The sequence below is a fragment of the Leptosomus discolor genome, chromosome 1 (genome assembly GCF_034619465.1).
Source record: "Leptosomus discolor isolate bLepDis1 chromosome 1, bLepDis1.hap2, whole genome shotgun sequence".
NCBI lineage: Eukaryota > Metazoa > Chordata > Aves > Leptosomiformes > Leptosomidae > Leptosomus > Leptosomus discolor.
Window position 1 is genome coordinate 71,329,490 of NC_141391.1, and position 72,089 is coordinate 71,401,578.

At 40.7% G+C, this 72,089-nt stretch overlaps 2 protein-coding genes across 2 annotated transcripts; both read right to left on the reverse strand.

Annotated features, from left to right (window-relative positions):
• Positions 1 to 1,330: 1,330 nt before the first annotated feature.
• Positions 1,331 to 19,778, reverse strand: IL18R1 (interleukin 18 receptor 1). The gene is made up of 10 exons (XM_009952631.2): positions 19,730 to 19,778; positions 18,453 to 18,693; positions 12,392 to 12,569; positions 10,597 to 10,750; positions 10,014 to 10,076; positions 7,586 to 7,742; positions 7,270 to 7,403; positions 5,696 to 5,857; positions 3,895 to 4,053; positions 1,331 to 1,757 (listed from the first exon to the last, which is right to left on the reverse strand). Exons 1-10 carry the CDS (start codon positions 19,776 to 19,778, stop codon positions 1,357 to 1,359), a joined length of 1,698 nt encoding a protein of 565 aa, XP_009950933.2. The 3' UTR covers positions 1,331 to 1,356.
• Positions 19,779 to 31,621: 11,843 nt separating this feature from the next.
• On the reverse strand, positions 31,622 to 51,384 carry IL1RL1 (interleukin 1 receptor like 1). The gene is made up of 10 exons (XM_086482145.1): positions 51,315 to 51,384; positions 48,861 to 49,062; positions 48,397 to 48,565; positions 48,147 to 48,309; positions 45,182 to 45,250; positions 43,162 to 43,294; positions 42,912 to 43,069; positions 35,085 to 35,228; positions 33,159 to 33,317; positions 31,622 to 31,968 (listed from the first exon to the last, which is right to left on the reverse strand). Exons 1-10 carry the CDS (start codon positions 51,379 to 51,381, stop codon positions 31,622 to 31,624), a joined length of 1,611 nt encoding a protein of 536 aa, XP_086338271.1. The 5' UTR covers positions 51,382 to 51,384.
• Positions 51,385 to 72,089: the final 20,705 nt, after the last annotated feature.

Sequence of the window (72,089 nt, forward strand, 5' to 3'; positions counted from 1 at the left end):
TTAAACTGGTAACTGTGTTGTCTTCATTTTGTAAACCTACATTTAGCCTTTACTTTTACCTGAACATTTGTCAGAAACTATGCCTGATAACAGCATATTTGACAAACAACAAGGTTATTTCATTCTCATGAATCTTGAGACATTGCCATGAGACCCAGCACTCCAATTGTGTTCTCAAGCACACTGAGAAGGTAACAGCTCCTCCACTACAGCCACATGAATTAAGTGTCAGTGACAAAGAGATGTCTCCTCGGAACTAGCATTAGGTGACTGCAAGACAATGATGAGAGTGGGCTGAGCCTTGATGGTCTCCTAGCAAACTGAAAGATGATCTTCCAAAATGATTCTCCACTGATTTCTCCCCATTGGTACTAGGAGGAAATACGGTTCCATTTTATCCAGGAATTCATGTCAGATTGGTATTTTCTGCCAGGCAGCTAATAGTAAGGGAGGATTACCACAGTTTTGAATGGCTCTGTTTGTTTAAAAACAAACTAAGTTTGTTTTTAAAAATATTACTAAGTATAAGTGTTCCAAAGGGTGAGGCGTATATGTACATACCAAAGATCTCACTTTCACATAAGTCCCCTACATCCCTCAGCTGAAGGCAGCTCAGGGTATAACATAGATATCAGTGTCCATGAACAAAAATACTATTATCTCTATCCCATCCCCCTCTTCTCCCTGTCAAAATGAGCACTTACAGTATTCTCAGTGAAACAAGAGGATGGAAACAGTCTTTATCATTTCTCCAAATCACTCCCACTTGGCTTGTCTAAACCATGTACAACTCAGTTGTGGATGTTGTTAGCCCAAACAAATCTGCCCCACTCTTTCTAAACTCCCTTTTCTCTGTTTTCACTTGATTTTTCTGCTTGACATTGCCCAAAGCCTGCACACCAAGCTCTCTAGGGCAGGAGTCATTTGGATCAATTCCCAAGCAGGACCCTTAGGAAACACTAAAATACAAAACCAAGAGCATCTAAACAGTACTTTGCAAAAACTGATATATTTATTGAGGGGCCTCAAAAAGTATGCAAGTATAACTACTATCATTCTACATTACTAGAAAATGTGAAATCAAAATGTTCTGCATTGAGCTTCATGCCATGTGATAAGTCCTAAGCAGAATGAAATTTCTGCTCCTTGTGCAGATTGCTGAGGAAATTCTCTTTGGGATAGCATTGAGCATTGGCGTTAACATCATCCCAGCCACTGTAACAAATTCTACGTTCTTTTCAGATCTCAGACTTGGCCTCTTACGAATGCTACCTTCCCAAGTAAGTGTGCTATTTGTGTTTTCTATTAGTTAGCAAAATGCACAGTTCTCTCCAGCATCTTCTGTATCCAGAATTGTTATATGAGTGCATTAAAGACACAGCCCTCAGTCTGTGGTTTCACCCCTTCTGAGCCTAGGTCAAGATTATTATAGTGCCCTTTGGTGTTTATCTTGCTAGGTTTCGCTGGCATCAGGTATCGAAGTTTCTTCCAAAATCTGGAATTCACGGGAAGAGACTTATCCTTTTTCCACTTCACAATCCTCTTTGATGGTAAAAGAGACAGTGATTCTGGCAAGAAATTGTAGTCACTTAGAGGCATATATTCAATTAATATGATCTTAGTTTTTCTTTCAACTAGGGCTTTATGAAGTCCACTCTCAAGTTCGTATATGGCTCTGTCAGAAATGTAGTTCTGGCTCAGTATAATGATTAATCTTCGGCTTTTGTCGATGAATGAATGGATATCATCAACAACAGCTGCAAATTAAAGATAAATGTATTATTAAACTAAATTGAAAGAATAGGCACTGAATTGACTTATCCTTTCACAATCACACATGTACCAAAAATGTTCTCCTTATAAAGCGACAGCATGTAAGCATCCTATCCCTATGAAGAGATGAATATAGAATCATAGAATTGTTTAGGTTGAAAAAGACCTTTAAGATCATCAAGTCCAACCGTTAACCTAGCACTGTCAAGTCCACCACTAAACCATGTCCCTAAGTGCCGCATCTACAAGTCTTTTGAATAGCTCCAGGGGTGGTGACTCCACCACTTCCCTGGGCAGCCCGTTCCAATGCCTGACAGCCCTTGCAGTGAAGAAATTTTTCCTAACATCCAATCTAAACTTCCTCTGGTGCAACTCGAGGCAATTTCCTCTCATCCTATCACTTGTTACGTGGGAGAAGAGACCAACCCCCACCTTGCTACAACCTCCTTTCAGGTAGTTGTAGAGAGCGATAAGGTCTCCCCTCAGCCTCCTGTTCTCCAGGCTAAAAAACCCCAGTTCCCTCAGCCAGCCGCTCCTCATACAATTTGCTCTCTAGACCCTTCACCAGCTTCATTGCCCTTCTCTGGACACACATTACAGATTAAAAGTCTGCGAAAATGAGCTCAGGTATGGCAAAGTTTGTTCTATGGAGCAGACAAAAACCTATATACAATCTCGAGCTACCCCAGACAGCTGTCTATCAGTAGTCACATGGATAGAAGGTGACAGCAAAATTTATTTTTCCTCCAACCAGACACCTCCGCTTTTTCATAACAGATACCATTAGAGTGATTCCACAGAAAGTCACCAACAGCAACCTCCCTTCAAATATCCAGAAACCCTCAGGTTACTCCTTCCTTTACGTCACCAAGTACCCAAATCTTTTGCCAGTAGTCAAAGGCTGACAAGACTAGCATGTGATGACAGAATGAGTTCCAACTGTGTTTTACATCCATGACTTTTGTCATAACAAGCGATGAATGAAATCAAATGGCAATACCTTTGAAACACTCATGCACCAAATTTAATTCTCATGCACAACTTCCTGTGCTTGCTTCAGCACCATGTGACAAGGTCTGCAGAGACCAGAGATCTAGAAAACATGCCTTGTAGGGAAAGGCAAAACAAACTGCAGGAGTAACCTAAAGAAGAGAAAACTGAGAGGAGAAGGAAGCTGGCAAGGGTATTACAGCACACCAAAGGCTCCTGTAAATAGAAGGAAAAACTCCGTTTTCCATACTCACAATGGATCAGACCAGAGAAAAGGAAATAAGCTAAAACTATCGCAAGGAAATAAGCTTAAACTATTGAAAGAATCAGATTGAACACTTCGGAAAGCCTTATTTAATACTTGAGGAGAGAGAATAACTGGGAAAAAAATGGCTTGGGAGAGCTGTGACACCTCTCAGGTTAGAAAAATATGTCAGGAGTGGATACAAGGAGACAAAATCCTGCCTTGTGAAGGAGGCTGACTGTCCATATTGTTCTGTGCATCAAATAATGAAATCCTATTCCTCAACTAGATCTTTGGACTAAATGGATCCCCCAGTATCTTTTCTGAAAGCACCTGCAGAAGGCCACCTATCCATAGGCCATTTTGAGAAAAAACTCCATGTTCTCATTTCTATTTTGTTATGGCACCCATTACATTCACAAAATGGCTTCAACCACCACACTGAAGACATAGCAAACCTGTAAGTTACCTGAGAATAACTAGTATCAGAGACACCAGCTGCTCTGTGCAGTAAATAGGAGTTCATTCACAGGTGCCTGCTCTCAGCAAAAGCAGAGCAAGAGCACTATTACTGTGAAACATCTGACATTTTCTGTGTTCTCACCTTAACTTTCTCCACACTAGCTTTTCCATCTCTTCATCTTGGTTCTGTGTAATTAAAGATACGTGTGTATGTGTGTGTGTAGGTGTATATGTATTCACAAATATATCTATAAAATATGTAAAATGGCTGCAGGCAAACTTCGCATGCACATAGTCTAGATTAAATGAAAAATGTAGCATTGCAATGCCCAACACATTTGACAGAATTCCTTCTAACTACAGACTTTTACCTTTGTGTGAAAATGATGTGCCTATTTAATGACAAGAACATTCAATACACTTACCTCCTCCAGGTGATACATCCCTCTCAAATATACACAACTTGTACCCAAAGTTTTCTTCTAATATCATGGGTAATATCTTCAAAGCAAATTCTCTCTCGTCTTCAGTAGGAGAAACGCAGTCTTTCAGGTAAGACACAAATGCATCATATTCTTTTCCATCTGGAAAGAAATTACCAATTGTTGTCTTGTTAGCAACCCTTAGAAATACAGTAGCTGATCCACCATTCTGGTTTTCAAAGTGATTGTCTCAGTAGCAAAGCATCTAGAAACTCCTGCTCTTTCCTTTGATACCCAACACAGTCTTCAAACAAAAAAAATGCTGAATCAACATAAATTGAAATAAATATTGAAATTGAAATAAATTTTGAAATAAGTTTCAATTGAAATAAATTGAAAATATTTGAAAAATAAATATCCTTTCTACATTAAGGTGTTTTTTCAAAAATCAGATTAATTTCACCAGTTAATGTCACATCTGTGATGATCAATAAAATGAAGGGAAGCAAAAAATGTGTCTGTAACCTGATAAGAACGCTATTTAAGTGATACTGCAGTTTTCCACATTCATTTTACTCTGTGTCTAAGACTATCAAGTAGCTCTGTAGAATGGGTACTGGCAAAAGAGAATAAACCATTTACTTTTTTAATGATAAGAGTATACCATGTCTGGTCATGCTTTGGGCAGAAATTTACAAACACAAAAGCCAAGACCAATTGAGAGGCCAGGTCTACCACACTGAGTGGTATCTAACTGAACCCTGCCACAGAACAACTATCCGGATTGGCACAGCAGAGCACATAGCTTTGCATCTTAAAACGTACTTCTTTGCTTCCCTTTTCAGATACTTTACTATATATAGTTCATAAGAGACAGCACAAACTAAAGCCCATGAAACCCTACAGATGCAAGAGCTTTATGAGTAGGAAATCTATTGCCTAGTATGAAACAATCAGTTCTTCCAGGGTGGCCGAGTCTCAGTTCTTGGAGGTCCTCCATGTGAGCCAGTGTACGCAGTGGTAGCTGACATCAACAGATAGATAGGTTTGTCACTAAGTGCACTTAAGGAGAGCAGGACCGCACACTACCAGTATCTCACCAGGCAGCATCGCTACGACCTTCGCTTAAGGAGCAAGCCTGACTGTTACCCAGTTCCGGGAATAATTTTTCTGAAAATTGTGATGAAAAATCTTGCTGTATATATGTAGCTGATTTTCTTAGCCCTCCTTAGTTTCTAAATCAGCTTGAATATAGCTTGAATAAACCAGTGGTTGGAGATTTCTCAGCAATGGGTGGACAAAATTTATGCCTGCCAGTGTGATTCATCAATCTGTTTTGCAATGGCCTCTACAGTCAAGGAAGCACTTTAACCTTCACCTCACTGAAGGGCAACACTGAGGTGAAACCAAGTTTCTGTCAATCTGCCTGTCTGACAACTCCAGAGTGCTCATCCTCTTTACAGACAGGTAATTGTAAACTTCTCCACCTTCATCAACTTCTGTGATGAAGAATACGGCAGAACAGAACAGAGTGCATCTGAACAGCATCTGACCATGTCCCTTGCACTACTCCAGAGGCAGCTTCTTCACTGTGTTTATCTGCTGTTACTGCCCCAGCTGTATAACAAACTCACTTTAGCACCCGACCATCAAGTTCTCTTTTACGTATTTTTTGCTGTTTCTACTCACAAAACTCTTGGATTTATATTGTCTCTTCCTCAAAGATGATTGTTTTATAGAACCTACCAGAAACCATTTTTTAATCAACACACTTATTTCAATGTCAGCATTAGCCAAGTCATACCTCCAGCAGTGTCGTCTCTCCTGCATGCGTTCCTGTAAAATAGAACTAAGTCAACTCTAAACATCACACAGACAATCACCGCAGCTACAACAACACATGGAAATAGTACAGCAAGGACCATTCCAGTTGTAAATATGTGCACAGGCAGATCTTGGGTGTTCCCTGTAAAACAGAAACCCAGCAAATTAGAGCCTTAACAAACAGTGTTATATGACAAGACTACTGTATTCAACACTGATGGCATTTTAAAATCACCCTAAAAAAATCACAATGTTTATGTGAATCCTCTCCTGCTAATACTTCAAGCACATATGCATGTCATTTGTCCTGAGATGGAAAAGAACATGGACTACTCTGAAAACTGGAGAAACAATCTGTCACATGTTCACACATCCTCCACACATACATGAACTGTATGTGGGATCAAGACTGACACTATACATCCTCATAGATGTACAGCATCCCAAACTGGTGGTCACCTCTTTTATGATAAGTTTTCTTCAGGTTCTTTATTATTTCCTGTTATTCTCTACCTTTCACCCCTCACTTAGTCCATCCTTTTACCCCTCACTTAGTCCATCCATAACAGTCCTTAATGTCCTCTTTAATATTTTTGGTCAAGATTATTTTTTTTTCCTGTCTCTAGTCTCTTTCAAGCCTTTTTTTTTTTTTTCTTAATTATTATTCTGCTGTCTTTGTCTTTTTAGCTCCAAACACAGATTTCTAGCCCTTAAATCTTTGTCAAATCTTCACAAAGGCACTGTCAAGCCATGCTTATTGTAATCTGTATTTCGTTTGCTTTATTATATGGATCATCTTTTGACTAGTCTATTTTCACATATTTCCTCCCAGTAAAGCTTGGAAAGGTCTGAGAAAGATGGAAAACAAGAAGGGTATGCCTTTTTTCCATGAATCTCCAGGTTGTCTGGACTATAAACGTGAAGTACTACCATACGGTAGAGGTCAGCTTTCCATAGCTTGGACAGAGTCCCTGACAAGAAAGAAACCATCAACGAGAACGTTTCAGGCATTAGCAGGAATATAAAAGATTGACCTTTCCAGGAAAAAACAAACAAACCCCACAAAAAAAACCCACCAAAACATCAGATTTTAATTTTAGAAAGAGCTGCTTAATAAACAAAGTGATCCAAACAGCAGACTCTGGGCTGCACCAAGCTTTGGGTAGCTAACCCCCGTGATCCCACCAATCTGATGAGTAGGAGAGCACAAGGAACGCTCTCTCATGGGATCTAACAAAGTGCCGCCCAGGGATCTGTCAGCCAGAGCATAGCTCAGCCTCCTGAGCTGTGTCCAGAGAAGCAGTGGTTGAACTACGGACCCCTCACACAGCTGCTCCAGCAGACAAAGCAGCAACCCCTGCTGCCTCCATCTCAGAGCAGGATGAATCACCCAGGGGGTTGTTAAGGTCCAGCACGAGATGGGCCAGGGCCTTCATAAGCACACAGACAAAGTCAGAGAGATATTCTGAAACCAGTACCCTTCCCTCAGGATTGAGAAGGCTGGTATGATTAATGATTATGTATGAGAAGTATGGTTCGTAGATTATACCGTACCTTTCTTCAGTTTCACTATTTTTATTTGTGTTCTTTCATCAGCTTGCAACATGCAGGTGAAATTATGATGCATGTCCTCCTCTGATACTTTTTTAATCCGTAGTAGCCTTGTGACATAGAACTTTTTTCCCAACCTGCAACAAAGAATGGTGTTAGCAACGCTATCTGTACAGAAACCTACAGCCAGCAGAGAGGCAGATTTTGAGGAAAAAGTTCTAAAATAACCTCAGACTGAGGTTTTACTGAATATGCAGCTCCACAAAGAGCAGGACATTATCACATACAAACAAAAGTGCAATATTTTCAGGAAACCTACTGTAATTTTTTTAACTCTTCTTCACATATTGAAGGTTCATTCTCGGAGATACCTGTGCATTTTTCTGGAAACGTTTGATTAATTAACCAGTAGAGGCTGGCATCTTCTCGCATATAATAACCCAAGAAACCTGTGCAATTGAGTATCTCTTCTTTACCTAAAGAAAGCATAATATGAGAAGATCTAGTCAGAAGCAGCATTCATGTTCACAGAGCAGTAACACGTCAGCTTTCCAGAGAGTGTATCCCATGAGCTGTGCTCCTTTCTGGACTTCGTAGCCCCTGCACAATGTTTCACAGGTGTTCCACCTGCGCTGGTGGTGGCTTCAGCAACCACGCACAGAGCTCTGTTGCAACCTGTTGCAGCGTGACAGTCACCCACTGCTTTGTCTCAGATAAACTGTCACAGCCAGAAGAGTTTAAATGGGCTGGAGAATTTCAGGCTTTAGAGAACCAAACGGTGTTGGGACTCGATGATCCTTGTGGGTCCCTTCCAACTATGATCCTATGAACTAGACTGTGTTCTGCAGGCAGAGAACAGGTGAGGACAACTAACCACCAGTGTTCAAGGCCAGATAAAAGTGACTGGTAAGGGGAATTACAACCAGTTGATTATAATAGCTAAACTATACACTGATACTCAGTAAAACCAAAACCTATTAGAGCCCCTGCTGAAGTCTCACAGAAGAAAGTCTCATCCCAGCACCACACCTGGAAATCAGCACAATCTTGAATATGTGGACAAGTCACTTAGTTAGTCAGCTACTTTGTATCCATTTCAAGGTATTAATTGGAAGCGACAGGAACCACCCTGTAGAGTCCAGTTAATCACAAGAAAGAGCAAAACTAAAAAGACAGCCGTACACTTGGGAAAATAAAGGCAGAAGACTGCAGCTCTGGAGTGTGAGATTTGATGATTTGCAAGGCGTTTTATTTTAAATGTTGTCATGGGAAGCTTGACCTGAGGTTAGCTGCAACTTTATACCACCGTTTCCAAGCTATGCCAGCATCATTTCCAGGGAACACATCCAGAACGGCCTTTATCAAGCCACAAAAGACACATGTTAGTTCTTGTTCAGGCCATCATGCACAAATGATTTCCAGTAAGTGCAGCCTTCCCAGGAATTCTTTAAGGGCACACATTATAAGCTGAATTCTCATTTATCAGAGTGGATGCTTCCAGTGAAACTGCTTAAGAACCTTTAAAGCAGGATGCAGCTGAAAATCTGCCCATCTTAGATTCGGACCTTAGAAATCCAAATCACAGTTGCACAGATTGAAACACAGACCTAAACTTCTAGTATCATCTACTTGCAACTCTAGCTTTTTCACCACACACAACAGCTATTTAGGGGGAAATATTACAGAACACCACCTAAACAACGACAGGTTTGAAAGACCATGGACCTAGCTCATCCAAAATTCCCTTCACTCTCCACCATGTCATCTGTCTCATCACTCAGCAAGTACTTCAACAACCTTATCAAATGATCTTATCAAGGCAGATAAGGGATGGAAGACAGGTGGTTCATAATCATTTGATGCTGAACTCTGCTACCTTCTCAGGGCTGGGACAAGCACAGTAAGAGGGAAGAACTGTGCAGGAAGGGTGTACTAGCAGGCTGGGATACATGAGGCATCATAGGATTGGGGTATTACCATTGGAAAAAGGGCTTAACAACTGGTATTTGTAGGAAGGAAGGAAACTTAAGTGTCTGAGATTTTCGCTGAGTGAATGAAATACACGTATGAGCGACAGAGGAGGTAAATACGACTTTTGAGACTTGGAAAGGAAGGACTAGGTTACCAGATGGGAGAAGCACTCAGGCATTGGAGAGGAAAAAGACAGGTAAATTTCTGTTCAGTCACAAAATCCTGGATCCTATCCAACCCTGTGTGAAGCCTACAGACCATGTTATCTAACCTACCCCCAGCTAGAAGCACAGGTAAGGTCTTGGCTTTCAACAATATAACCAATCCTTTGCAGCAGTGACAGGTCTTCATGCTCACACTGCCAGGACTGTCAGCCCCTATGCTTCTCATTTCCCTGCAGCATAACATTCTCAACTGCATCAGGTATTGCTGTCCACTTAACAAACCAGACATCTTTCACACATCACTCCATGGGGTTTGCTATCTACAAAAGAAAGGCATGGAGAGATGATTTATCATCACTACCACTTTGTCTCGCCGGTCATAGCAGCAACTTCGGCTTCTGCCTCTGTAAAAGGGTACATTTAGTATACTTGTGTATCGATCATGGAATACACCAGGCAAAACCGAACCAGGTGCAAGGATGGATCAGAACCAGGAGGGTGCACAGACAATTCTTAGTTTGATTACACTTAACCAGACCATCAACCATAACAAGATCAGAACAGAAGCATATATATATGCAGTAGCTACCACAAAGATTCCTAATTTCATACCTATTTTTGTTTCTATTTCTTCATCATGTCCAACTATCTCCAAAGTTACAGCCTCTGGTGCATCTAAAATACAAAGAAGTATTGCTATGTAAGCAAGTAATAGCTTGCTTACATTCTACCACAGTAAAAACTACATTTTTGCTTTATTTCTAAAAATAATCACATACATTTTGTTTAATTCAAAGAAGAGTACCTGTACTCTTGCATTATTGAGTAGTTTAAAACACAGCATGTCCTGCTGAATTTTTTTTCACATGCACATCTATATACAGTACACAATTTACAATGGTTGGAAAGACTCTTCCTGAAAACTCTTAGTAAGTTTGTATGACTTACTCAGAGCAGCTAATTTTGAAAAAAATAAAACTGTAGGGAAAACATACTAAATAAGTTTTCCAAAATTGGTAATACGTCATACAAACTTCTGCTGCTGCTTTTTTGTTCTTAAAATTATTGCAAAATAGTTTAGAATACCAGATTTGCTGACCTTTGTATATATTTATCAAATGAGAATTGCAATTAAAAATCTCCATAGGGAAGAGAACCAAAAAGCATGCTTCAGAATTTTAGAAAGCTTTCTTACCTTCTTCTACTACCAGCTTAATGGTATTTGTGCTGTGGTATATCTGTCCTCCATGACTGATTAAAATTTTACAGGTATATATCCCAGAGTGCTGTACTGTTAAGGTTTTAAAATCCAGCTCCCGCTCTGTTTCATTTTCATAGTTCTTACAGTCCTACATCAATAAAGACAGAAAATACTATTCTGTAGCAAATATACATTCAAAACCTTAAAGAAGTTAACAATGATTTTTGAAATGAAGTGTCACCATCACTCTTGTAGTGTCTCAATGACATTTATCTGACTCAAAAGAGGCAGGGGCCCAATTTTATGTCATGGATTCTTAAATGTGACATTTGAACATTTAACCTATTAGAAGTTGAGAGCACAGCAATTCCAAGTAAGCATCTGAGTACAAAAATATTTTACCGGGAATTTAAATGCACTCATTTGTTTTTTTTTTCCAAATGATGGCTTGGGTCTGTAGGTATCACCCGCCTGTGGCCAAAAGTTGTCTAGACTTATCAGGAGCTTTCAAGTTCAAGCAAAATGCCTCAACAATAGGGGAAGTGACCATCTCGGAGGGTGACAAGAGTTGGACTCACATTTGTTTACCCTCCCTATTCCCCAAAACAAACACTGGTTTGTTTGGTTTTTTTAAATTCATAGCACATGCTAAGTGAAATGTCTTCTGAAAATGCAGCAATATTTAGTTCTGGTCTGAATTACCTTAGATCAAGAAGGGAAATGATCATTGCTGGAAATTGTCCAGGGAATGGACATTTCCTGGATGCACATGCTTACTACCATGCTCTTATACAAAAAGCATGTGTGACCAAGCCTATTTTATGGCAGCTTAGGGTGTGATACGAAGGCTTCAAAAATTTCCACCCAATCAAGAGCCAAAGGATATTTAGACGTAAGGATGGCTGCTTCATCTGCCTCACACAGTATTAGGCAATAAAATATTAGGCATTGGTACATTCATCTTAGCCATGAGTAACCCCAGTCTGGGGTATGGTCCCTTACTGAAGGGAACATATCCATCAACGGCCCTATCCATCAATGGCCCTGAAAGACAAGGAAGCAGGGCTGTGGCTCATTCTGCCAGGCAGAATCCAGATGCCTGTACTTAAGTGGCCAAAGTACCTTCCTGAAACTGATCCAACATGGAGTGAACAAGGTCTGTTACTCCAGCCAGGTCACCTGAGAGGAATAAGGAGCATCGGTCGAGGGGATGTATAGACACAGGGTGGAAGAAACCTATTCAGGGTGTTTCATCCAATGGTTGAGCACAGCACCCAACAGTTACAGGTGCTTGCACAACTATCATCTGTGCTCTGCCAAAAGCTGGTAGAGAGAAGCCTCAAATGAACAGAACTGGATCTTTTACACATTTTGTAAAAGTGTTCATGAATAGCAAAACCGAAAAGTTTGCAATTACTTTACAAGCACGAGCCAACTGTAAAACAAATATCTTGGCACCTCATTTAGTGTCAGGATAATATCTGTTATCAGCAAAGCAGCAGCTGGGTAAATCAACAGACAGACATGTGCATCAGATCTTTTACCACTCCAAACTACCAGTTTATTAATAACTTCTGATTACAGGTGCATTTGTCTAACAAATCAGAGAGCAGAGAAAAATGTTCTTTTGTACATCTGTCTAAAGGTTTTTTCCCCTAACAACCTGAGAAATTAAAGCTTTACAAGGTTTGTAGATGCTTCTAAAATTTTGTTTGTAATTAATTTTTACTGCAATCAGATGTTTGGCTTCTATAGCACATGATTTGAGTGACACTGTTTCTGTAATTACCTTGTACCATGTTATGCTGTCATTTTCATTGACAGACAAATCACTGCATTTCAGCGAATGACCAGTCCCAGCATTTTTAATTTCTGTAGTTAAATGATTTTTGTTGAAACAGCTGCTTTTATTTCTTTCAAGTACATTCAGGGTCCACTTTTGAATTGTGTAATTTTGTTCTCCATTGCTAAGAAAAAAAAAAAAGAAAAAAGAAAAAAATCAGTTTTAGGAGCTTTTTAAAGGAATGTAGCTTAGTGAGTTACACAACAAAATACAAATAAATTCTCTAATATATCTGTTAGGTAAAAAGTACATCTACAGTGACCTAATTATTTATACTCCTCTTTATTACTTTTCCACCCCCAAAATATGTGTTATTTCCCATAACAAAACAGGCTATCTAAAATAAATCATCTTTCACAAAATATTTGGCAATACAATTATATCTATGAAATATGACAATATATGCTATAGACCAGAACAATCTGTGGCATCCTGTACAGTTACAAGTGACCATAAAAGGACCTTGAACCAGCTAGCAATTTTGCAGGTTTAATCTCCCATGCATTGCTAAGTTTTAAAGTAGTAACTGAAAAATATATTTGTAAAACGTGACAAAAATAAGACAGGCAACTCTGCTGCTGTTCACGAAGCAGCATTATTGATTGACACTGTGCAAACATTCACCAATATTTTGGAAATATTTCTAAACTGTGCAAGTCTCATGAATTACAGAATCACTTATGGATTCAAGCATGTCCGCAAAACAAAGCATTTTGGAAAGGATTCATCTCTTTGTCTTTCAGTCTCCACTGATCAGAGATCTGCAGCAGCTGGCCACCCCAGGTTGACTTCCTGGAAGAGCCAGGAACTACTGCATCTAAAGCAGAGTCATCAAGTCCCACGCAGTATCTATAAATGTATCTATAAGGTGAATATGCTCCAGAAATGCCTCTATTTAGTATCTAGGGGCTGACCATTTTCATTCAGATATCTACTATGTTCTATCCACATATTCCTCTAAATAACCAATTATAGCTGTGAGTTATTTCATCGCTGGATTTGTCCAAATACATAACTACCAAGAGGAAAGAAACCGAAGGACTTTTGCCTTAAGTTTGGCAAAGTTGGCCTAACTTGGGCAAAGTTAGGGCTAAGAGAAAGTCATAAGCTGCTGTAAGTTAACGAGTGAGATTTCGCAGTTAGTGCATAAAGTTCTCATTTTTTACTGAACAAGCAGGGTCTGACAAAGCCAAAGCAGCAATCACAAAGCACTTCCCTCCAGTGCCAGTCATATCTTCATAAATATGTTTGAAACTTTCTGTCTCCAGGAAGAGAAGAAGGAATCATTCCCAGGAGAACTGAAACTAGTCAAGAATCATTTCGATAAGAAGGGCTAAGGGGACAAAGCAGATGAAATGAAGAAGTAAGCCTGACAAGTGTATCAGCTTAAACACCATTCTTGACTGACATGCCTTTAACTGTTAGAAGATTCAGAACTATCAGGACATCATTTATATAATGAATTTAGACCAAGTTTTGGGTTGGGTTTTTTTCCCCTTTTTAAGCTTCCCAAACAGATGTATTTATGTATTTTGCTCACCCTCTTCACATTGTAGCCCCTTTTCAGCCTACACAGGTTCTCCTTGTTCTTCTTACTCACTTGAAATATTCATTACTCATAATTGCAGTTGACTATCTAAATCAAAACATAGCCCTTTGGTTTCTCTATCAGTTAACTACGGTGTCATAAACAGGAAAAACCTTATCAAGACCTTTCCATCAGAGCTGTACTCGCATGGGTATTCACAGTGGGTGGAGTCCTCCTCACCTACTCTTCAACATCTCACTTACATAATTAAACCAGAGCTACTAATCACAGTCAGAAGTGGGACCACAGTCAATAGTGACCTGTTTAGTCAGTTTTAGCAGTTTACATAACCTATTTTATATGTTTGGTTTAAGACAAGATAATCTGTGCCCCAGAAAGGCCTCCCTCTCTCTCCCTGACAGTAAAGGTACCTAAGATAAGTTTAGGTGTAGATATAAACATTAGTTCCAATTAATTCCATCAAGTCTGTGTGTTTCTTTAAGCATCATCCTACTATTTGAATACTGCTGAAGGAGCAATTACTGATCTAGCCATAAAATACATAAGATTTTACTATCTAGATTCAGCAGATGGAAGAAAAGGATCAATAAAGCCACGTGTTCTCCTCTGTCACTCCACAGAGGCTTTCTTCTGTGATCATATGTGGTGAAATCCCTTCAACAAGCATGAGGATTTCACCCAAAGCGGATCAAGATATTCTACCTGATGAGCCAAAATCTGGCAAGGAATAGCTCTCTGGAAGGCGACAAAAACATATCTATGCAAACTAAGATGAATTTGGCTCACATAATTTCTAGTTGTCTGCCATATACAGGATTTTCAATTAAAAAAAAAAAAAAAAAGCATTAAGTTGTATTGTTTAAACTGCTAGTGCCTGAGCTGTTGTATTTCTATCCTGGTTTTCACTTGCTGAGATTCTTTAGTGAAAATTAGTGGGGAATAAAACCATTTCTGGCTTAACCGCCTTTCAACTTCCCCTGCGAAACCCACCAAGGAGGAACAACAGAAAACTAGCTTGACTCGGGCAAGGATACAGGGAAGTGAAATCCCTTAGAGAATATAAACCAAGTTTACGCAATACATAGCCAACTCTAAGTCATCCCTTAGCTATTTCACTGCAACAAGCCAGTGTTATCTCAACATTTCAATCTACTGCAAAAAACTCTCACTCTGCCTTTGAACCTACAATATTAACTCTAAATGTGTGTGTTTCCCATGGCTTTCAACTGTCCTAAACACATTGAAAAAGTGAGCAGTATTAGGATCTGAAAATATATCATGTGTTTATCACGGATCTCTGTACTTTCATTTTTTTCAGGAACCTGTAAGTTCCCTCAGTTTCAAGGTCACCCACAGAGAATAACCAGATGACCCACTTTTTTGTAGTCTGTTTTTTTCTTCGATAACCACAGGTTATACGTTACGAAAAAACATACAAATTAGAAATCCTGCCAAAGATGTGTGATGAAGTTTTTATGCCTACCACTCCCACTACAAGTGCATATGAAATTCTTTACTTTCAAGAAATGTTGCTGAAGATGGACACACTCAGGCTTACAGGTGGTGTCTATTAATTTCTGAATTTATATCCTAAGTCTACTATACTAACACACACACACAGGAAAACATCAACACACCCACACGCACACTTTAGCTATCTATGCTATGCCTCAGCAGGACACTTCTGCTTTAACTGGAAAATTTCTGATTCTTCTTTAAGTCAAAAATAAGTGGATAATACACCATAAATACACTGTTACATCATTTTCACCTCTCCCTTCTTGCATATTGTCAGTTGTAACATAGCAAGAAAAAAATCCCTAAATTTAGTTAGTTCGCAAAATCTGTCAACATGTGTTGCCTTACTTTTCTCAAAAATCTGCAGTATATTTGTCACTTTGTTCACTAAAACTGCCTAAATACTTACAAGCACTCTAAAAATCATTTCACATACAGCTTACAAATACTTCTCTCTAAATTAAATAGTTGAGAATAAAAAAAGATAAATAAATATACTTGAGTGTTCGCTTTCAAAACCAAAACTTTAACCTATCATAATTGCTCTGAAATTAAACTAATTCCATTCTAATTGTCATTCTTATTAAACCTTAAACTAATTCAGTAGTCCACAGTAGCCCACAATTTTTCCCTATCAATAGAGACTACTAAAAGCCCTCTCTCTGCAGCAAAATATTTCTGCAAATTATCTTCTGTAATTGCTGAAATGTACCTGCTTTAATATGCTTGCCAATAGTGAGATCCATCATATAAACTAAACCCATGATCCCTCTAAAATCCCATGAAAAAAAATCTCCTTGTCTCATGTTCCAGTGGTGAGATCTGTGAAGAGTTCCCACGTAAGGATTGTAAGATTCTGGCATGTGCTTTCATTCTGATCCTAACAGAAAAATTATTATCTGTATGGCCCTAGCAGAAGAAATTTTGAAAAAAAAGAAGAGGTTGTTTCAGAGTGGTCAAAATATATTCTTTTAATTAAGAAACTTTTTTTTTTCCCCAAAATAAAAATGCTTTCTTTCAAAACTGAGTTTTTAAATGTAGCAGCAGAATATAGTCCTAGAAAATGAATCAAAAAAAGCAGAAAACAAAACTCTTAATTCCAAATGAATACTTTGATGTAATAAAAACCTTTCTTCCGAGTTTCTTGCTTAAGCAAATCAGCAAATCAAGACATTTTGCAAAGGATTCAGTCACTTTTGTGTTTTCCAACAAATACTTATTTCAGCAAACTTCATCCTAATAGTTTTATTTAAGGTCTTTTCCTGTCGTCTCCTTCTTCTATACATAAGGCTTTTTTCCTCAGGTTTGCGGTTCACATTTTTTTGATATCCACTTTACAGAGTTCTTGTAATTTACTGTGGATTTACTCTCACTACTCTAAGTCCTTAAAATAATCACAAAACCGCAAGGATTGTGAATTAAGGCTGGGGTTATCACAGCTTTCCTCTCTTTTGCCCTTTATTTTAGACTCCTTATGACAACCTCCTTCAGTAGCCCGGCAATTCAGGTATGGTCTCCACCTATTCTTCCCCACGCCAAGTAAGTCAGAGCATGCTTTTCATAGCACTGGTTAGGGGCTCACAGTAGCGTGAGTTGTTAGATTTAACAGCTTTTTTGCACCATATTTAGTGAAGTGACAGTGTAGATGACTGATCAAGGCCATCGATTAAGCCAAATTCAGACTTGATAAGAAAAGTACAGGTCCATGACAACAGACAAGCCTATGTCAGGTATTATCTAATGTTAACCCATATACACCAGAACCGAGCAGCTGGCTTCACCTGTGCTACTTCAGACAAATGTCTGTCCTCAATAATACACCACCTTTGCACAACCTTGCACAACAAAGTAGCCAAATTACCGTACTCATCACCCCAAAGACAATTCCCTTAAGACTGAGTTCAACATAGATGAGTAAAATTTTTTTCAAGCTTTACCTACTATTTGGATAGAGAGTTAAAAAGAAATCACATAAAGTCAAAAGAAATGCCCCTGCCAGCAGACTTTTCATTTATAATATGTATCATTCCAGATACCATGACTCAGTGCTTTTTAAAATAATAACAGTAAGATGATCATAATAACGATACACGAGAAAATAAAACATGAGGTTTTCAGCTTCCAAGTTAACTTGGAAGATAACAAGTCCAGCTTAGGACTGCAAACTATCAAACTTGCGTCTGCAATGTTACTGGAGAACCATGGAGAGCATTTTTCAGTATCTGTGGTCCCATAACCTCTACAAACCAGGTAAATGCTGAATTACAGTTTTGACGGAAGTCAGCCATAAGAAATTCATGCAGCAAACCTTTGATTTAGTCCTTTAGTCTTTCATGGTGGTCTAATGAAGATTACCACCAAGTATTTGAGGCCTACCCTTGTTTCTCCTTTGACTCGTGATGTTCTACAGTGCTAAGAAATCAAATCTAATGATTTCACTTGTTCTTTGAACAGTTACAACTATGCAAAGGTTCATGCAAACCACAGTTCAGCTATGACACTCTTTCTTTATTACTTTACTATACAATTAGACCACTTGGCAGGCCTCATAGCGTGAGATCCACTCAACACAGTAAAGAGCAGCAAGTCTGGTGAAGAAGACAAGCAAATGTTTCATTTTACTTGGCAGTGGACAGAAGGGTTGCCTATCACTCATTTTGCTTAGGTAATTAATCACAAACCAGCAGAAATGCTACCTGCCTTATCAAAAGGTTTACAGAACCTTTGAAAGGCTGCAACTGCCTACAGCTATTTGTAAATATTACAGGTCTGCCTGGATGATCATTGTGGAATGAGGCGGAAAATGACCCCACAGTTAATGTAGTTCCCCGCACCACCTTTGTACGGATGCCACTAGCAATGCAAAGCAAGACAAAGGAATTAGCTTCTTCACAGACAAGTGCAAAAGCAAGATATTCACCCACCGGCTTGTGTACCCACCTCTGAGTGACAGAGTAATTCCCAGAGTCACCGAGTTCAGCTGGCCAAAACTCCAGAAAATTCATTTGGGAAACAATTCTGTGTGTTTCCTTTATCAGTTGCTGCTTTCCAGCACTTTCTTTGTACCAGTTTATTGTGTATGCTTCTTCCTGAAAATGTTCTTGCATTGACTCAAGATAACAAAGGAAAAAATATTCCCCTTCTAGCACATCAATGGAGGCACGAAGGGGACACAGCTTCTCTTCAGAGAACGAGGGAAAAAGATACATTAGGAAGCCAAGTACTTCTTTCAGAAAATTACATTAGCCTGACTTTAAAGAGATTTGCTGTGCTGCTGGTCTTGTATAAAGCGACTTTCTTTCAGCAGAGTAGTTGGGCAGTATTTATTTCTTCCAGCAATGTCTACTGGAAAACTCAGTTTTCCAAGCCTTTATTCTACCTCACCCAAGCAAAACAGAAGGAAAAGGAGGGTACAAAAAAGGACATTTCCCTAAGATTCCTTCATGTGCATCCAACAGTGTCAGAATCAAATGGGCACAAATGGCAGAACCTGGCCTCACTCCACAGTAAAGAAGGGGAAAGGAGAAATTGTTGACATACCGTCTGCCTTGACAAATATGGCTAGTCCTCAGAACTACTCAACTGCCATAAAAGCAGAGATCCTATGAATTAACATTTGCATTTTCTTATCTTCTTAATTAAAACTAAATCATTATGTAGCTAAATTTCTTAAATACTTCAGATATCTTTGGGAAAGTTGCCTTGGTGTAAGATTAGCTGTGCAAAATTTGGTCTCAAAGTCTGCTTTTCCAATCAAATTTCCCAAATGCACCTTTGCATACAGAAGTCATAAAAAATACAGAATAGGGACCATGGTCTAGCATTAATAATGAAGAATAAAATAAGCCTTCAGCCTCTATTTCTCCTGAGGTTCTCAGGGATTACTGTTGTTTAGCAGGTATTGTGACCACACTTCTGTATGGCACAAAAAGAAGCAGACTCATTCTCTTCCTTCCTGTGGCTCTTCATACAGCCATGCTCCCATATAAGATCATCAGGCATCTCCAGGTAGCATCTCTGCTCTATTTATTTCATAATTTTGGTAATTTGGACCAAATTTCCCAAGTCTGGAGCTGGGCTGAAACTGCCAAAGCCTTTAAGATTTTGTGTCTAGCTGCAAAATACGAAACTTGCCTCACTCTAAGCAACTGTCAAGATGCCACATATTCAGCAAATATTTTGAAGGTTCTACCACTGAAAGGAAGATTCATACTTACCAGTGGCAGACTCAATGATAAACATTAAAAAAAAAATCATCAGAGTCATTTTCTTCAGTTACTTCTCACTTCTTCTCCAGAAAAATGAAACCGAACTGTTCTTGCTTGTTCTGAAAGCCTAAGAAAAACAGATTCACAATTAATCGCAAGTGCAGTGAAACAGATTCCATTGAGCATGTGAGCAGTGCAACCACTGTCTGGCACTGAAGAGTGCTTTCCAAGTGGAAAGTTACACATTTTTTATCATAACAGCTATTTTCATACATCAGTTAATATATCTACATTTTTCTTGGCAAGTTTATTTTAAGTTCAGAAAGCACCACAGGGTTTCCTTCTTCCATTTTCTTGTTCACTTAGATGTATTTCACACTTCTGATTAAACTGACTTACAGAAGCACCCAAACTTAGATCCCAAGCCAGGAGACACCTACCACAGGCCAGGACAGCGCTTTCTTTCTCTACAAAGAGTATAAACTTTGCAACACTGGACCTTGTAGGAACCGCTAGTAGAAACTTACCTTGCCTTCAATGAGAACAACACAATATGGATACACTGGGCATCTTGATGGCTAATTTTGTTTTCCTGTTGGAAAATGAGATCTATAATTCTGCCTTACAATTTTGTCTGTGGAACCAACAAGCAGCAGCTGTGAGTGCTAACGTTTCCACTAAGGGGGAGAAGATGAAGCAGCTCATACTCAATTGCTTCGTATGTAGTGAACTGTGCTTTCAAAGGCAAATGGAAACCACCACTAAATAATAGCAGCGTGGAGTCTCTTCTCTTGAGATTCCTCAGATCAGTAGGTTAACTGGCAAGAAAAGGCAGAGCTAGTCCTAAGACTGTGCCTCAATTTTGCTCACAAAACAGATTAGGTGCATAATAAGCTCAATTCAACCTCCACAGCCAAGAGAGACAACCTTGCTTAGTCACCGACCCAAGCATGCATGGACAAACAAGACGCACATAGACAAGACATACTCCACAGAGAGATGCCAAAAGAAATCTCGTTAGCATTCCGTTTCTTTGGGTTTATTACCAAAACCTCTTGCAATCTGAGAAAGCGCATACTTACTGTCGTAAGGCACTGCCCTGAGATTCACGGTCAGAAACTTCCCGTGAAGCGGCTGGAGGCAGGAGGCTACTGTACTTCCAGCAATATTCGAGAATGACATCAAACTGTGTAGCTGCTCTCTCTCTCTTACCGTTCTCCCCAGTTCTTTACAAGTATGCCATCGTCCCACAAATTGCTGTAAGGAGATGAAAGGAGTGTTTCATACCCCTTTTTTCAGACTGACTGGTAGGCAGATCCAGATTTAGAAAAGCAGCTAAAAGAAGTTGGATGCCGAGTACTGCAACAAGCAACTTTAAAGGGTTATACTGTAAAATCATCAGACCTGGTTTCAGTTCCCATCTACACATGGAGATTCAAACTGCTACACTTCAGAAGGAAAGAATGGTGCCTCTCCTTATTTTCATTTCTTCAATTTACTTTCCGTTTTTCACCCTATCACATCCAGAAGAAATACAGCTGTTATAGACCATGAAACTATGTTCCACTACTTCAAGATAAAATCATGTATCATCAGATTTTTAATTCTAAATCCCATTCTTTGCTGGCACATCACATCAGCACACACTGGAAGTTTTGTTGAATGTAGAGAAGAGCCCTTCGGTCTTTCAACAGGGATTAAAGAACACAGTATAAGACAAGCTACTCAGTAATAGCCAGGTTTGAGATTGGTCACTACTATTAACAAGTAAAACACAGACCCTTAATCTTAACTCTCACATTACTGTTGAACCTGATCAATTTGTCTGAAATTGTTGTACTCTAGGCTAACAGTATTTACACTGGAGCCATATGGTTTGCAGCACTCTTCAACGAAATGCTAGGAAGGGGAAAAAGAGGGGGTGGGAAGATAAATACTTTTGATGAAAGCCAGGTAATATAAAGAGATTCTTCAAGGAACAGAATAAGATTATTAATTTTCTGAAAGAAACGGAGAGTTATTTTAAAATAAAGGCAAAGATTCTCTAACTAATAAAGGAGTACAGAAATACTCAATGGGCAAAATGCTAATGCAATAGTGGGGAATGACAGTTTCGACAAAAAAAGTATAAGAAAACCAGTTGTCTGTAGGGCCCAAAGCAACGACAGCTTTAAGTATGTTTTTCAAATTTCATACATGCTTAAAGCCACAGATGGAATTTTAATAATAAAAAATGGTTCTTAAAAATCGTCATGTCATTGTGAAACCAACTATATCTTTAAACAAACTGAAAGGTTAAGTTCTTTACTGAAGTGCATTAATGATACTTCATGAACTAGACAATGGTGTGCATTTAAGCATCATTATAACTATTCCTCATTTTCCTAGAATCACCAGGGGATTTTGGAATGAAAGGGGGCTGATACATTAAAATGATCCTCAATTTTGGTCAAGTAACTAGTTTTGATCAACATTTTTGCAAACCGGAAATTTGGTCCCAAAGGGTTGTTACTTCTTTTTTTTAAAAAAAAAAACAAAAGACTCTTCTGAACATCAGACTGTTTGAACAAACATTTTGGGGTCAAGTGAGGAAAGCACTAATCTTACCTCTTTAAGAATGGTTTCTTGTGGAATTTAAGTCTTTCAAATATCACTACACAGTGCCGTAATACATGTAGGATTCATGAAGAAAACAAAAGGATCTAGTAAACAGTTGCCTTGACCATACTAGGTCCAAGCACCATTCTTCCAGGATTGCAATTTATTGGTAAAAATGAAAATCCATCTTCATTTCAAACAACATAAGCGAAGTTGTTTACTTACTATGCAAGTCCTGCAAGATGAAAAGCAGACGCAGAGCCAGTCTTCCAAACTCCAGAGAGTTACAAGTTGTATTTGTAAGTCTTCTGAACCTCATTCATCACTGAAACAGAGAGTAATCTCTCAGTAAGTGAGTCAATACATAGACAGATCAGTCTGAAAAATCTCCCGAAAAAGAGTGGAATTTCTCACTTTGTGAATTGTTGACTGCAGGGAGGAAAATGGAAAAGGAAGCTGTGAGATATTCATTTTTTTACTAGCATTAACGGAAAGGTAAAATAGCAAATTACCTATATTAACTTTTCTAAATAAGGCATTTGAGAGCTGATACACAAATGTTTTATACATCGCCTTTTGCCACTACCATCTACAACAGCACTTAGGGAGCCCGTCCTGCTCCAAAGCCACCAAGGTGTGAGGGAAGGGGCTGGGGACAGCCCGGGCAGGGAGACTTTGCAGTGCCAGTGAGGGGCTGTGTTGAAACAAGCCCTTTTCAGAGCTAAATTATTTATGACATCTCTGTAACAACGACAAAAAAAAGTATAGCATGGGCCCGGGAGACAGCTGGGGAGAGAGATGGTGGAGCCACGCGGCCGGGGGAGCACGGCAGGGTTGGGGACAGGCAGGGTTGGGGGGCCAGGCAGGGTGCCCCGAAGACGGAGGCAGGGTGCCCCGAAGACGAAGCCACGGCCCCGGGCAGCGCTTGCCGCCCCCCAGCCCGCGGCCCGAGCGGCGCGGTTGGGATGGGGCTGGCGAGGCAAAGCGAGGGACCCCCAAAAAACACCACACCACACCCACACCCCCCTCACCCGCAGAGGTGCCCTGACCAGAGGCAGGCAGGCGCCCGGCTCCTCCGAGGAAGGCAAGAAGGAGCTGCCCTCTCCCGGCCCTCGCCTCCCCCAGCCCGCCTGTCCCTCCCCTGGCCGCCCCGGGGGACCCGGGCCCTACCTGCCCGGCGGGCGGCGGCGGCGGCAGGCGGGTCGCTCGGCGGGAGCTGCGGGCCGCGCCGCCCCTTCCTGTGCCGGGGGCCCGGGGCGGGCGGCGGGGGGGGGGGGGGTTCGCTTCCCAGTTTCGCTGTAAAGAAGCGCTGCCCGGCGCCGGAGCGGGGGGCGGGGGGGCAGGGGGGCGGGTCCGCGCTGCTGCTTGGACCCGGCAGGTTGAAGTAGCAGCAGGGTTACCGGGGGTGCTGCTTTCCCCCGGGGCCTGGGTGAAGCCCAGAGGCGGCCCCCACGAGCAAAGGGAGTGAAGAGCCAATTGTTTTAGGAGCCGAGGGGCTTTCCCTCTCCCCACCTTCCAGGGGAAAAAAAGAAGAAGAAAAAAAAAGGCGTAAGGAGGGGATGTCTTCTGTTATCTTTAGTCGAAACGCCTCTTCCTCCGCTTTTTTTTTTTTTTTTTCTGAATGCCCATTGCGGGACTTTTTTCCCAGAAGTGTGATGGAAGTAGGATGGAGGATGAGAAAGGCGCATATTAAGCTAAATATAGCAACTTTCTTCTCTGCTGCAGCTTTCTTCCCCCCCCGGTGGCTGTTTTGAGAATAAAGATGTGCAAAGAGATAAACCATATCCTGAAAGACTGGTATTCTGCAAAGCCCTCAAAAGAAAACAAGAAAAAGAAAAGAAAAAAAAAAAAAAAAACAACCAAACAAAAAAACCAACCAAAAAAGCGCCCCAAAGCATTACAAAATACGGTCTGCAGGAAAAGAACAAGGCAAAACACGTGATCCTATGAGACTTTGATCAGAAACATCCCCATTTCAGTGCTATTTTTTTGTGATAGCATCCCCGGTGGGGGGGGGGGGAGAGTAACGCGAGCTTGCAAGACATGAAATATTTCACAGCTCCAGTACTGCAAACGGAGTGTATGTACTCACTTCTAAATACGCCCTCATGCCACTAGCTGAGCCTGCGTTTTAGCCAAATGTTGATGTATCAGAACTGCAGTTCCATTAGGGATTTCTGACAGCCCTATTTCCTATTTAAGTACCATTCCTGAGATAAATGAATGTTTGCCACTGTTTATCACACATGAATGGTTTATCCAATATGTACTGTGCAATGATTCGCTGGACTTCTAAACAAAGTTATTTTGATAGCAGCAGGAAAAAATTCATCCCCTCAGGATTTATTTTGTTCCTTTCCATGTCCAGAATCCTGTTTGGTGATAGCTGCCCTTTTGTTTTTACCCAGGACAGCTGAAGTTCCCAATAGCAACAGAAGGTGTCACTTCACAGGTAAAACAAGTACGTTAACTAAAAAATGAGGGATTCCACAGAGCTGGGTTCTTTGCGTATTTTACTGCCGAGTTGTGGCAGAAAAACCCTGGAGCGTTTTACTGTCTCACCTCATTTGTTTTCCTCATCACAAATTGAAACAATTGTATATAAGAGCAATCAGACTATTAGCTAATGTAAATCAGCACAGCTTCAGGAAAGCCAGCTAAGAATCTGACCCAGTATAATGACTTTTTAAAAGTGTGCAAGATGCTTTGTGGTGGATTTTGGTTTTGTGGTTCAGTGTCTGATTTTAAAAATTAAAAGAAAGCACATATCATAAACAGGATAATTTTTTTTTACATGAGAGTCCAAAAGCAATTTAGCAGCCCACCACTAAAATGGTAAAGTAAGATGTCACCAGCTTTTTACTTTGACAGGCTAAGTCTTGATAGTGACAGTTTGGAAACATCTATTTTTTTTATTTTATTTACTCTTTTACAACAATATTTTCCATGAGCTCTTCTCACATTGACTTGCTTTCATATCCTTTTGAAATCATCTCAAGTTTCTGAACTTTCATCTGTGTTGTAGGCAGCACTGTGTTCCATTAGTCCTTTCAACTGATGCCATAGCTAGCTGAGATATGTGAATGTACATGAAAGGAGAATAAAGTTTACACTTTTTAGTCCTCAGACTAATACAATTTTAGTGGAGAAGCCATAGCCTCCTAACAGAGAAGAAACTCAACTGAAAGTAACTACAGCTCAAATTTTCAATGTGAAAATGCCATGATGAAAATGAAAGTTTGCACTAATAATGAAAAACAGATCTTTATATGAAGCTTTGGCCACCTGACCAATCAGCTAAGGAAGACCAGTTACTTCTCACAGTTTTTCACGTCTTCCTTTCCATCCAACATTCACTACACAGAGGCGCTAACTGAAAACCTGAATTGTGTAATTGTTTCCGTCATAAATAGCAACACATTCAACTCGTGTAAACACAGTCTAAGCCTGTTTGCCTCTAGCCGGTAATAGTGCTTTTTAACCTACTTCTATCATCTCTGTATACCATTTACATTAATTCTTAGCAGAAGTTAAGTTATATTCCAAAGGTTTTTTAGCATTATCTGTCCCCAATACGAAAAAGCAGATTCCAGACTTATAAGATGTCTGTTAGAGCTTCATATGTTTCTCAGACGTTTTAAAATATGAAAGTTGCATGTTTTCAAACTTTCCTCCACATTGTAGCATTACAGAATGATTCAGGTTGGAAGGGACCTTTTGAGGTCATCATCAAGTGCTCAGGGCTTGTACAGCTGAGACCCAAACACGTCCAAGAATGGAGATCCCACAGCCTCTCTGAGCACATTTTCCAGCACTTGACCATGCATATGGTGAAATTTTTTTTCCTAACCCATAGTTTAAATTTCCCATGTTCTAATTTGTGCCAGTTGCTTCTTTGTCCCATCGTTGTGGCTGTTTGAGAAGAGCCTGGCTCCATCCATTCTCCATATCTTTCCTTCAGATTCTTGTAGACAGAAACAGGACCTCTTGCCCTCGCCGTCTGTGTCCTGTGCTCTTGGTGGTCTTTCCCTGGTCTCACTCCAGTATGTCAGTGCCTCACTCGTACTGGGCAGCCCAAAACTTGACATAGTACTCCAGACTCGCAACTTGTGATCTCACAAATACTGAACACAGGGGAATAATTACTTTCCTCAGCTGCGCTCTCACTAGTAAGGTGCAGGGGGCAGTGGCCACCTGTATTACAAGGACAGAGTGCTGGCTCGCGTTCACCTTAGTGCCAACCAGGACATCCTGTCTCTTTCTGCAAAGCTACTTTGTGTTGGGTTGACCTCCAGGCTGGGTTGTTGAATGGTTTTATTCCATCCTGGTTGCAGCTTTTTGCATGTGCCTTGGGTTGAACCTTGTGAGTTTCCCATTAGTCCATTTCTTCAGCTTGTTGCTGTCCAAAACAGCAGCCCTGCCCTTCAGTGTGTGAACTATCCTTCCCCAGTTTGTTTTTCTGGCTGAAAATCTGTTGATTGTGCAGTCTGTCCCACTGCCAAGGTCATTGATAAGGATGCTAAACAGTAGTGGTACCAGTATCAGTCCCTGAGGGATGCCTCTAGTAATTTACTGTGAGCTGAGGTTAGTGTGCTGGTCACAACACATTGATCCTGCAGGAACTTTGGTCCCACTGTTTTTCCACTCACCTCTGTCCACCTATCTCTATGTCACCAACAGAGACTGTGTCAAAAGCCTTGCTCAATTGAAGGTAATCAACACCCAGTGTTCTCCCATGGTCTACAGCATGGCTGGATATGCATGATATGCCTTTTGTAAATCCAGTCATTTTCTCCTTCATGTACTTTGAAATGGCTTCAAGGAGGATTACTTCATAACCTTTCCAGGAGATCTGTAAAGACTGGAAAGAGTTTTAAAGAATAAATGGCTATACAACAAATTCTGTCTTTTGTATAAAATTAGGCATGTAGCTCACACTTTAAAGTGGGAAAAGGGAACACATGTTTCTCACACAACAGCTGTAGTTTTTAAACCCTTGAAAGAGTCAGAAACATACAGATGTACATGTACAATTTTTCAATAGAATATACTATCAATTTCGCACATTATCTCCCAAACATACCTTTGTCCAATGCTGTAAGAAATTAATGTTGCCTACACTACAAATAATAGCTTGCTATGAACACTTCCAAAACCTTCCTTCTAATGGTTGGTTTCTTGGGCTTCACAACCATGTGAAGCAAATATAGGTAAAACTGCATGTGACAGGAGCAATATCTAGGCTGGCTTTTCAGGATCGTGATGTAGGTGAATGTCTACATTTAGCCTGTACCAGGGTTAAATTGTAACAGTTGGTCTATCACCCAATAAACCCTCACCAACTAGGGAAAGGAATCAGGAAAAGGGAGAGAAGATGCATACGTGAAAGTACAACAGGTTTCATGAAAACACCATCAGTACAAACAGAAAATACTTAGCCAAATGAATATGCTGTCATCAGGATGTACTGCAGAGTAGTCCTCAGCAGAAGGAATAAGCTCACAGGAGCTCTCTCTCCTCAGCAAACCTCCTTCCTTTATAATAAGCATGACATTGTGGTATGGGCTAACTGTAGCTGACTCAGGTCAGCTGCCCTGGCTGGCTTGAGCCTGTCAATGGCTGGCCTAGGATTCTATCCCAGCCAAACCAGCACAGCGAAGAAGCCAGCAGGCTGTAAGAACACCAAATCTCAACAATATAGGAGACCTCAAGGCCAAACCATTAACTATGTTCACAGAAAGGGCTGGTGTATATTAAATGTATAGGTGGGGAGGGCTATCTGCAGTTATAGTGCTTCATATTAGCAGGAACTGGTTTTCAGGCCTTGGAAATCACCAGGAGCTTCACCACTGGCATCAGTGTCAGTTAAGTCAATGCTTATTCCTGTTTCTTTGTTATTTCTTTCTTGCCAGCAACATAGCCTATATTTTTCATATATGAAGTATCCAGAGATAAGATTTTACAACTGGAGACATACAACTTTGTATGACTGCAGTTATACAGCAAGGAGACACTTCTATTCCTTCAAAATACGTTATTATAAGAGAGTCCGAACTATATTCTCAATGCCAGATCCTGAACTGTTGTTTACAGGTAATCCGTATGGGTTTCAGAAGATTACAGCAATATACACGCCCTGAAAATTTCACTGTGTTTAATCCTAGTGCTGTTAGACCGAGTTGTAGTTGATCAGAATCTCTTCATGGCTGTTCATCCACTAGATGGCACGATGGCTCTGCGCTATCAACGGTGAGGGCAAATCTGCTCTCCGGAGTCCCTTGAGGTACTGAAACGAGGGAAGAACAGGTCAGAAATTAAACGGCATTAAATCTCTACGTGGAAGTTCTTATTCAGCAACAAAATTACCTTTGTTCTGTGTAGTTTAGGCTTCAAGCATCCAAACTGATTCTTCTATGAGCTTTCTACGGTGAAAAGAGAGATTTTTTGCACAGGGCAGACTGTCCTGTTATCCACTAAGGCAGACTACCTAGTGTAAAAATTGCCAATTTTCTTTAAAAACATGGCTTTGAAAATTTAGATTCTTGTAAGTCATATCACAGAATTACAGAACAGCTGAGGTTGGAAGGCATCTCTGGACATTATCTAGTCCAACTCCCCTGGCTCAAGCAGGGCAACTTAGAGCCAGTTGCCCAGAATCATGTCCAGGCAGCTTTTTAACATCTCTCCAAGGATGCAGACTCCACAACTTCCCTAGGCAACCTGTGCCAGTGCCGGGTTGTGCTGCGTTTGCTGATGCTCAGAGGGCACCTTCTCTGTTTCAGTCTGTGCCCATTGTCTCTGGTCCTGACACTGGGCACCACTGAGAAGAGCCTCACTCCCTCTTCTTTGCACCCTCCCTTCAGGTGGAAGCCTTCGTTTCTCCAGGCTGAAGAGTCCCAGCTCTCTCAGCTTTTCTTCATAGCAGAGGTGCTCCAGTCCCTTCACCAGCTTCATGTCCCTTTGTTGGACCCTCTCCGGTATATCCGTGTCTCTCTTCTACTGAGACGCCCAGAATTGGACACACAACTCCAGGTGTGGCCCCAGCGGTGCTCATGTTGAATGATGTTGTAGAAGTATTTCTTTTTGTGCTTTCTCTTTGACACTACAGATGTGATAACATCTGAAGAAAGACATTAATTTTAATACATATCTCAGATTTCTTTACTAACCACAAAAGAATACAAAAAGAAGTGACAACTGCAGCATTTTTTTGGTCATTATTACAGTCACGTAGTCATCCACTGGTTCTGTAAAAGTTCTTTGTCACTCTCAAAATCTGCCCCTTTTCTTTCTGTCAAGGCCATACTGTTCACTGCTGGTAAACCACAGTAAGAGTTGTCAGGTTTTGCTTTATGTTGTTTTCCTCTTTTTTTTTCTTGGTTGACCATGAGACTTCATACAAAAGCCATTTGTATGGCCATTCACCACAAGAGCCACTTAGCGAGTTTGTTTTTCACCATCACAACAACATGCCTGGCTAACAAAGTCAGTGAGATATATGTTTCAGAGTAATTTGGTTCATTGCTGATCCCGGGCACTTCCTCATTGTCTCTTCTTCTCTTACCCTTTTCCATCTTCAAAATCCGTCCTAGATTTTTTGTTTCCGAGATACTCAGTTATCATCCTTTCTTCCTTGTTAAGTGCACAGGGCTCAAACTCTATTAAAAATTGATCTTGTAATAATCTTGGAAGTTAATATTCTGTCTTGCTCAGAAGCTGCTGTGAAAAATCTTCATTGTGTAAAGCAGCAGGCTTTCCTGCCTTTACACATGCCTTAGTATTAGTATTCTTTCTGTGGGAAGAAATGGCACTGTAGGAATAAAAACGTCTCTTATGTTGGCATGAATCCATTTTGTGGACCTTCCACAGAGATAGTGAGGTTTATCTAGAGGGATCTTTAGGAACAGGACCCAACATTGCGCACAGTCAAATGAGGCAATAATAAAATGCAACATTAGATGGTTTATACTTGTGGTGAAATGAGCAATGAGTGCATTAACACTTGAAAATATAACTCATCAGTGAAAAGCTGTTTAGTTTGCCATAGATGTTTTAATTTAACGTTGAAAAAAAATCTGTACATATATTGCATACAGATTTTTCCCACTCCAAATAGCTATCCACAAGTCTGAAGATCTACATTCAGTAAAAACTTACAGTAAAAGGAAAGGACTTTCCTGTTCTGCAAGTCTGGACTTGGTAACATTAAGTGTTCTCATCTAATTTTCATTTTTTAAGTCCATTCTGTAGCAAGCCTGACGCTCAAAACCAAGTATTCTCTGACAGTAAGAAAATTACTGGTTTTAAGAAGCTAAAAAGATTAAAGTTTGCAAGGATATCTGTACTAGAAAATATTTTGTTTATACTGCCTTGAACTAGGAGGATATTTAGCTCTGACCTTTGCATCTCAGGGTGTCCCTGTCAGAAGAAAGTATAACTAGGCATAAGGTCAAAGCAGCGGGGGGGGGAAACCATGCCTGTTATAAAAATGCTATCTCTTTTTTCAGTAGCTTAAAGGAATGCTATCAGTGTACAAAAAACACCCTAAATTTTAAAATGCTATTTCTATCTGGCGATAATAACAACAGTAACAGCATGGTCTGTTTTACATGAAAGATTTAAAATTTTCCCCTTTGTATGAGATTCATTTTAACTTATATATGTATACATATATATTAAAAATCTTTTAAAATGCACATATATATGCAAATACGTATCAGTGTATTTATTTCCCTTAACACTGCATTTTTTTAAAATGCTGTATTCATGTCTGTCTCAAAAGAGCCCTTAATGAAGCATCCATACTAAGGAAAAATAAAATTTCATGGTATGAGTATTACTATAGAATCAGAAAGGAATATGAGGTGGAAAAAGTTAACAAAAGCACAACGTTATACTTTCTAGTTGCATAATACACACTATTCTTTCTAGTCAAATATTACAAATCTATGTTTGATCAACTGCATTAGGAATGTAAAGCAAACTTGCAGGGCATTCAGCTATTCAGAATCTTAACTTTCAGTTATATGCACAACTATATACAGAAAGAGTATAGGCACGTTTTGTTTCCTGTGACATGCAAAATTCTGCACACAGCCTAGAATGGTTTATTTACAGAACTCCCATACCTATAAAACCTTCCGTCAGTTCCCCAGACCTCTTTCATCAGTTTACATTACAGTTACTCAATTGAAGGATTGACAGCCAGACTTCCAGACTGTAAAATCATGTACCTACTGAAAGGAAGAAGAGCTGCAGGCATGCGGTCCATCCTGATAGCATAACAGTGTTTTCATAGGCTGTTCACCCAGCATCAGCTGAGTGTGAGGACTTGAGTCTTAGTGGCATATGGTACCTCACCTGTTTCCAAAACTTAGAATTGGATGACTGTGAGAGCACAGTGTGCTGCTTTTTCCATTTGATGGTACCTTGCTGCTTAATAACAAACCTAAGAGATTCCTGAAGCTTCTCGTAAGTCCCAATTGTCTCCATTTCCAGCAGGATCACCTTTGTATCATTTTGAATGAGGGCATTGTATAAAGCAATGTGTTGATCATAAGCCTGTTCTTTACAATTAATCAGCTGGCGTGTTAGAACAATGATCAGCCGTCTGCTCTTCTGCATCCTCTTCTCAATTGCACTGGCTGTATCTAGGAATGTACAAGAAAATGATGAGACCCTGAAATGTCTTTTACAAACTCTTTTGGTTTTAGGCACTTAATTTTTGTTGCTTTTTAACCAGAAATAACTTCACTTCCAGTCTGGCACAGTTTACTCGTCAGAAAAAGAGCTAAAAAACCCTAACGATCAAACAAACAAACAAACAAAAAAACCAACCAAACAAAAAAACAACCCAAACAACCACAAAACCAAAAACCAAAGCTTTCCTTTCAAATGTTTTCTTTGGTTGAAACAATATTTTCATTGCTCTTAAGAATTGTTAGGAATTTCTAATCCAACAACCTAGGGTCAAGTTCAGTAGATCTGGATTGCATCAAATTTGTGCTTGATCAATAGTCTCCATGTAAAGAGTCATGTTCTATCAAGTTTAGCGCTTTACAAACTGACCTTGCAATACTTACCTACAAAAACTAGTCATTTGGAGACTTTTGCTTCTAAGAGGCTTACTTACCAGCAGAGGGAGTGTTAATTCTCCTGAGCTATAGCATGCAAATTTCTACACTAACCTGTGCAGGCGTCCATATGGAAATTAGCACAGATTAGTATGACGCCATTCTGGATGCCAAGGAAGGGGGAATAAAGAACATCAACTCTTTCCTGAATTAGCACTGGGAATTGTGTGAACCGAAAGTCGGTCCATGCCAGTGAACAGAAACTGAACATCCTGTGAATCTAACACCCTCATAACAGGTTAAAAAACCCTGAGTGATAACAGCAAGGTTAATTCCTCAACTTAGTTTGTGGTTTTCTCCTCTTTTGTGTCTTGTAGACCTACTCACACACAGTTTGATTGTGGCTTTGCCCAGACAACGGCTGTGCAGAGTTACAGTACCGAAAGAGAAGGTGTATGTTTAGGAGTCACACTTGGGGTCACGTTTCCTGCATGACCCAAGAAGATGATAAACAACATGCGCCCCTGCCCTGTAGCTTGCTTTTCTTAGTACACTGGCAAGCACAGAGTGCCATTGCGTCACCCTGCCTGAAAGATCAGGCACACAGCTGCTGAGGAGATGAGCAGCAAGCTCAGGAACGTAAAAGGACTTCCTATACCCCTAAAAGGGACTTCCTGTACCCCTTCCTATACCTCTAAAAGGGACTAGAACCACAATTTGCTCAGGCTTGACAAGTTATTCAGTGCATCATCTGATCTGAAACTTACCCTCTCCAGGATATATATCTCTCCCGTAAATACACAGTTTGTATCCACATTTATTTTCTAGAATATCTGGCATGATTTGGTAAACAAAATATTCCACAAAATTAGCTTCATTGGTGTGGCTTTTGGGGTAGATAACATATGCATCATATATCTTCCCATCTGTAGGGTGAAACAAGAGGAAAGTGTATTGTGTTAACATGAATTAGAGCTGTCTATTGCAAAAGCTAGAAGAAAAATCAAAATATCAGTCTTTGAAATGGATCTAAGTAGAAGTCCCTGCTAATCTGAATAATGTATATCATCAGGTGCAGGTTTGTTGTTTTCCATGTTCAATTGTTATGTCCTGTGTGTTTGTAACATTGGAGAACCCGACCTTTGTATTGTGAAGGCTTTATCCCAAAGTATATAGAATAAGAATTCAACTGATCGATGCATATTAGCATGAAATAGAGATGAAGCTCAGCATTTGTTATTTCAGTGATACAATAGACTGTTAATGGCCTTTGTCTTTCAGGACAAGACACTCCACTTAAATTCTTCCACCCTGAAGAAATTACTCATCGTTCCCATGACATATCATAGTCCTGAGTGAAAAGCTCCATTACTCAGGAAGTAGTCTTACAGTCAGAATCAAGTACAAAGTCAAATATTTCTTTCACTCTTTTCTTCATTTCTCTCAAATATGTTTTCCATTACAGCATTTGTTTTCTAATTCCAAATGTTTCATTGCTTTCTTTGCAGTGGAGATGATCCTTCTTTTGTTGCTATCTGAGGTTCTTGTCCAGACCATCCTTACAATAAAAAAGAAACAGCCGTTTCCAGAGTCTGATTTCATCATGAAATATGCTTAAATGGAAACTGCGCTAAAAAGCATACTTCTTTCCTCTTCAGAGAGAACATAAGTAACTAGATCAGCTGTAGATATCTACCATGCAAACATCTGTGGTAGGAGTCAGGTTTAAAAAATGTAAATTTAGGTGTCTACATGAAAGCATGTGTCTAAACTCCTGCTACAATCTGTGGAGAACTGACCATTGCAGTTAGTGAATTCCACAGTGATTCAGATTACTGTCATGTAAATGTCAGGGGCCCAGCTGAGTTGCCTAAACAGAGGCACCTAGTTCCATTTGAGTCTTCCTGTGGTAGCCTGCCTGACCTCCAGATCCTGCTCCAGAAGTCTGCAATGTCCAGCAGATCTGTGTTATATGTCTGTTTTTTTGACCACCCCAAATGAATCTAGACACCCATGTTTAGACCAGCGAGGCAAAGTCCCAGTGCTTGGTTACCTCAGCTGATTTTATTGGTGAGGAGCTGGATTTGGTCACCTAAAAACATGTACCACATAGTGTCACTAGGCGCTGCCTGCCCTTCATCTGGCACTGCAGAGGGGCTCAAATCTCTCTTAAGTCCAAAGGGAGCTCCAACAGCACTAGCTGCTTATGGTTAGACAGCTGAAGCCAGCCCCACGTCTCCAGGTTTCATGTCTATGATAGGAACTTGCATGTGTGCACCTTCATTGCATGTGACTAAATTTAGATGTCTTAATCTTAAACTGAAGTCCACCCCTAAAGTTGGATGGGATGTGTTCCCCCCAGAAGTGTTTTCCACAATAACGGTACCTTTCTCTTTTTCACTGTCATTCAACGTTTCACGTCAAATATTTCTTTGAAAAAAAAAAAAATGAAACCAGGACTGAATCCCACTTTTATGTAATACCTCACTACAGAACCTAGGAAACATGGGAATGTAAAGCACTACCAGAGCTATGTATGTTCCCTCGTATCTAAGTGATTTCAAAAGGCCTCAGAAAGCATAGGATCAGTATCAGGTGTCATATGAGCTAGGAAGCAACTATCAAATAAATCCATTTCCATATCATTTGCCTTTTTTCTTTTTTTTAAGTTTTCTTGCTCAATTCTTACTCACCGTCCTTGACTGAGTAGGGCTGAAATATCTCCCGATACAATAGGACAATATCAACTCGGAAGGACTGATAAAGTATAACAGAGACTGCTATTGCAAGTAGCAGAATTAGAGATCCTATAATCAAGAGGATGTTGGGAAGACCCACTGCAAAGAAGAGGAATATAATGTTAGCCATAGAGAAATTAACACGTGGGCTGAAGCCTCAGCCTCTTATATCCTTACTTCTGTTACAGTTTTAAGGAGCCGACAATAGAGACCACAAAGTTTTTTCCTTGTCTAGCTGATGTAGCAAACACAGAGACCCTTAACTAGAATCGTATTAAGCAGTATATAAACATTTACTTCCCTTGAATCCAGACCTACCTACACTGGATACCACAGCTGACAATGATGTTTAAGTATTTTGTGACATTGTTAAATCGTTAATAACATAACCAGCAACAACGTTCAAGCATTTTGTAAGGCATCTAAGTCAACGCGTGACAACCTAAGTGTCCACAAAAGGACAATCAGAGGCTTCTGGCGTAGTTGCACAAACAGGGTAAGGAAAAACATGCACATAATAAATCTGCAAGATAAGAACAAATGCAAAACAAGCAGGAAAACAGAACATGTCTTGGTCACAAGAATAAAATAAACAATGCTGGAAGCAGATGATGTTCTCCCTTGCCTTCTCTTTTGAAGAGGGTCATGGAGCATAAAATAGCAATGACGAGTAAGGAATATTGGGAAAGAAAGGAGCCACCCACTTTCGTTGCAGCTTCCCTCATGGAAGAGCTCTTGAATCTGACCACCTCCACCTCAGAGATGAAGACTTATCAAGGATAGATTTAGACTAGATATAAGGAAGAAATTTTTTACAGTGGGGGTGGTGAAATAGTGATTCTATGGTTCCATAAGGATGGCAGTCACCAGCTCTCTGCTATAATACATATGCACACAGCTAGTCCAGGACTTCTAGGGGAGAGCTACAATCCCAGATAGCTGCATTTCTGCAACAGCCCATTTTTGCTCCTGTTCTGTGGTTCGAAGAGAGAGAATTCAAACTAGATATGTGTGCCCTCTAAACGGCATCTAGTTCTGCTGTAGTAAGAAACAATGGGAGGCAAAAGCAAGGTCATTTTATACTGTCTCCAAACTAGAAAGGTGGAAGCTTAATTCACAGACTGTTACATCCTCAAAGCTTTGATCTATGTCCTGGACATATTGAATTCACCCAAGATTCAGTGTTGAAAACATCATGAATTCCAGATAGCCAAAATTGAAATTAAAATATCAAAGGCTTTTTACAGCAGCTACACAAAGAGGATTCGCTACTCCATTGGAGGGAAGATTAATGGCAATTGTCTCATAGTAGAAAACTTCTCCTAAGCAAATGAAAGATACCTAAATCTACTCCGCTTGGTTTTAACATGTAGACTCAGAGCAGTTCCTTGTGTGTTTTTTCACTGATAACTAAATCCATTAAGACATTTCCATTTGCAGTATACCTTCTTTACTTAATTGTTCCTGCCCAGCATGACAACTCATCATCCTATAGTTGTAATAATATAACCAGTTTGGGGACTTCTCTGTGTTTCAGATCACTGAAATGATTTGGATTAAAAAATATACCTCCAGAGGTCTCACATTGAGTGATGGACTTTTACCCCAAAGAAATGCACATGAAAAGGTCCAGATTGTACATCACTTCTGCACAAAAGGGCCCATCTATTTTTATTTTACTATGATATAGCAAGTGTAATAATTGCCAGATGCAATGCTTTGGCTTGGAATATCACTAGAAGCACGTATCTTTTCAGTGTTACAATGAGATTTGAGGTATGCTGCAATTTCAGAATTATCTTAGCTAAGGAAAGAAATATTCCTTTGAATGTTGACCAAATATAAATTTAAATACAAGCATTATGGCAATACAAACATAGAGGTCAGCTCTGGCATCCTCACTGTAAAGACACTTCACAGCATCTCAGCCCACGGAAGGCCATTGTATGTACTGCTAGCAACTCTACCTAGCCAGGCCTTGTGCATTCAGAGGAGGGATCAGATATTCAGGGCTTTTCCTCCCTCTGCCTGCAAAACACACCTAAGACGCGTGGCTGCAGCAGCAGGCCATTCACTGGCACTTGAGGAGCTGCATGTTCACAGCAGAGCCAGTCTCAATTTCCTCTACAGAATAGGCAGCAAGACAGATTGGAAAATACTGCAGATTGTATGCAGTCGGCACATAGGGCACTAGGTGAAGGCACTGACTACCACCAAGGAGCAATTTTAGAGTATTTTCTTGGACATGGCACTGAGTGAATAAGATAAAATATTTAGGAGTGAAGAGTCTCTTATATTGAAATTTGCAGCTTCCCTGGCTTCTCCAGATGTTGAATAAGGCAGTGTATTAAGCAGCACTTACAGAGGCAGCCTAAAAATATTAGTGCCTGAGAAATTCCACTGAAAAAGTGTATTAATAAAAGAGCTTACAAGTACATTTTTTGTTTCCTCTGGTAGGATGTGAGGTAAATTTGACATGATTTTCACACTCTTCCTGTTTATTTCTTTGCCATTTAAAGGGAGAAAGAAACATCAGGTATTTGATGAAGCATACCTCACCAGAACTAGGAGATCTGGGGAAACCACCTTCCAGTAAGATTGAAGTGGGCAAGAAAACAACCTGTTTATTTTATACTAAAGTCTGGCCATTTTGTAGTTTTAACAGTGTCACGTGATGCCCATGCAGGAACTTTGCCCTTGTGGACCCCTCCAAATTTTATGATTTGATCCATCTTTCTGGTCAATAAACACATACACACACACACACACTGACAAAATCAGAAAACCTCTTCCACTGCCTGGTAAGGACAATCCAAGCATCAGAGATTGCCCTGTTTCTTATTGCTTCATTTGTTGACAGTGTGCTGACCACAACATTACAAATACTGTTGTAACGCATTGAGTAAGTATCTATAAAACATCTAGAGAAGAAACAGGTTCCAACAACTTTTGCAATTATGAACCGAAAAAACTGTTTACATTTGGTTTTGCACTGATTAGAACAAGGCTGGAAAAGAAGTGATAAATTTCCTGTGCTTATACAGCTTGTAAAGAGTCAGACAAGAACCCCACAGGGGTCTTCCTGGAAGAGCAGGTCCAGTTCCCAGTAAGGCTGACTCAGCCTCTTGTTTCTCTGGAATAAATCAGCTATCTTCAACACAATAGGGGCAAGGGCCAGAAGCCATTTTTAGAGGCCTTGAATGAGATTGAACTGATCCTGTTGTTCCGTTTGACTTTACTGCATCATTCAGTGGCAGAGAGTTCATGAGTGGACTATCTTCTAACACTATTTATTTATATTCAAGAGCAATGGGAATACAGAACTATCAGCTCACAAGAAACAATATTGGAGAGGCCAGAGAAAACAAGTCAGAAAGCAACATTTGAAGGATTTCCTGACAAACTCTGGAAGAACAGCAGTTTTTTGCTAATTTCGCTGGCTTCTAAGTTGGACTCACTTCCAGACAGTAAAGGCAGAGATCTGGGTCTGGAATCCCTGTCCACATCCATATACCAAAGACGAGCCAAAAGGTTAGATTTGGTGTTAAATATCTTTGAGGAAGAACAGAGCTGATGTTCTGGGCTGAACTTTATCTCTGCTCTGAATGGCTGGAATTTCTGGCATACTCCAGAGAAAAGGGTTCAGGTCAGAAAGATTTGCGGCCCTCTGGGCATTTTACACTGCCTTGTGAATGAGAACTGAAGAATGCTCGGAAGAAATAAGATGATGCTTGTGTGTCTGACACATGAAAAGCCACCTCCAGTTATTTAACCAGCCCTGAATCAAGATGAGCAACTAAAAGACACCTTGTATATCAATTAAAAAAAAAAAAGGACTTGGAAGCTATTCAGACAGCCTGTGTATTCCCTAGCAGACAGGTTAAGGGGGATGCTGAAGGGATGTTCCTGTCCTGACCCAGCTCTGCTGGCAGAAGGAGTTAACAGTGTTTGACCAACTACTGGTCATTACCTCTGTCTCTGGAGCTAACAGCTTCCCTCCCTCTGCCAAAAGAACTACTTTTGTGAGCATTGCTCCACTGCAGTTATCAATGAGCTGAACTGGCATGAACAGTGTAATCAATTAGTTTTCTCATTCTTGAGAGGACACATCTTCCAGCATGAAAGACACCAAGCACCTGTGGAAGGCAATTGGGAGTAGTCTGGCAGGCAGAGTTGCTGTCTCTTGCCAGGTGTCCAGCAAGACTACCTATGTCTTTGTCACGAAAGGTGGAAGAAAAGGGAGTCAAAAGCTGTTGCAAATTCCTTAGCCTTACAGGGACCAGAGGCACACTACGCAACAAGTTACGCAGATGATCTCCAAGCACATGAGAGGACATGTCTTGTGGCAGAGAGGGAAGGTAAAATCTGGGATGACTGCCTTCTCTGGAATTAAAAAGGGAGATACAGCACTGAAGGATCTGGAGAAAATGAGACAGCCTATATTTTCTGTAGAGAGAAGTATTATGAGACATGAAGAATGTGTTTATGAACAAGTGTTGGTGAAGGAGTCAGAAGATAGCAAACAGCTTCAGGCAAAGAGGGGAGAGAAAGGATGGGAAATAGTGTGGAAGGATGGGTTCCATATTGACTGGGGGTGATAAAAGTCCAGTCAGGGGTTGGGTGAGAAAAAAATGGAGAAAGATCTTCTTCAGCAGGAGAAGAAGCAACTTCTGAATGTAGCAGCAGCAGCTGAAAGGTGCAGTGACATTAGCACCTCCTAATGGAGGCAAGAACATAACTGCAGAGACTGTCAAAATTCCGCTAAAACAAAGAAAGAATTTGCCTGATTTCTCTGTGTCTGAAAGACACAGTGTGCATAGTCTGGATATACCAAATCACACCAAAAGGAGCTGACTGCATTGCATTACTCCTGATAACTGAGGTACTTTGGTCTCACAGCTCATTTCTAAAGAGCTGATCAGCTTCTTAGCAGCGTTTATTTCTTATTTAAAAAGATGAGTAAAAAGATGCTTCAGACAGACACTTGAGACAGACGCTTTTTTCACAATGCAGCACTTTTCTTCACACACATATGTGTGCACAGCATATATCCTAAACTGGAAAATATCCTTTTTTTCCATGTGAAATGTTGAGCAGCTTTGCCGCTGACATCTGTTCCTGGCAGTATTAACGGATTATTTTTGTTTTCCATGGAGACAAAACCAAACAGCTCTCACCACTCTTGACTGTGAAGGAAACTCCTCCTTTTCTCATCACTCCTCTTTGGCAATTTTTTATTCTTATGTGGATTACAATTGTTATTGTTAGGGTTAATTATAATGATGTTGCTAACAGTGAACTATGACCTGAAGTATTTGATTATGACTCAGAAAAATAGATTTAATTCCTGATTCCCACAGAAAATTTCCATGTGGTGAGCCAAATCATTCATTCAGCAGGTTTTTGAAGACAGAGGCTATTGCTGTGAGACTGAACAGGTATTAACACAGAGGGGCCCTAATGCAATTTCTTACAGCATCTTTGCCTCCTCCCTTAACCTGTCACCTGTGCTGTTAAACACTATTTATCTAATTCATTAAATGCCCCCAGAATGGACTAATTTGAGTAGCAAGCGGCACAACATCTATTTGTCTCTTACTTCCTATCACAGATCTGTGCTACAAATAATGATAATTTAACCCATACTGAATGCCCTGAAAAAACAAAAAGCCAGAATACAGAGCAGGAACTTGTGTAAAAAGAACATTAACAAGATAGTAGCTAGCAGACATGAGTTGTACTGTGGGAAACACTAAGGAACAGTCACATCTTTAAAAAAAAAAAAACCCACAACTTTTTTTTCCCATTAAAAGTAAACAAATAAACAAAACACAAAAAAGAAGGAGACTACACATTTTTATTACACATTTACAAGATGAGAGGCTCAAGCAAGCCCTATGGCATTTTTATTATACTCAGAGGCAAGCTGACATTGTTTTAGTTGACATTGTTTTAGCATAAATATTGCTGAGCTGTGTGAGGAGCGAGTGAAGAAAACTGAAGCAGAACACAACCATTTCTGGACATAGCATTGCTTACATCAACAGTGCTGAGGAGCAGAAGCAGGCATCTTGACAACAACAGCAACAAGGAGAAGGGGACAGATACCCACACAAAACAGGCAGCAGCAAAGGGGGAGGGTCACAATGAAGAGCTTTCATGAACATTTACTGAAGACCTATGGATAAAAAACAAAATAAGTTTTGTCTACAACAGAAATCAGATTCTATTAATCGCTTGGTGAATACAGATTATAAAATATACTTTTTCCTTCATCTAGTTTGTAATATGGGGCCAATAAAAGACTTGTATTGCCTGACTAGCACGAACAGGAACTGTTACTCAGTTTCCTTCCCTCTCATTGCAAGTATGCTCCCACACTCAGATACTTCAGTGCAGAGCTGATGTGCTTCTAGCTTCCTGAATGATGCTAAGCTCACACTCACTTAGTAATATCCAACCAAAACATCTCCTGCCACCTTCCTCTGGGGAAAACCAGTGCTATCCTGCTGGATGATGCCCCATCCTCTTTTACAATTCACCTACTTCCCTTGTAGTCTAGGCTATGGCAAGGAAATATGTCTATGGTTTGAAGCCATGATCCTGTAGGAAGTTATGAACAGCCAAGAATACTGCAGGACATGGAGCTGTGCACACCCTGTGAACACAATACACTTGATTTTACTCTTCCCACCATTCTTTTACAGAAAACTAATCCCTGTTAAAGGCCTTGGGGTTTCTTCCCAAAGTCCTTGGTGGTTCAGCATATCTGAAGGGATAAGAAAGGAAACGATTGACTGCAGCTTCTTGTTGTGCCTTCACAGACACAATAGTGTTTTCTGCCATAAGAATCTAACTCAGTGGTGCCGGCAACAGTGCTTAGGGATCTGGCTATCTCTATTAAAAAAAAATTCCTATAGGAGCTAAAGACCATACCGGTCCCCACCATTTACTGCCCTGGATTTTCCTTCTCTGGCAGAAATTACTAGAACCATGAATTTAAAAACAAAACTAAGAGAAAGCCTTCAAAGTGTTACTCACATCTCTGTGTGGCACACAGTGAACACAGTGCTGTTCAGAGGGAGACAGGATAAAGCCAGACATCACAGAAACCAGTCATGTCACTTAACATTCAGTCAAAAAGCAAGGCACTACAGCGGTGTGGCAAAAAAACAAGGCACTACTTGGATGTGGTACAGGAGGGAAGGCAAGCAAAATGGCAAACTGGCAGCTGAAACTCTTGTCTTTAAAGTTGGCCTATTTTCTGCCATGGTTCCACCCTAGAAACAACAGTTTGATTCTCAAAATGCACTGTTAACACTTTTGACCAAAGAAGAGGTCAGTTCCTTGCCCAGCTCTTCTCTGTAGAGGCTCCTTTATAGCCTGAGTATTTTGTAGAGCAGACTGTACTATACCAGTGTGCTTCAAATCCAAGCGCACTGCCTGCCTTCAAGGCAAGGGGAATTTGTCACCGAGCAGAAATATCCTAGAAATAGGATATTCTTGTCACAGGGCTGATAGAGTCATGATCTGCATGTTTAATCTCTTGCTGACACCATTTGAGTAAAGCCCTCCACCCAGCAGAATTTACCCCAAGGACTTTCATGACCTAATGAAGCCAAGGGAATTTTGCCACTGGCTTGAATATGTAAGGAGGAAGCAGGGTGTTTTTTCTTCTTATGAACAGAAATATTCTCACTAACAGTAACAAATAATAAAATAAAATCATGAACATATTTCAAACCGAGCGCAAAGTGTAACAAAAGCCAAAAAAAATCCTACCCTCGCATTGTGCTTTGAGTTGTAACGTCACTGTGGCTTTTGTGTTGTGCATTTCATTCACCGCCACACATGTGAAATTTGCTTGCAGATCCTCCTTTCTTATTTCAGTGACATGCAAAGTGGTCTCTCTGTAATGTTCTTGCTCATGTCCTTCAAAACTTAGAGAGAGAGAAAGAGCTGGTACCATTGGCTTTATTGGCTAGGCACAGTTTGCACAGAAGAAAGATTATTCTGCGTTATATGTACTTACAAATGATTTTTTTCATGAAATCTTGAAAAATCTAAGGATTTCACTGGGATGTTATCCACATCCCATGTGACAACAGCTATTGGCTGTTTCTTAATCCCCAGGCGGGCCTGACATTTCAGAGCCAAAGGAGCACCTAATCAAGATACAGAGAGATGTAAACATTCCTTGATGAAAAACAAGTATAATTTTATTTTCCTCATGACATTTTTTCTATAAATCTTCATACCACACGAGTTTCATCTTAACAATTTTTACATATTTTTCTGAACTACTGCTGACAAAATGATGTATAGAAGAGACTCAAAAAGAAATAGTAAAATCAGATTTGTAACAAATGATCTAATACAACATCGAGGATTACAAAAGGAATTATTTATACTCATTATGATGAAGGCAGTGTAGACTTTACTTGTGATGCTTAACCCATGTAACCAATTGTTGAGGAACATAGAAAGTAAATGCTGGTTTACATACAAATGTACATGGAAATAACATAATTAAATTTCAGTATATATTACTTCACATAAGTCTTGTGTGCAGAGTTTTATCTTGGATTTTATTCAAGCTGGACAAAAGTAAAGTAAACCAGTCCAAGCAAAACTAAAATAGGAAATTACTTATTAGTATTTGTCATTAGCAAATATTTATTCCAAAGTAAGAGTCACCGTTGGACTGGAAGAAGGTATAATTAGAACACTTGAAATTATTTGCATGTAAATCTGCATCTAAGCAGGGCTTAGATAAGATTAACACATCTTACGACTTGCATTTTGCATTAGTATTAGAGAACATGGAGAAATTCCTTCATTTTTGCAAATAGGAGCCAGCAGAACCAGTACATTAAACGGTTTTTAACTGTAAAGCAAATTTGCTCCATGCAAGCAGTGCCAGATTACTTACTGTCCCAGAGGGGTGGGCAGAGCCTACAGAGTACTAGAGACTGACCATGTTATTAGAGAAAGGTGGTCCTGGAGCATAGATCATCTAATTCTGAGTGACAAAGCAACTGGGGGAAGGAGGAAAAAAGAATGGGGATGCAAGTCAACGTGGCAAGCCGCTGAAGCACAGTACGTGGCACCTCAGACAGGGCCCCATGCCCCTGCAGTACCTGCTACCAGAGTAGTCTTGCTGTAGGACAGAAACAGTGGGGTGGTAATTGCCATCCCTTCTCCCAGTGGCCCAGATTCACCCACCTGCCCTGAGAGACAGGCATCCTGGGCAACCTATTGATGTTTCAGGTGGGCTCAGTCACTTTCTGGAGAAGTTCACCTTTCTCTGTTGACTATACAAAATCCCCAGACAGCCCTTACTCCCGCCACAAGCACCTTGCTCTGATGCTGCAAGTTACACAGGGTGAATCTGAATCACTGAGAATGTCTATGGTCCTAAACGAAAGGGAGCCAGCGAGCAAGCTCTGCATCATGGGCTCCCCAACCTGCTATTTCTAAATTCACTCCTTGGTCCTGTCTTTCAGCCCTCCCAGCATCTTCAAACCAGACAGGTCTGCTCAACGCTAGCCAACATGGACATGAGCCAGGCAGTGCTCCTTGGCCTCAGGGCCAGCGACCAGTCCCTTGCCCTCCTTCATTCACCAACAGAGACAGCCACTGTCTCCACATGGGGACTGCAAATAACGAGGAGTATCTCTAGTTGCGAAAATCGCCCATCCCTCTCTCTTAGGGGTACCATCAAGCAGTTTCAAGGCATTTAGCGAAAACCCTCTTTGAAGTGGATGGAAGCTGTCACCCCTTCAGCTGAGATGTAATAACTGATCATGTGAGTAATCCTAGTCAATTCCTGTGAGGGTCGAATGGGTTATTTAAATCCTCTTATACTGCTGCTTAATGCCTAAATAACCCATCAGTTATACCTAACTGTGCCTGGCATGAATTAAATCTGGTAAACATTATGGTGCAAAACTGTAATAAAAAATTCCATCACTAAATCTTCTTGAAGATCCTCATGTTCGCTAGGCCATCACAAAACGTTAATTTAAAAACAATTTGAAGTCTGTACTTACCAAGCTCCACTTCTACTACACTTTTATCCTTTGGAAATAAAATTTGTGGAGGTAGAGGTGAGTGTTTTGCTTTAGAAATTAAGGAGGGAAAGAAAGCACATATTAGAAAGCTGTGAAAATGCATTTTGTAAGATGATGATTATAATCTGCACAGTTAATATTTCAAGATTCCAAAGCATAATTGCAAAATAACACTACACCAGTGTTTCACATGTCTGTTGGGATCATCTGGTTTTATTCCTATGACCAAATACTTCTGGGGAGTCTGTACATGTTAATAGTTTAAGTATTTTCTCCCCATTTATTCAATTTTTACTTTTGTACATAAAGAGCAAGAAAAATTTTTAGTTTCTTAAGTACTGGTTTAGCTGCTGAGTGGGATAAAAAAACAGAGGCAGTTATAGGTTTGTGTGTTTTCTCAGTTGCTTATTTTGTTTTTAAAAAGAGATAAAGAGATTCCTTCCAATATTTGAGAAATTACTCATATCCATGATATGAAATAGCTAATATGTACTTTTATGCAGTATCCGAACTGGGGATCCTTTAGCCCATAAGCTGCCTGCCCACGTTCCCTTCTGTTTCCCCCAGCCCTGCAGCCTGACAGCCAAGCACATCTGGTTCCCAAGACTCTCTCTCCGCTGTCTGCGCACTGCTGCAGACATCATATCAGTCTGCCACAACACTGACCGACCCTTGTTAGCACCTTCTAGAAGGAACACTACTTTTTCTTTGACATATTTCTTTTCCATCCGCACTACTAATTGTTATGGACAGGTCCGAACTACATCCAGCTCCTTGGCTTGAACTGGGCATTCAGATCTTTCAGATTTTTTTCCCTTGATGCACTTTTCTTCTTTTCTTGCCCTTTATTCTGTCTTGTATTTCCCACTTGAAACACATTGCTTCTTTGGAGCCTATTGCTTCTTTGGAGTCTCCTATTTCCCACTGCAAACACGTTGGAGCCCTCAGCAAGGAAAGACATGGACCTGTTGGAGTGGGTCCAGAAGAGGGTCATGAAGATGATTGGGGGAGTGAAGCGCCTCCCCTGTGAGGACAGGCTGAGAGAGTTGGGGTTGTTCAACCTGGAGAAGGCTCTGGGGAGACCTCATAGCGGCCTTCCAGTACTTAAAGGGGGCCTACAGGAAAGATGGGGAGGGACCCTTTATCAGAGAATGTAGAGACAGGATGAGGGGTAATGGTTTCAAACTGAAAGAAGGGAGATTTAGATTAGATATTAGGAAGAAGTTGTTTACTCTGATGGTGGTGAGACACTGGCACAGGTTGCCCAGAGAAGCTGTGGCTGCCCCCTCCCTGGCAGTGTTCAAGGCCAGGTTGGATGGGGCTTGGAGCAACCTGGTCTGGTGGGAGGTGTCCCTGCCCATGGCAGGGGTGTTGGAACTAGATGGTCTTTAAGGTCCCTTTCCACCCAAACCGTTCTGTGATTCTGTGATTCTATGATCTGCAAGGCAACAAAAAGGTACATCGTAAAGCCAATATTATCAAAACATAACGGTTCCACTCATCAGCATACTAATTTTAAGGGCTGATAAAAATTCAAAGTTGTCATTAAGTACTTTGAATTTAGTAAAAACGGGAGCAGACATGACAAACACAGCTTAGATTTTACATGTTGTGTTGTAATCCCTTCTTTCTGCGATGATTTCAAAAGGAAGTCAGATTAACTTTGAAATGAAGTAATTTGCCTGGATGTAACATAGGCTTTTGTAAATTTGGATGCCTTTCTGTGAAATAAAACCCAGCAATTTTCGTTATAACCCAGACACAGCAATATTCCTGACCAGTTAGAGAAGTTTTGATGAAAGTACTTTCAAACAAAAACAGTGTTTGGCAGAGAAGTGTCATGTAGACCATCAGGGTATCACAGGGAAGAGGGGGAGGAAAGGCACAACACCTCCTAAGCTGTACTTGGTCTCAGGTCAAATCTGTCTTCTGTCAAGCTCAAAATAATCACAATAAACTCCGCTACTGAGATCTGGGCACAGCAGCAAAAACTGGAACCAAGGCTCCTACACTCCAAATCTGCATTCTGCCCACAAGTTGGGTGCCTCACCACAGCAAAAAGGACTGATGTTAGTCTGCAAATGAACATTATCTGTTTTTTTTTAAAAAAAAAAAAAGCCAAAAAAACCACCCACAACCCAAACCCAAGCCTCCCCCCCAACCCCCCCAAAAAAGGTCTTTCTGATTGGTTTTCTTACAATCTGATTGCAAAACTGAAGACACAATTTGAAGTTTTGCAAGTTCATGGAATCTGGAACTGATGAGTGCTGCATGCTCTTCCCCTGACCACCATCCAAACACAAATGCTCCCTGAGGAGACTGCATCCTAGAGGCACCCCGAAGTCCATACCTCAACCATGTTGGCCACATTCAAATTAACAAAGACACAGTAATCACTAAGCTCCATTCATTTTCTGTCTATACCTATCTATCTCACTCACTTTGTCTCATTCAAGACAAATCTAAAAGTTTTTTTTCAGCCCTGCTATCAAATAAGTGCTAGATACTCAAGATAGACCAGAAGATAATGAGTTGCAGGCCATCAGCACATCAGTGATCCAGTGATCACCAGATGATCCTCACTAGCTACAAATTCTACCCTCAAACAAAGAGAAAGCAGAGCTTTGTGGCATCCCATTGAGGAGACCCTTCATTTCAGAAATAAGTGCTACCAGACAGCTCTACCAACCACAGTATACAACCAGAGTCGTCAGAGACTTTTATCAGAAAGCCAAACGTGACCAGGTCTGAATTTACCCACATCTTGCTGCATTTGGATCAACATCCAAAAAATTCACCTAAAAAGCTGATCTAAAGTTTCATTAAGAAGATAAAACAAACCAACAGAAATTCTTTTACTCTTTAACGTACAAAAGAAGCTTCCTCTGCTTTAAGTAGATACCAGTCTTTTTTATCTTAGCAAGCTACAAAATGATTGTCTTACCCTTACTTATGAAAATCCTTGTTGCTGATACATTAAACACATTTCCTTTATGAGTGTAGATAAATCGACAAGTATAATAACCATCATCCTCCTTTCTTGGGTTGTTAATAAAAATATATTTTTCTGCCTTGAAGTATCTCTGTCCCTGAAGAGGTTTGCAGTTCTGGAAAAGAAAACTTTCTTTATTCGGCTGCAAATAACTTCTCACAGAACTGTGATCTGCAACTGGCATCATGAGGGTTTTATTTACCTTATACCATTGGATGATAGTAGCATTCGTATAATTGTCAATTGTAGGACAAACAATTTTTCCTCTTCCAGTGTCATTTGGGTAACGAATCTGACTTGGGAAACATACTCCTTGCTTGTACGGATGCACCTGCACACTCATGTTGAATGACTTTGTGCTATTATTTGAACTTTAAAAATGAAATAAATATATGTCAATGATAGTGTTTTTATATGGACTATATTAAATATTTGTAACGAATGTGAGCCCTGTTTTATAAACATATAGATGAATATTGTAGTTCAGTCACAGGTTGATTTTAATGACCTGTCAGAAAAACAGCAATTACAGGCTGAAATGTTACATGAATTGGTGTATACTATGAAAAATAGCATTGTTTCCACAGATAACAATTAGAATGTATTATTACAACATGTATGTTTCTTTCCACTCTTACACCTTTCACTTTTCAATGTGACACTTACAAATGTATATCACAAGTGTAGTTTCCAGAATCCTCTCTAGAAGTTGGCAGAAACCAAAGAAATCGTTTGAAGGAAAATACTCGTGATCTCTCTTCTTCTGCAGGAATTATTTTCTTAGTATGCGTGTGATACCAGGTGAATTTCACAGCTGAACTCCATCTGGGACATTTTATAACAAAAGCCTCACCTTCCATTGCATCAACTGCACGTGAACAAAAGGTAAAAATCTGAGAAATTAAACCTTAGCCCACTGAGACAAAGAACTTGGCATTCCTGGATCAGTAGGCCAGTCATGTCCCTCTACCTTCCTTGGGTTTTCAGAGATGACTTGTGGCAAACATATTCTCACTAGATTTTTTCAAGAAAAATTTTGTTTAGCTTGAGTTGGGGAGTCATTTGTTTGCAAAAATAGCAATTAACGGGAGAGACTGAAACAAACAGACAAACTTCTAGATTCAAACCAGACATACACTAAAAAATATGAGTCTTTAATTAAAAAATAGCCATTTCTTGAAATGAACTTATGCAAATGTTTGCTTGAAAGCCAAACATTTTTCAAAATGCTTTCAAGCTTTATTCAAAACAGGAATTTAAACACATAGAAAAGTACTGGCATTAATGCCTTCCTTAATTCTGTATAATGAATATTTATTTATACAATAGAGAAGAGCTCTTCTTCTGCCTTTTTAATACAGAAAAGGGAAATCAATAGATTTTTTTTCATAGAAGAAAAAAACGGTAGAAGCAGGAAGCCTGTAGATAAGATCATTAAAAACAAAACAAACAAACAAACAAAAAAAACCACCAAAAAAAACCCAAACCAAAATCCACAAACTCTTCTTTCTGAAGTTCATGAAAATATGAAAAAAAAAATGAAAGAAATGTAACCAGCTGAAAGGAAGAATCTGGTGGGAAGGTGGAAAAGTGTCAGAAAGAAATAAGAGACATGTAAGAAGTTTAGGAAAACAAACCACACATGCTCACACATTAAGAAAAAAGAGGAACAAGTTTGGAGTAAGACACTAATTTATTTATTTTTAACTGAGTATATTTCTACTTTTGAATAGTGAAACTGGTCCAAATAAACTTGAATTAAGCAATCTTGACAGATATTTAAGTGCCCAGGCACCTGAATAGTGAACGGTCTGTTGAAAACAGAAATGTTAATCTGAAAATTAAATTGCATTTTAGAGGAGAGAAAGATGAGAAAATAAGCAAGGATGGACACTGGACAAAGACAGAGATTAGCAGAGGAGCCACAGTAGATAAGGGAGCATGAAAATGAGAGGCAGGTAACCAAGTGCCTAATCAAAATAGAGACAGTCTATCAAAAATGACACTTTATGCAGGTATTGTCACAGCTTGGCTTTAGACACGTAGGTGCACAAATCAAGTGGTGAGTCTCTCTACATGGTGAACACTTGGCTTCTGCTCTGGTTCTTTCTAAAGAAGTCCACCTCCACTGACGTTACATGTCATCTCACTTAGTAATTCAGGCACCTAAATCAGCCACATCAGGTATGAGCACCTCCAACCCCATCATTTTAACAGCATTCCCACCCATGAGCCTTGCAAAGACAGTGGGACATATCAGGGGTGTCAGGAAAGGCGGCATTGCCCCACTGAAGAAGGAACATATTGGAAATACAGGAAAAAATAGAGGAGGAGAGGGAACACATAGGAAGTGAGAGGCTTCATCTAAACTCAATGACATTGGTGAAAAATATTTTGGCAAATTCTTCAGCAGCGTTTGGCAACTTAATAAATCTAATTCGTTGGAAGTTTAGCATTCATATCATAAAACTGAGAATATGGGGAAATATTTAGAGATCATACCTTATGATTCTTTCAGACAAATAAGCAGCTCAGCTGGAGACTAGAACTACGTGAGTGCTGTGTAACGCCGTGTCACTGGTCAGCACTGATCAGCATTATATAGCAGAGTCAGCAGAGCTGTCTCGTCAGAAAGAGCTTACTGACTTGAATATCCCCCATGTTCAGGGAAATGTTATTGTGACATTGCACTTGTGGGTTAACATCCCCAAAAACAGGACATTGAAAAGCATTTTTAATGAGCAAAGCGCCCAGTTACATCCCTGGTTCAGCAGGGTGCATATGCATACAGCCTGTTCAGTACAATTTAAGCATGCTCTTGGAGACTTTGCCCAGGCCTGGAACAGCTACTCTCAAATCCTTCCAAAAAGACCCTTTTCTTTCTGCTTGCAGAGACGCCAAGGAGCAGAAGTAGAACCTAGACTTAATGTCACAGAAATGGACAGTACTCAGTGCATTTTAATATATAGAGAAAGCACCTAAAGCTAGTTTTTAAGCTGTGATTTGTGGCTTGAGGTAAACTAGCTCATTTTAGGTTTTAAAAAAAATACCAGTTTGGGAACAGACTGTACATTCTATAGCATATACCTCATCAGAAAGTATTTTTAAAACATGACTTACATGTTTCAGATGTCATGGAAACCGAGAGGAAGGTAGATAAGAAGATCAAATGTGCAAACCCCATCATATTTCTATAAAAGAAAGAAAAATTGATATCTCAGAATATACTCTGACTGCATCAGTTATGCTATTGCCATGATACTGATGAACATCTACTAACAGATAACTACGTCATGCAGTGATAAACTGCATCATGTGAGCTGCTCTGTACAGTGTGTGTATGTGTGTGTGTAGCAACGGTTTTGCAGCTTTGAGATGATTCTCTTGGTTCTATAATCAGTGCAAAAGTTGACGTTCCGTTGAAACTACTGTTATGACTTAGTTTAACGGGGGTGGGGGAATTACTCTGCCATGGTGGGCCTCAGGCAGAAGCCCTTTTTTGCTTGGTTGCTTTTTTTTTTTTAAGGAAGCTAAATGTACATTGACGTTCCCTTCATAGTCAATTGCAGAAATGGATTTGAAAATATATACCCTGGCCTTGAATTAAGCTTACATTCAATCAACTGCTTAGGTGCACAACACCTTTTTGGCTTTCTGTGGAAGTGGAGATATCTTCAGTGACAGCTTCTCTAGGTAAGTGTTTAGCAGTAAGAACAAAACCAGGTGAACGCCAGCAGCAATGCTAACCTGAAGGGGAACTGAAGAAATGGACTGGAAAGGTAGGTAAAGGAACATACATTACACTCGTGCAACGGCAGTGGGGTAGATCCCGTGCCTCACTGATGTTTTCATTTGTGCCTAATTGATATGCACCTGCTGTAATCCACACCTCATGGCACTCTACAGCAAACCATCTTATTAAAGAAACCAGCTATTTGTCCATGGACATTGAGTTGATCTAATGTAGGAATATCTCAGGAGACAGCAGACATGCAATCCAGCTATATATGCAGCTGTTAAGCATTCTACTTACCATTAATAAACCCGTCACTTGAATGCTGTCCTTCACTGCAGATCACAGAGCAGTGGGTTCTACTATCGTGTGTGAGGAAGAAGCAGTCCCATGGTACTACAGATGGCAGATAAGTTTTCAAGAGAAATAAAGTTAGAAATGGATTATAACTTATCTTGCAGATAATGAGTGCAAGAGGAGTAGTGAAAAATAGGCAAGAAATGTATATGCGGGGTAAGTATTGTCACACTTGCCACAAGGAATTTTTATTTCAGTGCCAAAGATTTCCAGACTAAACAAACATGACAGACCTTATCAAGACCTACAGTTTTGCCAAGTCTGAAATTCAGAACAAACACGACTTTGAGCTTTCAGAAATGCCATCAGCTTTGTATTGATATGGAAAGTTTCTTCTTTTAGGAGGTTTAATAACATCCAGAGGCTTATTCTTAAACTCCTAAAAATAATAAAAAAACTTAGTGCTGGAAGAGAAAAGCATGAGAATTTCAGTGTAGGTATTTTGCAGGGATACTCACAAATCACAGAAAAGATGACGTTTAGATCAAAAAAGCAGCATCCCAGCATTAATGTCATGGCAAGGCTGATGCCATGCCTTTTAGGGGAAGCAAGTGACCAGCCAGCAGCTCACAGAAACAATGTGCGTGAGGAGCTGCTTGCTTTTCATTAGAGCTGGAGAAAAACAGCACATACAAGCACATGCAGTCGATTGACCTCTTTAATCTTAAGGAAATCTTAGGGCAAGTTAATAGATTTTTAGAAGGTACTTTTCAGTACAACAAACATCAGTAATTTCGCCTTGGAAGGAATGAATGAGCTGGCCCAGAAGAGGGTTCAGGAGTGACCTGGAACAGGGTAGGCCCTCAGGGAAGAAAGACACAGAGCAAAGCAGCACACAACAAAATTCACAGCATCCACACAGCAAAGTATTTGTCTCTGTTCATCCTTTAGAGCAGAAGGTTTGTTCCTGGAACTTATTTCTGACCCTACCAGGAAGAAAACTAGATTGGCACATGGGAATGGGGAGCTGAGTTTCGCATACCCCAATTATTAGAGGCCTGGATCCCATTCAGGACCTGAACAGATTTGTATTTGCCAGCAGCTCTATAGAGCTCATTGATCAGCTGAGGTCTACTTCCATTACAGTTGAAAAATGTTATGGGGACTCGTGGCTCCGTATTCTCCCAAGAAAGAAAAGTGAGGCACAAATGCTCTGCATGTATTTGGAAACCAGTCTACTATTCAGCTGATTTGAGCAACATTTGATAGATACATGGTGTCTCAATCTGCTGAACAGCAAGCACATTAGGAGCAAGTGATTAAAGTTTCTCTGCCATACAGCAACGAGCACCTCATTTCCACAATCCATGAGATATCTACCTGTTCCGCTTCTGTCTCTCTGGGCAAAACCGAAACACTGCCATCCAGCTCTAATCTTTCTGAGAACTGATTTTCCTTGACTTGGTTTCACTGCGCCTTGCTAAGATATAGGTCTGCTCTAAAATCACTTCATTCTCTGCACTAATTTCCACTCTAGTTAACTGCCTTTCACTACCTTTTACTGTACCTAATCTTATTAGTTCAAATCACATTTGGTTAGCCTATGTCTCACCCTTTTTTTGTCCCATAAATGACTTTTTTCACTGGCAACTCACAAGAGTCATTATTGATCATTCCAAATAATTCGCCATCTCCATATTCTAGTGACTTTGCTGCTGAGCATCGGCTTACGCGGAGGAGACCTTTGCTTCCTAAATGTCCTTCTGTCCAGCCAGGCAGCCTGTTTTGCAAGCTGACTTTAAACTATTAGGTACCCACATACATTTGGAATGGCTCCCTTGTTCCCAAGAGGGACGGACTGACACATCTGGGACTGTAGCGGGGTATATACATAGCCAGAACTAGCGATTCAGCAAGGGAATCTCTCCAAAGAGTATTTACACAGCCTTCCAGAGCACTCTACCATCAGATACTGAATGCCTACAGTGTGCAAAATACATAGAATGTATTACTTACATACATGTATGTGTATACACATAAGCAAACACAATATGCAAAATACTAGCTGCAGCAGGGCTAGTTCATACAACTGAGATTAGATACACCTCTATCAACTCAGTCTCCGCAGTGAAATCTCCAAACAGATCCTAAGAATCAGTTAAGTGAAGAACTCTAAGCTGAATAATAAATAGAATCTGATATCAGTGGACTGAGTAATTAAATAAACATAAAAAATATTCAGAATATTCCTTCTCTGCTGGGAGCCTTTTCTTTCCAAGTGTTCGGTTCTGTTCCATGAACTTATTTGCCCCCAATGATGTATACCAGCAGTTACACTAACTGTCCCACTACTTCTTAAAGCTATTTTGTTTAAGCAAGCAGATACTTCAGCAAGATGACAAAAAGTAAAATACTTGATTTTTAAAGGTAAATCAGTTTCACAGACCAGATTTGGAGACTGTCTGAAATGAGGTTCCTTCTCATTTGATATTTTATTTATATGTGTCTATTTTGTATTGGCCAGAACTGATACCACTACCAGAGATACTGGTGAGTACCTTATTGCCAGTGCTATTGCAGCCCTAGAAATGGAAGTCTGGTGGTTAACAAAAAAGTTGCAAGGAGCTGTGCTTTCTCCATTTTTGAGATACACCTTTTTCCAGGAATGGAGAGAGCCAGAATTACTTGCCCTTACCAACTCTTCTAGTAAGTGCCATAATGATCTAGAAGTAAGAAATTTGTATTTGCCTATCTCCATACTTGCCATTTGTTGTATTTAGCCTTCTGTTTCTTCAAAAGTATGTCTTCAAGGGACCTTACGCATACTAGGCTACTAGCCTGCATCAAAACAGTGCAAAATAGTTGTGCCGAAAGGACAGATTCTCTCTGCCTAACTTTGATGATTGCTTTATTGATTTTCCCCCCATTTTTAAGTTCCCATGTATTGGCAGTAGTTTAAGTAATGTTTTGGGTTTGTGCGTGCGAATACATGCAATATATAGGGCTCTAATTAAAGAAGAATGTTCCCTGAAAACACAAAGATCTCAGGCAATTAAAAGAACAATGTGACTCTGTTTGCATTTTCCAAAGTCAGCAACAAACTGCCAAATTACCTCAATAAAAACTGAGGCAGAGGTTGCAGTTCTAAACAGCAAATAGCAAGAGAAGGACTGGCTCACTAGTGCCTTACAGCTGGTGGATTTACTCCACACAAAGCAAAATTAAAGCATCCACAAATCCGTGATACTTAGGTCAAATAAAAATGGTATTATGAGGCACAAGACAAAGGCACTGAGACACGCCAAGTCCCACAATCAAAAGGAAGAAGTTCCTGTAGCTTGAAGCACTGAGACACAAAAGCCATAATTCTGGAAATAGTTACGAGTTTTCTTTCTGCTTTTGCAGATTTATTTAGAATTTATGTTTTAGTACATTTTTCTGAAGTAAAACCTGTGTAACAGATTTTTGGATCCTCAGTATACCGTAAGTTTAGATTGCTAATATTCAGGGGGGAAAAAAGATAAGGAGACATCTTCCATAAATCTCTTTCTTCCTATAGCCCACAATAACTGCATGTTATAAGCTTAAGTCTAAGCTCTGTGAAGGAAAACTTCAGTATGACGTTGAAAAAAGCACTAGATCCAAATACAGAGATTAGGGATAACTACCTGAGTATGTCGAAACCTAGACCCTAAGGATCCAGTGCCAAAGGAAGACGAAAGAACTGAGGACCCTCTACTTACGTTGCAAAAGCAGTAGTCTATAGGGCTTAACTCCTTGCTCCTCCAGAGGCAGCTGTGTTAGTAACATAATTGTGGGTTTTTTTCCAAAATTGTAATTGGCAACAAACTGTTTATAGTACTGCTTATGTAAGTGAACAAACATTCTAAAAGTACCGTACCTTGCATACTAACAAAACTTGGAAATGTTACTGCAATTTGTACTTTAAAAAGCTTAATACTTTACAATGTAAACATATCATGAAGCAGTTGTGTGAGATTTGTTTACTGAGACATAGAATTCATTTACTCACCTTTTGAAAGGTATTTTCATTCTTTTATCAAACCAGAAAACCATTTCTAACTGAAAATGGGCTATTAAAATAGCAACAGTAACACTGAACTTATTCTAGAACTAGCACTCACAGTAGTTGACACCTACACTAGTTACAACTCTACGTGTACAATTTAGGAATTTCAGTATTGAAATATGGATATACTAGATATAGACATTGTTCTTACAAAATATGTTGAAGTAAGAAAGTACATATATATATATATTAAACTCTGAAAAATCCATTGCACAGTAAATACTTTCTGTGTCTTCGAATAATTAGTAAAAATATCTGCCAGAAAACTGAGGGTAAATCTATTTCTAAATACACTTCATTACAAGGTAAATCTTTATGTTGGTCCAAAAGTTATTTGTCTATCACATAAGCATATCCACTAGTTTAATCTAATATTTTTTTCTTGACATAAAGAAGCACATAAGCGAAGTGAAATAACCTTTCCTATAAAATACTTGTGTTATTTTTGGATAATATAAAATTATAATATAAAAATTTGACCTACCATCTGGAAAATTCAGAAAGCAGAGAAGTGGCTTGCTCTCTGTGGCTGGGTCTTTTACACTGATTTCTTTGCTGTAGTTTGTACCAGATATTACTGGGAACTGTTTTTAACTGGCTTGTGCAATTCATATCTGTAGGAACAAGATATACAGCTTCATTTTGAGACACCTCCCACTGAATACAGCACAACATGCAAATTGCTGTAGTAAGCTTAAGTACCTACCAGAGATGACATCTCATAGTTCCAATTAATCAGATTACTTTTACCAGTAACATAGGTTTTCCATTAATCACTAATTACTCCATTTTAGCATGATTATACTACAATAAATCTACTGGCGGGTTATTGGCTTTCTCACATGCCTGGAGAGTACAAAGAAGGGACACTCAGCCGGCAGAGGGTGCTTTGAAACAGATTTTCTTTGAAACCAAGTGACAGCTTTGCCTGGTCTAGTCAGGCAGCAGCTCCCAGACAACAGCTCTAAAAGTCCCTGGAGCATCAGGAACAGTTTTTAGTGAAGGAAACCGCTTCGCTGACGCTAAGGTGATAAAAGAAGGCTGCTGAGAAAGCAGTTACCTGCACCAACAGCTAAATTAAGTCTCTGAGGGAAAGAAGGCTGGAGGGGCAGAACAGTTTCACAAGAAATCAAGAAGCAAGTCTGGGAGAGCAAGAGGGAGCAGCAGAAGTCACCACAGCAGCAGACATGACCCAGTGTACAGTGACTGATAAGAGCAGGTACTCAGGAGGCAATATGGGCCACCAAATGTCAGAAAGACATTTTTAGGGAGCACAGTTCGAGTGCTGAGCAGCCTTCCAAGCATCAGCACTATACCTGAATGCATCAGATCAAAGGTCCTCTCCTCCTATCCCCTTCTTGTACAGCAGCCAGTCTAAAGGGGCAATTTCGGTACCAAATCAGCCAAATTCCAGGGGACAAATCAGCTTGTGCATTTTAGCAGAATAGCCCCTAAAGACATTTTGAGAATCAACTATTCATTCTTTCTTTAACTAAACAAGAAGATTTTATACAAACTTTTATTTTTCCCTGGCAGAGTTATAAATACTGTTTACCACCTCCAGTGTTCCTGGAACTCTGCTGTCAGCATGCAGCAACTCCACATCAGTACACAAAGAGGTAGCAACTATACACCAGTATGCAAAAATCTTACTGGTGTCACACTCATGCTTTTGCCAGTTCTTGGTAATAGTGTTTCCTTCAAAGTGGTCTAAGGGTTGCACTTCCCATATGACACAGAACACGCAAAAGAGATTTAAAAAAAGAAAAAACTTGCAACAATGAAATCACAGAAACATAGAATCATTTAGGTTGGAAAACACCTTTAAGATCATCAAGTCCAACCGTTAACCTAACACTGACAAGTCTACCACTAACCCATGTCACTAAGCACCACATCTACGTGTCTTTTAAATACCTCCAGGGATGGTGACCCCACCACTTCCCTGGGCAGCCTGTTCCAATGCTTGACAACCACTTGCAATGAAGCAATTTTTCCTACTGTCCAATCTAAACCTCCCCTGGCACAACTTGAGGCCATTTGCTCTCATCCTATTGCTTGTTACTTGGGAGAAGAGACCAACCCCCACCTCGCTACAACCTCCTTTCAGGTAGTTGTAGAGAGCGATAAGGTCTCCCCTCAGCCTCCTCTTCTCCAGACTGAACAACCCCAGTTCCCTCAGCCACTCCTCATGAGACCTGTTCTCCAGGCCCCTCACCAGCTTCGTTGCCCTTCTCTGGACACACTCCAGCACCTCAATGTCTTTCTTGTACTGAGGGGCCCAAAACCACACACAGTACTCAAGGTGCGGCCTCACCAGTGCCGAGTACAGGGGCACGATCACCTCCCTACTCCTGCTGGCCACACTATGTCTGATACAGGCCAGGATTGTGTTGGCCTTCTTGGCCACCTGGGCACACTGCTGGCTCATGTTCAGCCGGCTGTCGACCAGCACCCCCAGGCCCTTTTCCGCTGGGCAGCTTTCCAGCCACTCCTCCCCAAGCCTGTAGCGCTGCGTGGGGTTGTGGTGACCCAAGTGCAGGACCTGGCACTTGTCCTTGCTGAATCTCATACAATTGATCTTGGCCCATCGATCCAGCCTGTCCAGATCCCTCTGCAGAGCCTTCCAACCCTTGAGCAGATCAACACTCCCACCCAATTCAGTGTCATCTGCAAACTTACTGAGGGAGCACTGGATCCCCCATCCAGATCACTGATAAAGATATTAAACAAAGCAGTGACTTGTGGTCTGCAGGAATAGCTGGTGTTGGATCATGAGCTGAATAATACGTTTGTGTAGTTTCATGAGAAAAGAGTGCTACTGTTATTAGAAATACTAAAAAAAAAAATTCTGCAGTGCATATCCTACCTACAGTTACAGAAGGCGTGTGTGTTGGGGACTAACATTGTAGGATCATAGAATTGTTTAGGTTGGAAAAGACCCTTAAGATCATCGAGACCAACCATTAACCTGGCACTGCCAAGTCCACCACTAAACCATGTCCCTAAGCACCACATCTACATGTCTTTTTGAATACATCCAGGGACAGAGTGCCACGTGATGGTACTCAAGATTATCTGCTCTGTAACCTTACCCAGTACTGAGGTCAGACTGACAGGTCTGTAGTTTCCTGGATCTTCCTTCCACTCTTCTGCTAGATGGGCGTCATATTTGCTTACTTCCAGTCAACTGGGACCTCCCTGGTTAGCCAGCAGTGCTGGTAAATGATGGAAAGCAGCTTGGTGAGCACTTCTGCCAGCTCCCTCAGTACCCTTGGGTGGATCCCATCTGACACCATAGACTTGGGTGTGTCTAAGTGCTAACCATTTCCCTTTGGATTATGGGGGCTTCATACCGCTCCCTGTCCCTGTCTTCCAGCTCAGGGGGCTGGGTACCTGGAGAACAACTGGTCTTACTATTAAAGACTGGGGCAAAGAAGGCATTAAGTACCTCAGCCTTTTCCTCATCCTTGGTCACGGTGTTTCCCCCTGCATCCAATAAAGGATGGTGATTCTCCTTAGCCCTCCTTTGGTTGTTAGTGTATTTATAGAAACATTTTCACTTGTCTTTTATGGTGATAGCCAGATTAAGTTCTACTTGGGCTTTTGCCCTTCTAATTTTCTCCCTGCATAACCTAACGACATCCCTGTAGTCCTCTTGAGTGGCCTGCCCCTTCTCCTTTTTTGCCTGAGTTCCAGCCAAAGCTCTCTGCTCAGCCAAGCCAGTCTTCTTCCCCACCAGCTTGTCTTTTGGCACATGGGGACAGCCTGCTCCTATGCATATAAGATTTCCTTCTTGAAGCATGTCCAGCTTTCCTGGGCTCCCTTGCCCTTCAGGACCATCTCCCTAGGGACTCTGTCATCCAGTCCCCTAAACAGGCCAAAGTCTGCCCTCCAGAAGTCCAAGGTGGCAGTTCTGCTGACCCCTCTCCTTACTTCTCCAAGAATCAAAACCTCCATGATCTCACAATTGCTGTGCCCAAGACAAACTCCAGCCATCACATCACCCACAAGTCCTTCTCTGTTCACAAACAACAGGTCCAGCGGGGCACCTTCCCTAGTTGGCTCACCCAGCAGCTGGGTCAGGAAGTTCTCTTCCACACACTCCAGGATCCTTCTGCACTGTTCCCTCTCTGCTGTCTTGTATTTCCAGCAGACATCTGGTGAGTTGAAGGCCCCCATGAGAACAAGGGCTCGTGATTGTGAGACTTCTCCCAGCTGCTTATAGAATATTTTGTCTTCCTTTTCATCCTGGTCAGGTGGTCTGTAACAGACTCCCACCATGACATCTGCCTTGTTGGCCTTCTCCCTCATTCTCAGCCATAATCACTCAACCCTATCATCACCATCATTAAGCTCTAGACAATCAAAACACTCCCTAAGTTACAGGGCTACCCCACCGCCTCTCCTTCCTTGCCTGTCCCTCCTGAAGAGTTTATAGCCATCCATTGCAGCACCCCAGTTTCACGAGCCATCCCACCATGTTTCCGTGATGGCAACTACGTCATAGTTTTAATGCTGTGCAATGGCTTCCAGCTCCTCCAGTTTGGTATATATTCAGACCGAGCTAACTTCCATTGCCTGGATACAGAGTAAGTTCTTCTGTCGTAAGGTCCACTGAAAATTAGATCAGAGATTCTCACTGTGTTGCTCCATACCTCAGAAGAACCCTTCATCCCGTAGTCCGTTCCCCACGCCTAGGTTATTCCCAGATCATGATGCAAGTGGGAATCTGAGCACCTGGCTAAAGGAAATAGTTGCTAACTGAGCAAAAGCCACTCTGCAGCTTTCATAAGAAACTGCAGTCAATGTTGAATGCTTTGTAACTTTTGGCTCAGCTTCTAAAAGAATTCCTATTTGATAAGTATGTGGAAAAATGTGCTAACAGAAATACGTCAAGAAGTATCTTTGAGGACTTAGATGCATCATTCTCCCTTGGCAGCCTGTATGCATAGCACTTCAGCAAGCAAGAGAACCATGTGTCCTCCAAGCAAAGAGGTCAAGAAGTAATGGAATTAAACTGAAGCAGGGAATAGTTAGGCAAGACAGCAGGAAAAATCTTTTAACAGGAAAGGTAGTGAAGGACTGGAAGAGTTTGCTGGGAACCTAGTGGAGCTGCCACTAAGTGTTAGACCTTAAAGAAAAATCTGGTATTGGTATCAAGATGCTGTAGTTGGCCCCACAGATCCTTACCACCGCTAGGATTCAGTGGCCCAGAGACTCAGCTGTCTGTGATTCAATGGCTGGGTTTGGTGCAGTGTGGCTGTATGAACTTAACTCAGTTATGCTGGCAAAATTACTTCTGAGGTGTGAAAAGTACACAAGTTAAAGCCATGCTAAGTACAAAAATTGAAAATCCAGATCGAATTAATTTCTTGAGATTATGAAGATTAGGAGTTCAAGCATTCAAGGGAAAAATGATGACACACAGAAAAAAAAAAAAAAAAAAAAAAAGATAAAATCCTGAGATAAAAAGCAGAGATAGGAAAACAACAGCAACTTGGCAACATCAGGACTCACTCTGCTCCATGAAACTGTGCTTAGTCTAGCAGTGTGTTGTGTTAGTCCTGGCTGTCTAATACGTACCCCTATTACCCAGGAAATAATTGCTGTGTACATGTTTTGCACTCTGCTTGTAGACTGTCATCGCACACAGTAGGGGACAGGTGGACAGAAGTGACGCTGCCAGGGAAGGTTTCACTATCTACATTTGTTGAGGCCAACCTAGAAAGCACTGGTGGAGTTAGCAAATGGTCGGATGGCAGGAGAAGCTGTTATTGGGTGTGTCCGTACCCATAGTAGGTCTAATGGTTTTTTAGCTGGGGGGGATCCACCCTACTGAGGTTGCAGTGTCCTTCCTGCTCCTCTGTGTTGTGGTGCCTTCCTTGCAGCTACCATAGGCACATCACGCTTCATGCAAAAGAGAAATTAGAAAGATTTTTCAAGGGTTATAATATTCTGATGGGGATGGACTCCTCTTCCCCCAAGGTAAGAGTTACTCCTGGTCTTTATCATTAATCATGCAGTCGTATTACCACCCACATTGCGATAAAGATGGGGCTGGTCCCCAAATAGCTCTGCTAGTTCCTTTCATCGAGAAGATTGAGGCAGTTATCCCAAGAAAACACCATTGTGGGGTACATGCCTACCTGCAGTGTATTGGGTTTATGTGGCAAGGCTTGGGCAGGGTGGACGGATGGCTTCTGTGAGCAGATGGCAGAAGCTACCCTGATGTTGAACAGGGCCAATTTCAGCTCGCTCCAAGACAGACCCACCACTGACTGAAGCTGAGCCCCTCAGCGACATTGGTACCACCTCTACGATAACATATTTAAGAAAGGGTAAACACTGCTGCACAGCAACTGTGAGAGGAGTGAGACAATGTGAGAGAAACAACACTGCAGACGCCAAGGTCAGTGAAGAAGGAGGGGGAGGAGGTGCTCCAGGCACCAGAGCAGAGATTCCCCTGCAGCCTGTGGAGAAGACCATCATGGAGCAGGCGGATTTGCCCTGAAAGAAGCTGTAACCCATGGAGAGCCCACACTGGAGCAGGCTCCTGGCAGGAGCTGAAGCCATGGAGAGGAATCTGGCAAGACTGGTGGCCTGTGGGTGACCCACACTGGAGCAGTCTGTTCCTGAAGGATGCACCCCATGGAAAGGACACACACTGGACCAGTTCATGAAGAACTGTAGCCCAGGGGAAGAGCCCGCATGGGAGAAGTTTGTGAAGGGCTGTCTCCCATGGGAGAGATCTCACACTGCAGCAGGGGAAGAGTGTGAGGAGGAAGGAGCAGCAGAAACAAAACATTATGACTGACCACAACCCCCATTCCCCATCCCCCTGCACTGCCTGGGGGAAAGAGGTAGAAGAATTTGGAGTGACATTAAGACTGGGAAGAAGGGGGGGAGGGGAAGGTGGTTTTAGTTTTATTTTATTTCTCACTATCCTACTCTGTTATTAACTGGCAATAAATTAAATTAATTTCCCCCAGTCGAGTCCAGTTTACCCTTGACAGTAATTGGTAAGTGATCTCCCCGTCCTTATCTCAACCCATGAACTTTTCATAGTATTTCCTCTCCCTGACCTGTTGAGAAGGGATAGAGCTGTTTGGTAGGTCCCTTGCAGCCAGCCAAGGTCAACTGGCATGGCAGGGTCCCACACAACAGTAGGTGAGGATATGCTCCTGGGCAGGAAAGGATTAATAATAATTTGAGTACTACAAAGCCACCAGTATTTTCATCATACTCATCTTTCTCCTTCATCCCACCAAGGCAGAGCTATTAAATCTCTTACCCATTTTTCAGCTCCACTATAGTTGCCAGCTAGCAACAAGTTCAGAGGATGCAAAATGGAGGTGAGAATACCTTGAAGAAAGCAATTGGCTAAAATGTCTGCCCTTGGATGTCAGAGCGCCTTACAGAGATGAAAGCGAGTCTGAGCAAGTACCTTTGTGCAAGAAAGCCACCCACAAAAGAAAAGCTGAATAGACCAGCCCTCCTGTGTCCAAAAAACTGCAGGGCACAGACAAGATGTGCCTAAGTGAAATTTTCTAAATTTTAAGTTAAAGACCATTTGATCCAAGAGGTCCTTGCTGGGTGCAACAGCACAGACTAATTCCAGAAGTCCCAGGACAACCCTCCCTTTGGAGTGCATGGGAAGCTAACCTCCTGTGCAGAACCTGCCCCATTTCCCATTACTGTGGAAACAGAACATTATTCAGCACATTGTCATTGTTCCTACCTGACCTCTTCCCTGAGAATAAGGAGTTTTTTCTACACGATTTCTTAGGAAGAAACTTCTACACATACATGCCATTCTGGAAATCATAACTTGGATGCAAAAGACACAGTTGTTACTAATTTACACAGCTAAAATGAATTGCGATTCTCTGGAAAGTCATTGAAGACCATTAGTTGACAAATGATATTGTTTATAATGACTTCTTACTAAAGAGTCTTGTTTGTTCCTTAATGTATATGAATTACTGGAAGTTAATGTCTTACTGATAAATGAGGGTCATGACATACTGACAGCATGAAGGAGCAGAGTTTTAGTTGTAAAAATTATTTATGTTTTTTATAATATCACTATTAAAGAAAATGTCTTATTTTTTCTATAGCTTATGGACTGGGTTTTAGAAGAATATTTTTTGTTATAACTATCTCATATTTACTATCAGATGTGGCTGCAACTTGGAGTTTGCTCTCCCTGAAAGTTTAAAATATTTTGGAAAGAAAAACAAGGCTTCTCATGAAAACTCATTAAAAGCTTCTGAGCCGTTCCTATGAAAACGAAATGTCACCCAACTTATTTTTTCTAGAATAAAAAAAAAAAAAACCAACAAGCTTTTTTTTTAGTTTTTCTATAGTTGAAGCAGCCAGATGTCCAAACCCAAAAGAGATCCCTGATAGAGTTCACAAATCCTTAGAATGCCTAATCTTTAGGCCTTAGAGCACCTGTCAAAGCAGGGAGGGCTGTGAGCATGAAAACTTTCTCTGGCCCTGGCTCCCAGCAGCTAGTTACATGGAAAGTAGGACAGAGCATGTCAGCAATTGGGCTGTTTATTGCAGAACTGTATGTACCCAGTTTGGCCAGCTGCAAGAAATTTTGGGAATATGGACAGTTGCTTATCTCTGTAAATTGTAGAGATATCAAATGGCATGCAGAGTTCCTTTCAGGACTTATTACCTGAGGTTACAGGCTTGCTTGTTTCATCATGAAAGCATAAACTCAATACAATCATTTTTCTTTCCCCTCACTGACCCAAACTCCCCTGTTCATGGAAAACCTTCTTGCAGCTCTTCACAGGGTTTCCTGCAAGTCTTCTTGGGAGATGAGCTGTTCCAGGAACCCAGCTTATTTTCCCATCAATCTAAAATTAGCTATTTGTTCTCATCCATGGTCACCACGCCTAGTCCCCCTACATAACAGTCTTTGCGTATCAATTACTTACTTTTCTGTTGTGCCCCAGGTCAAAGTCCTCGTTTCTGTAGGATGCTACATGGAAAAGAGCCTGTATGTAACTACGGCCTATTGCAAGCCCAGGCAGGTCTTCACCAAGGCTGCTTCAAGATTTAGGAGTACTTTGTGTACAACAATTTGGCCTGCCAGGTCCCAATAAGCAGCAGCAGTTGCTGGGAAGACTCAGGAGAATACCTGCCGCATCTGCTGTCCCCATAGGATGTAGGCGGCATAATATGGGCAACCCACTACTACACAGGAATTCAGTGCTGAATGGTGGAGCTACTTCACATTAGGTAAACATTTTTTCAAGCCATTTATTCTTTGGATTTGGGGTCCACGGATGACTTCTGGGAGACAGGTCTCTGAGGCAGCAGAGCACAAGCTCCCCCAGAGCCCCTGTGAGGAGGTTAACCCACAGCTAAGCAATGCCTACACTAGAAATATGAGTCTTCAGCATGGATTCAGCCAGAAATGGAGGTCAGTTCACGTCTGGTTTTTTATCCAGAAGTGTTCGATTAGGAACATCTCTGTTCCACCTCATTTCCATGGCCAGCAGCCATGGCCAGCTTGCACAGTCTCCTAGCAGCTTCTGATGACCTCAGAACCTTCAAGAGCTGCAGGTTTCAAGCACTCCTCCCTGATTGCTCTCAGAGTCCAGGCCCACAAGCCAAATTGTTCCTAGACAGACTCTGTACAGCTAACAGACTGCAGAAGTAAGCTTGTCCGAGACCTCCCACGTTGGCAGTGAAGAACATGCTCTGCACTGTATGACATGAGCAGGTACGTCTCTTTGTCCTCCTCCCACCACATCACAGCCTCACACGCCGGTGTCCAACAGCCGTACTAACCACCTGTGGCTCCCAGACATACCAGTCCAGGACTGAGGCTCCAGGACAGGACTCAAATGTTGGAAGTTTCCTAGATCCTAGGCCTTGAAATGCAAAGGCCACTCAGTCAGTTCTGTAGCAGAATGATTGCTTTTGGACAGTGTGTATATTTTCATGGGAAAACCCATGAGATCAGGTGTCCTCTAGCTTTATTTGGTTTGTTATTGTCAGTCACCGATCTACACAAAGCTCTATTCTCTGAGAAATAATCTTACCAACACATAGAAAGCAATCAGCTTTCACTACCTGGGAAGGACTTCTTGGGGTCATTTCAGATTTTCTCTGAAAACAGCCTGATGTTCAGCAGCTGTCAAGAGGGCAAACAGATTGTGATGAGTTATTACAAAAGAACAGAGAACAAAACAGGAAATGTTATTATACTGATGCAACATATCCTTATCTTGAGCATTGGATGTAATTTTGGTTGTCAGTGACAAAAAAAGATATAATAGCATGAAAATGTTACTAAAAAGAGCAGTAAGGATATCAGAAGTACAGAGGACTTTTGCTACAAGGATAAACCAAATTGGCTGGCACCCTGTAGCTGAGAAAAGGAAGGACTTTCAGCACTAGGAAAAATTACACAGTGAACGATTTTTCAGTACCTCTCATGATAAAAGAAATAGAGAAATGATCAGGCACATGGTTAAAGCAGAGAACACTACTCTTTCACATAAAGAAAACCAGAAACAAGCTGTCACATGAAGTTGTCAAAAGTAGATGCACAGTTGGGTTCAACAGGCATGACTCGAATTTAAGAAGGAGAGATACGTTGATCACCATTTACGATGCTGTTGGAAAAGCTACTTTAAATTGAGGATGTCCACCCCACATGATTGACACTGGCAGGGGTCATCATCCTCTCCTTTGATGGCTTGTGCTTTTTGTTAGCAACAGGATAAAGACCTGCAGATGGGGGGTGGGGGAGATTGTGCAAGCTGATATGATAGTTCTTATTTTCTTATATTAATAATGAAACAGAAGAAACACAAAAGTGGTGGTAACTCTAATTTCAATTTGAATTCCTTTTTTTTTTTTTGGTCAGTTATTTCATCTCATCTCTCAAATACTGTGATTAATAGTTCTGTTAACAGCCAAAAGAGCAATTTGCCTTCCCTGAAACCAGGAATTCCTGCAGAGCCTGGAGATCTCTTCCCATAAGATCTCAAGTTGTGCTTTTTGGAAAGGCTTGTTCCTTTCGTCACCTTTGTTCCTGCTCTGGAGCAGAAAAATCTGCTGAAAGAAAAAGAAGCTCACAATAACAAATCTCTAGTCTTTGTGGCTCAGAAACACAAAGAAATGCAGATACATGGAAAAATGCTTCTCCAGAGAGGAGCCAACGAAATCGATGGATTTTGAGCACTGAGAATAAATGTAAGGTGGCAAGTTTTTACATTTCTAAGCAAAGAAACCTATTAATTTATGCCAAGAGATGGTTTCCTGTTCCAAATCCCAGTTTCAGTGATACGTCAAAGCCCTTTTGGGAAACAGACTTTCTAGCACAGACTCTTTGGTGTTTCTTACTAGCCACTTAAGTACCACAGCACTGACTTCTGTTGAAACCTCACCTAGTTCACTCACCTGTGCCAGGTATTTGGGCCCGTGGGCATGCTGCTCAGCAGTACATGAGCTACAGTGCTGGAGCCATGCCCTTCCATCATAGACATTGCCCCACCCCACTGACCAACACTCCACCTTTTTTTTTTTTTTTTTTTTTTTAAACTGGTCACTCAGCGCTGTGTGAGTGCAATAGGAAATTAAATGTATCATCTTGTGTTCAAGTTGCCATTGAAATAGGAAATGAACACTGTTCCACAGAGGTAAGGGCTAGACTGCAGACACATTACACAGCTTGACAGGGCCACCTCATCACCTGCAAGACTCCATTTGCACTAAAGTGGGGAATCTGGGAAAAAATCTCCATTGCTGGGGAAACTACATCTTAGTGTCAAAGATAAACCGCATTCCACCTCCTTTATCTTTACAAAAGGGCAGCTGAAAGAAGTAGGCCTAAAAGAAGGAAAATTCAAGGATGCTTAATTTTGTTACCTAATGTGGACGTGTTGGTATGTCTCAGGGTATGTAAACATTGCTAATGCAGAAGTAGAAGTAAGTAATAAAAATTATTTAAAAATACTAAAAATGCATATGAGTTCAGTGACCATCTGTCCTGCAAAGACTGACAAATCACAGCATATAAGCTGTCACGTACTATTGGTTCCGCGGAGTCAGCGTGCACCTTATACTGCACTCCCAAGCAAGTGCCAGCCACCCTGCATAGCTCGGTCAGTCAGTTGCTTGTGAGTGCTACAGCCTGTGTCCAGATTACTGATTAGTTTAGTAATGATCTCGAGGCTCTTGTGTCTTAAAGGAATTGTCTGACATCCTCAGGTGACGTTACATAGGTGCACACTACATTAAGATACTCATCACAGGCTAGGCCACCAAGCTGAGGATGCTCCCTGGCCAAGTCCCTATTGCCTCAGCAGCCTCAATGCAGACATGCCCACACTGCTGCGGATGTGATAAGACAGGTGGGTGAAATGGAGATGATCAGGTCAGACACTGCACATCCAGACAGTAATAAGATTTGCTATTTTCTCACTTTAAAGAAGCTGCAGACTAGCAGGAGACTTCTCTCCTGGTATTCATTTCCATTTCCCAGGAAAGGGGTTATTTTTGTGTATTATAAATAATGAGTCGGTTTGCTGTTCCCAAAGGCTATTCAAGCCCAGACAACATAGACATGGCCACAAATTGTCTTTCATTCAGGCTCCAGCTGTTGTGTATTTCTAGGTAAATATTGCCTGAATTAGGATTTCGAAAATAGGACTGACCCACACCTCAGGCAAAAATCCCATACATCTCATGTCCAGCACTGCCTGAACTCATTCAAGGTCTCTTCTTTGCTTAAGATAGGCACTCTACACACTCCGGACAAGGATTCCTCTCCAATGTAAAAGCATTTACAACTCAGAATGGGAGCAATCCACAACAGCCAGACAAGGCTTTCATTCAGAACATTTATCCAGAAACCAGAAGATCCAACTTCTGAGGTCTCTAGAGGCTTCTACATCACAGGAGGAACCCTCCACCCTGCCCACTGAGACTGGGATGCTACGTGTTGCGGTTCATAAATCACAGGGAAGACAGAGAACAGAAGAGTGAATTTGACTCTAGCCACATGGGGGGTGGACATTAATAAGAAATTTGTATTCTGAGGCTCTGACTCCTCTTAAGTGGGTTGGGCTCCCTCACATTTGCTTTCAACAAGTAAAACTGCACTACCAGATACAAATTGGCCCAGGTACCTCAGAAGCAACAGAAAGTGTCCTAGGAAGAGTTGAGGGAGCGTGTTCTCCTTCAGGACAAGAGAGGTCACCAGTTTCCTGATGACATCTCTAACCACAAGGCTAGTATGAGAATGAAGAACTGAGCAGGGGCGCACTATGCAGCCAGATTTTTTGTATCATCAGAGCTCTTGCTGTTCCTTTAGCACTATTCTCAGAAGACAGATTACATCATGACTGGGGGTGGAAGTAAGCATTTCCTCTTAGTTCCCTCTACTGTCAGCAGTAAGGGTCAAAAGTAGCCAATTTAGGGAGCAGAGCTCCCTCTGAAGGTCTTAGAGGTCCTCACCTTCTGCCACTAACCAGATTCCCTTTGGGGTGTGTGTGTGTCTAAACTCAGGCAAAGACATTGCCCGTAGCTTTGCAGGATATCACAGACATTTCTAGCTTCGCAGGATATCACAGAAGCAATACTACGTTCATGCAAATTAATTTTATCCTAATTTTCCCTGACAACCAGAAGTTTTCTGAATGAGAGCGCTTGTGTAAAGAGCTCTTTCCACAAACTTTCCTCCTGCTGCTGTCACAAAGCTTATTGATACTGTAAAGTCAGCATAAAGTTTCTGTCAGGTTAGTTTTCTGCCCCAGCAAAACCTTAGGTGTCAGATCTGACTTTTGGGTAGCCACAAAGTTTGAATTTTAAGAGCTCAGCAGAAATGGCAGTCTATCATACAAAAAAAAAAAAAAAAAAAAAAAAAAAATCAGAAAATGGGTTTAATCTCTCTTCACATCACTAGCAAAAGCACTCTTTTTCTACGAATTCATATGCTAAAGGGTGGAAAGACACAGTTCAAAAGTGGTTATGAGTAGAACAGTAACTCAGTGGCTGATAAGCCGACTAAGGAAGCATATCTGTAAAGCAATTGCTACATTATATACTCTTTGAAAAACAACTGGGTGATACTAAAGTACTTGACTTACTATTATTATTAAAAATATTCTGATAAGTTTGTGTTGTCTTTCTGGAGTCGTTTATTCTGAAGTTTCAGAAAATACTGAATTACACTGCCAGAATGTGTGTGATGAGAAAATCTAAATCAAAGAAAAATAATTCTCTGTAAACCCTTTAAATCTAGATGGAGACTACATACATTTAGCAAAAGAAATAGAATATTAAGATTGTGGCAGGTTTTCCAACATATTCATCACAACAGAAGATAACCACATCAACGTATCACAACAACACATACCTCAACTACAATTTCAAGAACAGCATGAGGAAAGCAGGGACATATCTCTGGTCTGCAGGTTTCAGAAGAAGAAACTTTCAAATTCACAACTAAGCATTGTAACAAATGTTACTATAACGTTTTCTATCCAGCATGAAGAGGAATGAGATTACATGCAAAAAAACTCAGAGATTGTACACTTCAGCGGGCATACCTTTCATTTATGTTTCCTTTCAGTCAATTAATCAATCATCTTCCCACCTGTAACCATTTTTTCCATCAACTTCACCTCTAACTCTTTACTGGAAATTCCGTTTGCCAGTAAATATTTCCTATGTTCCAGCTAAAGTGGAAATGAGTAATTCTGATTATCTTTTCCTTTTTTTCTTTCTTTTCTTTTTGTTGTTGTTGCTCTTTTGAGATGGAGAACAGAAAGCCTAGAATGGAAATCCTACCAATAACATCTGCACATCATTGTTATGGAAATTCCACCTACCATCATAGCTAAAAAAGGTGGAATTTAAGGAGGTTGCAAGTAGTATTTGTCATAAATATTCAGAGGCTCATACTGACCCTAGGAGAAGTTTAATTCCAAATACACTGTTACAACTGCATATATACCTAGTTCATGCATCTCCCTGCACCATGCCAACACAAAAGTCTGTGAGGTTCCAGGTACACTTTTTTTTCATTCTTTATGTATGCCAAGGTCAACTAAACTCAGTGTAGGTCAATGTGCTCATTTCTACTCAATTATTACTACCTCCTGGTTTTGGTCATTTGAGTAAAACAATGTCTGGAAAGAAGAAGCTAACTCCTTATGACTAAAATTCTGATTGAATTAATGAGAAGGAAGAAGTACCCAGAAGTTTCAATCAAAATGCAATATCCAATAGGAAGCAGTAGAAGTATCATCTGCATCAAGACAAAATATGTTCCAAAGACTAAGACAATAGAACATGATGGCAAAAGAAGTAGAACCTGCTCTAGCAAAATGTTTCCAGGTGTTTTTCACCAACAAGGTCCCTTCAGATCATCCATTAAAGCTTGAAAAGATAAGTAATAAATTCACTGTGGTGAGCAATCGAAATAGCAAATCTTGAACCACCAAACAGATAGTTGGGGTTACTGAAATCATAGCAAAAGGACAAATTCTCAGCAGGATAAAAAGCAAGTGTGGAGCCTATTGAGGCAATGTAATGGAAAATGATAACAAACTTAGTGGACGCAAAGGAACAGGCAGCAATAGACAAAAGAAGTAGACAACAATGAATGTCAAAGAGTCTACAATTCAGACAAGATGATTCCTTCCAAGACTTGCCATTTATGGAATTAAACCATCAACAAATGACATGAAAAAAAGACAATAAAAGAATGCTTGTCAATGGCAATGGTAGCAAAGTT

What these genes read in the sequence shown, in the direction of transcription:
- IL18R1 (XM_009952631.2), bottom strand. Translation starts at nt 19,778, where the DNA reads ATGACTCTGATGATTTTTTTTTTAATGTTTATCATTGAGTCTGCCACT. An exon ending in TAAGCTGGTAGTAGAAGAAG is followed by an intron (nt 10,077 to 10,596) that starts GTAAGAAAGCTT and finishes TTTGTATTTTAG; the next exon opens with ATGCACCAGAGGCTGTAACT. An exon ending in GAAGAGTTAAAAAAATTACA is followed by an intron (nt 7,404 to 7,585) that starts GTAGGTTTCCTG and finishes TCTTTGTTGCAG; the next exon opens with GTTGGGAAAAAAGTTCTATG.
- IL1RL1 (XM_086482145.1), bottom strand. Translation starts at nt 51,381, where the DNA reads ATGATGGGGTTTGCACATTTGATCTTCTTATCTACCTTCCTCTCGGTT. An exon ending in TACACTTGTGATATACATTT is followed by an intron (nt 48,566 to 48,860) that starts GTAAGTGTCACA and finishes TCATTTTTAAAG; the next exon opens with TTCAAATAATAGCACAAAGT. An exon ending in GCCCTACTCAGTCAAGGACG is followed by an intron (nt 33,318 to 35,084) that starts GTGAGTAAGAAT and finishes TTCACCCTACAG; the next exon opens with ATGGGAAGATATATGATGCA.